The sequence below is a fragment of the Bufo gargarizans genome, chromosome 6 (assembly GCF_014858855.1).
Source record: "Bufo gargarizans isolate SCDJY-AF-19 chromosome 6, ASM1485885v1, whole genome shotgun sequence".
Classification (NCBI taxonomy): Eukaryota; Metazoa; Chordata; class Amphibia; order Anura; family Bufonidae; genus Bufo; species Bufo gargarizans.
Genome location: NC_058085.1, coordinates 155,256,139 through 155,328,129, shown reverse-complemented (window position 1 = coordinate 155,328,129; position 71,991 = coordinate 155,256,139). Strand labels below are relative to the sequence as shown.

At 44.5% G+C, this 71,991-nt stretch overlaps 1 protein-coding gene across 2 annotated transcripts; it reads right to left on the bottom strand.

The window, feature by feature from the left end:
- Window positions 1-19,537: 19,537 nt before the first annotated feature.
- Window positions 19,538-69,407, bottom strand: CUEDC2 (CUE domain containing 2). 2 transcript variants are annotated; one of them, XM_044297471.1, is made up of 9 exons: window positions 69,289-69,407; window positions 41,772-41,863; window positions 38,328-38,471; window positions 36,015-36,076; window positions 34,689-34,798; window positions 28,752-28,919; window positions 26,700-26,752; window positions 21,571-21,631; window positions 19,538-20,085 (listed from the first exon to the last, which is right to left on the bottom strand). In XM_044297471.1, exons 2-9 carry the CDS (start codon window positions 41,843-41,845, stop codon window positions 19,939-19,941), a joined length of 819 nt encoding a protein of 272 aa, XP_044153406.1. In that variant the 5' UTR covers window positions 41,846-41,863; window positions 69,289-69,407; the 3' UTR covers window positions 19,538-19,938. The 2 variants fall into 2 exon arrangements, with proteins under 2 accessions (XP_044153406.1, XP_044153407.1); XM_044297472.1 differs by lacking the exon at window positions 69,289-69,407 and adding an exon at window positions 69,110-69,265.
- Window positions 69,408-71,991: the final 2,584 nt, after the last annotated feature.

Below are 71,991 nucleotides of genomic sequence, written 5' to 3'. Positions count from 1 at the left end.
GGCAAAACCAGAGTGGAGGACTGGAGGTGGTGGCATTGTGGTAAAGTGATATCAAGGTTGGGATGGAGGAACTCACAAGTACATAATGCTATATCCCATCTTTTAGGGTATATTCTGATGGTGCGGTCAAGTCATTGCTTTTACTGGGGGTCTGTGACTCCCTTTAATGTGTCAAAATTATGTTTTTTGTTTTTTTTATTGCTGCATTTTCATGGCAGCAACAATATAAACTAAAAATACCTGTCCTTAAGAGTTGTGTGCAGATATGGCATCTTTTGTAACAAACGAGGTGACTCATAAGTTAATAAAGCCCCTCGGTGGCACTGGCTAGGGTTAATAAACCAGTAGGTGGGGATCTGGGATGAATGCACAGCAGGCAGTTATAGCCAAGTGATAGAATACAGTTTTATACACAATATATTGGAATGTAACAAATTCAATAGTGTAACTGACTTCTCTGTACTTTATCACTTGGCTATAGCTGCCTGCTGTGCATTCAGTCCAGAACCCCCCCTCCCCCTCCCGGGAACTTATTAACCCTAGGTAGTGCCAGGGGCTATAAAAAAACAAACAAACAAAAAAAAAAAAACAGGCAGGCACCCTGCCCAACATTCACTAGTGCACGCTGCCTACCTCTTGCAAGAGGATGCTTACCCTGCCAGGCTGCCACTTCACTGGCAGTATTGGCAAAGTCTGCAGTGCTGCCGTTTATGCGTCTCCCTCAACAGCAGTCTTAAAGTGGTGCACGGAATGGCCCAGCATGAGTAAAATAACTAAGTATACACAACCTGCCCCAAACACCCCCTCAAGTAGTAGGCGGTCACCCTGACCTACCCCTCCTGCTTCCCAAGCTTTCTGCGCTTGATTCTGCCGCTATAGAGGCTCCATTCACGGACACTGAACTTCATGCGGTACTTAAATCGCTCCCGGGTGGCAAGAGCCCAGGCCCTGACGGGTTCACGGCTAGGTTTTACAAAGCTTTTTCCTCCAATCTTTCCCCTATTATGCTCCAAGTCTTCAATGAAGTGTCTCCTGGGCTCCCCTTCCCGGCGCAGGCCACGGCGGCGCATATTACGGTCATTCCGAAGCCAGGAAAAGACCCCCACCTGTGTGCCAGCTATCGTCCTATCTCCCTTTTAAACGTAGATCTTAAGATCTTCGCCAAATTAATGGCGAACAGATTGAACGCCTATCTGCCTTCCCTGGTTTCCGCTGATCAGGTTGGGTTTGTGCCGGGGAGGGAAGCCCGGGACAACACTCTTAAAACCCTCGACATCATCTACTATGCCAAATCTAAAAAGGTCCCCCTCATGGTGCTTTCCCTAGACGCAGAAAAGGCCTTTGACCAGATCTCTTGGCGCGCCATCCAGGAGACCCTTTCACATATAGGTTTGGGCCCGATATTCCTGTCAAAGATCCTGACACTGTACCAACACCCCACCGCTAGAGTCAAAGTGAATGGTGCCCTCTTCCCAATCCATAATGGGACACGGCAGGGATGCCCATTGTCCCCTTTATTATACGTTCTGGTCATGGAGCACCTGTTGGCCTCTATTCGTGCCAACCCGGACATAACGGGAATAAAGATCGGATCACGAGAGTATAAATGCGCGGCGTTTGCTGACGATCTCCTTCTATACATAACCAACCCACGTATCTCCTTGCCGTCCTTACTTCGAGAAATATCTCAATTTGGTACCTGGTCCAATTTTAAGATTAATGTGTCCAAGTCGGAGGCCTTGGACGTCACTCTGACAAGTGAAATGACCCAAGCTCTCAAGGCTTCTTTTCCCTTTGCCTGGCCACCTAAGGGCATAACGTATCTGGGGATTAAATTGACAGCAGACCTCTCACGACTTCATAAGTTGAACTTTGCGCCCCTCCTCTTGCAGTTCCAAAAAGATTTAGACGGATGGCGTAAACTAGACTTTTCTTGGTTTGGAAGGATTAGTATAGTAAAGATGACCCTTTTGCCGAAACTATTGTACCTTATACAGACTATTCCCCTTCATATACAGTCTACTTTCTGGTCCCAACTACGTAGGTGCTTCACACAATTTGTATGGGCCCCTGGCCGACCGCGGATAAAATGGGAGATAATGACCCGCACCAAGGAAGCGGGAGGGGTGGGTCTTCCAGATTGCAGGCTATACTATCATTCCGCAGCATATGCCCACCCAAGGCGTGGGTACAAATTACTAGGGATACTTCAGTGTGCGCGGTTTCAACCCTCCCATGGCTAGTAGGCTCTCCACGTCAACCGTCATTACATTTGTCATTCTCTGCTCACCATACCCTTGCAACTTTAGCATCCATTAGCCGCTCAACCTCATTGATTGACCCTAAAGGCCCTCTGGTGCCAATCACGGACCATCCTAGATTCCCTCCAGGACACTCCTCTAAACATTTCCTTCAAAGCTCGAGAACCCGACCGATCAGGTTCTGCCATGTTCTCTCTTGCCCCACACTTAAACCCCTGGCCCAGATTTTAGAGGCTCCACTAACCCGCAATTCCTTTGAATACTTACAACTCCAACACTTTTACACTTCTCTGAGGGGAACTCACACTCTGGCCAGAAAACTCACTGAGTTTGAGCGGATGTGTATCTCCTCCTCAGCGACCTTACACCCCATATCAGCAGTATACAAACTAATGATACACCAGCGATCCTCGTGCCTTCCTCCGTATTGTCAAGCCTGGGAGCGGGACTTGGGGACTCCGTACACCCCAGCCCAGTGGAACAGATGCTTCCTTCTAGCACACAAATCAACGGTTTCGGCCAAAGCTCAGGAAACGAGCTACAAAATTGTATCTAGATGGTACAGAGTGCCAGCACTACTCCACAAATGGAGATGTCTTAAAGAGGAAGGCACGATGATCCATGTGTGGTGGAACTGTAGCGGCTTGCGGCCCTTCTGGAACTTCGTTCATAGAATAATTAAAGAGGTCACAGGTGTCCCTATCCAAAACTCCCCAGAAGCTCTTTTGTTATTCGATAGTGTCCTGAATGTCCCGGCATATAAGAAATCCCTCCTAAAATATATGGTTCAGGCGGCAAAGGCGGTGATCCCCAGGCATTGGAAATCCCCTTCTCCCCCTTCGCCTGAGGAGTGGTTTGACGAAATTTCTCTGTATCAGAGGTTGGAAGATCTCATTAGCATTTCGCCCGCAGACACTGCACGATATGTGAGGATTTGGGGCCCGTGGGAAACCTTTCGCTCTTCAGCCGCATTTCGTGATGCGCAGGTTTAGCAGCTTCAGCAGAAATTGTACCCTCCCCCCCCCTTTTCCCTTCCCCCTACCCCCTTGTCCAGCGTCTTGTATGTTTATATGTTACTGAAATTTTACGTGTTCATTGGATATGTCTACCTCATATTCTTTCATGAGCTGTACTATGTGATGATGGGTGTATGCCCAACACAGTTCTGTGGACATCGTGTTTGAACTGTTAACATTGTTTGAATGTGCACACGTCTCTATTTTTGTTGTACCAAAATTTTTCAATAAAATCTAAATTGGAAGGACGTGGGTTGTTGGATGGCCGCTGGCGCGTGCGCAGTGCCCAGTCCCCATGGCTCTGGGTGCTTTTATTGTGTAGAGGGAACGATTTGATACATATGCAAATAAAAGTGTCATATCTTACTTGTGTGACCAGAGAAGAGTCATATTTTCAAGCTCTGACTCATCTCAGGTTAATTTGCATATGTATCGAATCGTTTTTTGTGCACGGGGGAGGCACACAGAGCTATGGCTGGGTGTTGCGGGTGTGCTGGCGGCCATCTGGCCACCCATGTCCTCAGCTCTATGCACAAAATCCCCCCAAAAAAAACAAAAAACTAAGTATACACTTGCTACTGTGCCAGGTGCAGGGCTGAACTCTAAGGCCCCTTTCACACGGGCGAGTATTCCGCACGGATGCGATGGACCCATTAATTTCTATGGAGCTGTGCACACGAGCGGTGATTTTCACGCATCACTTGTGTGTTGCGTGAAAATCGCAGCATGCTCCTCTGTGTGGTTTTTTCACGTAAGGCAGGCCCCATAGAAATGAATGGGGTTGCGTGAAAATAGCAAGCATCCGCAAGAAAGTGCGGATGTGGTGCGATTTTCATGCACGGTTGCTAGGAGATGCTCGGGATGGAGACCCGATCATTATTATTTTCCCTTATAACAGTTATAAGGGAAAATAATAGCATTCTGAATACAGAATACATAGTACAATAGCGCTGGAGGGGTTAAAAAAAAAATATATAAAAAAATGTAACTCGCCTTAATCCACTTGATCGCGCAGCCGGCATCTCCTTCTGTCTTCATCTTAGCTGTGTGGAGGAACAGGACCTGTGGTGATGTCATTCCGGTCATCACATGATCCATCACCATGGTAAAAGATCATGTGATAAATCATGTGATGACTGTGACGTCACCACAGGTCCTGTTACTGCACACAGCTAAGATGAAGACAGAAGGAGATGCCGGCTGCGCGATTAAGTGGATTAAAGCGAGTTAAATTATTATTTTTTAACCCTTCCAGCTCTATTTTACTATGCATTCTGTATTAAGAATGCTATTATTTTCCCTTATAACCATGTTATAAGGGAAAATAATACAATGTACAGAACACCGATCCCCGTAACGCACCCGCACATTTTCCTTCAACGCCCGTGTGAAAGAGGCCTAACTCCTGCTACCATTCATTACTGAATGATCAATAGCATCTCCATCATCATCTCCACTGTTCCTGGTATATTAGGAGGTCACTGTAGCTGTCACTATTGGTATGAAGGCCAACACTATTATGGAGGAATTGTAGACTGCTTTTTTCTCTGCACTTTGGCTGGAAATATTATGGGGGCACAGTAGCTGTTGCTATTTTTTGGGGGTGGGGGGGGGGGATCCGATGCGGATCAGACTTTTCACAGGAGACAGATCTACCAACTTCAAGGCTCTGACTCAGACTGATTGCTCTATTTGTTCTCCAGTAAATATCCCAGAGACTACACCTGGGAATACCGCAGTCTAGGAGGAATAGCTATACAGGAGTGGGGTGGGATGGTAGAGCCCTCTACCAGTCCTATCTACCATTCAAAAAATAACTAAATAAATAAATCAGCTCCAGCAAACTATACTTTGCTAAAACCATACAGCTGTCTAGATTCCTTTTATCTCACCCATCTGAGCAGTCCGGACGAGATGTAAACCCCGTCCAGTACATACCAAAGACATTGTAATAGTATATATTCATTTATGACACAATACACTACTACCACCTCCCAGAATGACGTAGATCATGAATTATCCACCTTGTGAAACTACAACACCCAGCATGCTCCCTCTAGATGAGACACAAACGTTGTAAGGTTAAATTGAGATCACAGTGACTGAACTCTTACACTTTGTATCTCCTTATTGGTCAGGTTGCGATAACAACAGAAGCAGACTTCTATTAAATGGAGGTCTTCACAAATCGCTGCTCAATTGCTGACGCAGAAAGACATTCCGTTCCTGTCCCCTTAGGGTACTTTCACACTTGCGGCAGAGAGAGGGTTCTGTCGCCGGAACTGCCTGCTGGATCAGGTAAAATGTATGCTAACTGATGGCATTAGTAAGACTGATCAGGCATTTTTAAGACTGATCGGTATCCTGATCAGTCGAAAAAATGCATTGAAATGCCGGATCCGTCTTTTTCGGTGTCATCCGGCAAAACGGATCCAGGCATTTATTTTTTTCACCTTTTTTGTCAGTCTGCGCATGCGCAGAACGGAAGGACAGATTCGGCACTAATACATTCCTATGGGAAACAATGCCGGATCCGGCATTCAGTCAGTTTTTTTCACTGGCGATAAAACCGTAGCATGCTGCGGTTTTCTCTTTTGTCTGATCAGTCAATACGACTGAACTGAAGACATCCTGATGCAAACTGAACGGATTACTCTCCATTCAGAATGCATGGGGATATGCCTGATCAGTTCTTTTCCGGTATAGAGCCCCTGTGATGGAACTCTATGCCGGAAAAGAAAAACGCAAGTGTGAAAGTACCCTTACTCAGTATGACAGCGCATAGGTAGGTATTGACAAATTTGTTGGCATCCTTCTGTTACAAAAAGAAAAACCCACAATGGTCACTGAAATGACTTGAAATTGACAAAAGTAATAAATAGAATTTTTATTCAATTTTAAAAAACAAACCAAATAATATGGCCTGGGCAAAAATAGTACCCCTGGAAAATGTTGAAAATAATTTGATCATAACGAAAGGTTAAACGAACGCGTCCTGTAATTAATTACTGGCATCTTCGAACTTGTAATCAGTCGTTCTGCCTATTTAAAGGGTGAAAAGTAGTTACTGGGGCACATTTTTCTAACAGATTTGCGACTATTTGGGGTAGTCAAAAGTTCCCTTTTTTTTAACCAGCCATGTAACAATTTTAGTCGCATTGTCGGTTATACACCATGTCCACCAGTTGGGCATGATGGGGCGGGGGGCGTGTTGGGGGACGGGACTCCAGGCCCAGCAACATTTCCGCCAGGCGAAAGGACTGCCACAGATAACGGCAGCGCAAGGGGGAAACTAAGACTGGCGTAAAAAGCCAGTCTTAGCAAATGTGCCTCACTGTGATTTTTGGCATGATGGTGGGTACCACACTGAACATGGACCAAAGAAGGTTAAGGAGAGAGTTGTCTCAGTAGATTAGAAAGAACATTATAGACAAACATGTTGAAGGTAAAAGCTTTTTACAAACAGCTTCATGTTCCTGTTACTACAGTTGCACATGTTCATAAATGTAAGGTTTACGGGACTATAGTCAACCTCCCGGAACGTGACCGCAAGAGGGAACTTGATGACAATTGAAGAGACACATAATACTAATGGGAACCAAAAAGCAACAACTTCCAACAAGATTACCGGTGATTTCTAAGGTCAAGGTACATCAGGGTCAGATCACAACACAAGTGGACTTAATGGAAGATGAAACCACTGTTGAAAGCAAACCATAAAAAAGCGAGACTGGAATTTGCCAAAATGTATATTGACGAGCCACAAAGCTCCTGGATAATGTCCTCTGGACAGATGAGACAAAAAACTGGAGCTTTTTTGCAAGTAACATCAGCTCTATATTCATAGACACAAACATGAAGCATACAAAGAAAAGAACATTCTACCTACTGTGAAACATCGAAGAGGCTCGGTTATGTTTTGGGGCTGCTTTGCTGCATCTGGTACAGGGTGTCTTGAATCTGTGCAGGGTACAATAAAATTTCAAGACTATAAAGGCATTCTGGAATAAAATGTGGTAGCCAGAATCAGAAAGCTTGGTCTCAGTCGCAGGTCTTGGGTCCTTCAACAGGGTAATAACTCAAAACACACAACTAGAAACATCTAAGAATAGCCTCATGCACACGGCTGTTGTTTTGGTCCACATCCGAGCCGCCGTTTTGGCGGGTCAGATGCGGACCTATTCACTTCAATGGGTCTGCAAAAGATGCGAACAGCACTCTGTGCTGTCCGCATCCGTTGCTCCGTTCCGTGGTCCGCAAAAAAAATAATATAACCTGTCCTATTCTTGGCCGCGCTTTGCGGACAATAGGCAGTTCTATTAAAGGCTGTCTGTGCCGTTCCGCAAATTGCGGAACGCACACGGACGCAATCCGTGTTTTGTGGATCCGTGATTTGCGGACCGCAAAACACACAACGGTCGTGTGCATGTAGCCAATGGCTAAGAGCAAAGCATTGGACTATTCTGAAGTGGCCTTCAATGAGCCCTGATCTAAATTCTATTGAACATCTGTGGAAGAAGCTGAAAGATGCAGTCTGGATAAGGCACCCTTCAAACCTGAAACAGCTGGAGCAGTTTGCTCACGAGGAGTGGGCCAAAATACCTGTGGACAGGTGCAGAAATTCCATTGAGCGTTATGGAAATCGCTTGATTGCAGTGATTGCCACAATATATTAAGTGAAGAATACCATAATTTTTTGTCCAGGCAAGGTTCATTAGTTTGTTTTATAAATTAATCTGTTGGACCACAATTCAAAAAGCAGCGTCTGATTTCCATTAGTTTATTTTCAGTACATTTTTATTTATTTCTTTAATGGAAGGATACCAACAATTTTGTCCACGTCTCTACATCGTTTGTGCAAAGACTCAATTATCATATTAGGTAGCGAAAAGTGCAGCCTTAAATTGCACCCACACCACTGTCTCTACCTACTTGGATGATCCGCCATAAATGGTGGCCCCCAACTGGGCAATGGTCCTTCAACTGACTATGTGCACAGGGCCTAAACATGGAGAAGGGGTAGTCAGACAGACGAGATCAAAACCAGATGGACAATACATGGAAAGAATCCAACAGCAGAACCAGACAGTAATGTCAGAACCGAAACAAGAGTTTAATACCAGTCAGGTTCAGCACCAGAAGATAACTGTCAATAGCAGAATCAGTAGTCAGAGGGAAAGTCCGGGACAATCCAAAGGTCAGAGATCCCGAAATTAACCAGCTCCCGACCGCCTAACGCAGGAATGCATCCTGCGGGTGGTCAGTTTCTTCCTCCTTGACGCGTCATCTCGCGAGACGCGAGACTTCCTGTGAACGCGTGCTCACAGGATCGCAAGGTAAACGAGTTGATCTACAGCCTGCCAGCGGCGATCATTCGCTGGCAGGCTGTAGATGCGATTTTTTTTCAACCCCAAAAAGGTATATTAGACGCTGTTTATCTCACCAAGCATGGGTATATGTAAAAATACACCCCAAAACACATTGCCCTACTTCTACTGAGTACGGCGATACCACATGTGTGACACTTTTTTGCAGCCTAGGTGCCTAAAGTCCAACGAGTACCTTTAGGCTTTACAGGGTTGCTCACAATTTAGCCCTGCCCAAAATGCCAGAACAGTAAACACACCCCACAAATGACCCCATTTTGGAAAGTAGACACCCCAAGGTATTCACTGAGGGGCATATTGAGTCCGTGGGAGATTGAAATTTTTGTCACAAGTTAGCGGAAAGGGAGACTTTGTGAGAAAAAAAAAAAAATCAATTTCCGCTAACTTGTGCCAAAAATAAAATAAACTTCTATGAACTCGCCATGCGCCTCACGGAATACCTTGCGGTGTCTTCTTTCCAAAATGGGGTCACATGTGGGGTATTTATACTGCCCTGAAATTTTAGGGGCCCTAAAGCGTGAGAAGAAGTCTGGAATCCAAATGCCCTCCTAAAAGGTACTTATTGGAATTTGGGCCCCTTTGCGCACCTAGGTTGCAAAAAAGTGTCACACATGTGGTATCGCCGTACTCAAGAGAAGTAGGGCAATGTGTTTTGGGGTGTATTTTTACATATACCCCATGCTGGGTGAGAGAAATATCTCTGTAAAATGACAACTTTGTATAAACAAATGGGAAAAGTTGTCTTTTACAGAGATATTTCTCTCACCCAGCATGGGTATATGTAATAATATACCCCAAAACACATTCCCCAACTTCTCCTGAGTACGGCGATACCACATGTGTGACACTTTTTTGCAGCCTAGGTGCGCAAAGGGGCCCAAATTCCAAAGAGTACTTTTAGGATTTCACAGGGCATTTTTACGCACTTGGATTCCAAACTACTGCTCACGCTTTAGGGCCCCTAAAATGCCAGGGCAGTATAAATACCCCACATATGACCCATTTTGGAAAGAAGACACCCCAAGGTATTCCGTGAGGGGTATAGTGAGTTCATGTAAAATTTTAGTGTTTGTCACAAGTTAGTGGAATATGAGACTTTGTGAGAAAAAAATAAATAAAATAAAAATATCATTTTCCGCTAACTTGTGACAAAAAATAAAAACTTCCATGAACTCAATATGCCCATCAGCGAATACCTTAGGGTGTCTACTTTTCGAAATGGGGTCATTTGTGGGGTGTTTCTACTGTCTGGGCATTGTAGAACCTCAGGAAATATGACAGGTGCTCAGAAAGTCAAAGTGCGTAAATTAATTTTTAATAAAATACATCAATAACACCACAATGGGGTAGATGAATAAGATCAATGTCCAAAAATTATAAATCCTCTGGCGTAGATTGTATCTGAAGTTCTTTGTGGGGCCTTCTAGTATGGCCTATGTCTCCAGTGGAAGTCCAATATGCCCCCAATGATAGGTAATAGATGTTGACAATACCTATGCAACGCTAGGAGGATTCTAACAATCGACTGGTACTTTATATGTCGGACATCAGTCCTATAATATTTGATGATATTTCGGACAGAAGAAAAAGAAGTTTTCGGCTATTCTGCCGCTTACCTCCCCTTTGTAGGGATAGTCCACTTGAGTCCTGCGGTTTGTTCGAGCGGAGCGGGTAAGAAACACCGGGTGATGTACGAGACCGGCGTCTCCAGTTGCTCTGTTCAATGGACGCGTTCAGTGCTCGCGGGATTACACTTACGTAACTTCCTGTGTGGTCCGGTAGTGACGTCTTTCTTATATTCGATGGTTTGAAACTTCGATTTTTCGAATGTTCAATTTTTTGAGTATTAAAGTCCTGTCTGCATGGCCATGCAACTAGAGAAATATCGACAGGTGTATGGCGTTTAACCAGACGAGTTCCGGGAATTGTGACTCTCCCTTACTCGGACAGGATCGCACAAGCCCTAATGCTGTGCGATCCTGTCAGAGGAGCAGAGTCTAGAATGGGACCTTTCACTGACATACACTGTGAGTTTATCGCATTCAACTCGATCGTGAGTGTCTGGCTTAATTCAGTCAGCATGAGTAATGTCAGCTGCCTTGTCCTCGGTAATACTTTCTCCTGAGCTAATGAGAAGATCACTGAAATGCTGTAAGCAGGTCACTTTGTGTCAGGGCTAATATGCAGTTGAAATGGGCGTTTTGTAATTTAGGCCTGTTTCACACTTGCATTGTGGCTTTCCGGATTTCAGATCCGGCACAGGATCTCAAAACCGGGCCCAAATGGATCAGTTTTATCCCCATTCATTGTCAAAGAGGACAAAACTGACACTGTTCAGTCTGCGAAATGTAATAAACCAGATCGGGCATGAAAATGAATGTAAGTTAATGGTGCCGGATCCATATTTTTGTTCGGTTTGTCCTATTTAGATTTATGCATCTGGATGTATGAAAAGGCATGGATCCGTTTAATTCCGGTATTGAGATCCTCTGCCCGATCTCAAAATCAGAAAGTCACAAGTGTGAAACAGGCCTAAGTTAATTTTCATTGCAAGGAAATTAACTACAATTCATCTGATCACTCTTCATAATCTAGAGTTAATGCACATTGCAATCATGAAGCCACACACTTTGTGAAGACCTAAATTTGTGTCCGTCTCAAAACATTTGGCCATGACCTGTACAGGCCTCAGCATGTTTACAGAAAACCTGTCACGCCGAACATGGTGTTTGAGCTGCAGGCAGCATGTTATAGAGCAGGAGGAGCTGAGCAGATTGAGATATTGTTTTATGGGAAAAGAATCAGTAAAACCTGTAATTTATATGTTTAGATTCCTGCTCATTCTGGGCTTTGAAGTTAAGGAGGCGGAGCTATCAGCGATTGACAGCTCTCTCTGTATATACTGTCAGAGGGGTGGCTCTCAATCAATGATAGGACCGCCTCCTTGACTTCTAAGCCCAGAACTAGCAGGAATATAAATTAATACATTACACGTTTTATTTAATCTTTTCCCCCAAAAAATATAAATTAATCTTCACAGCTCCTTCTGCTCTGTAATATGCTGCCTTCAGCTCAAACACCATGTTCAACTGATAGGTTCCAGTTAATGTTCAAGTTCATGAAAGTGCAATTAGAAAAAGAGAGTGAACAAGTATGGCCTGTTTGGAAGGGTTTCCAGGAGAAAGCCTCTACTTTCAATAAAGAACATGGCAGCGTGTCTTACGTTGGCAACGTTGCATCTGACCAAAACCACAAGAATTCTCAAACAATGTTCTGTGGAGATGTTTGGCGCCACGTTTGGCAAACACAGCATATTAGCACAAATACCTCATACCAAGTATGGAAAGAACTGCAAGCTTCATAACAATATCTGAGGAGGACAAATTAAACCATAACAACAAGAACCAAAGATTCTCTAATGTACAATTTATTGAACACCACAAGTGTATAAATAAAACAATATACAAAAACATTAGCAAACAGCACACAAAAATAATATCTGCACCAGAAATGTCATTGTTAAAGGAATATAACAGATTAGGATCTGCTATAGAATGAATTACAAGCATTTTATTACTACGATAGCACCTACGTATAAGTATAACCACCATAATCTTCTTCTCAGACAGGCTGATTACTAGTGCAAGGTATATGTGCAAGTTTCTTCATTTTCACTTGATTTGCAGCGTGTTAGTGCTAGAGCTGTAATTACATTAATTTGTCAAGTCTAACAGAAACTAAGTCATTTTTAGCAAGTAGCAAACAAGCTGGATTGCTGTGCATAAAGCTTGGAATGCTACAGTGAGATATGAAGAGTATATAAAGGAAAGAAAAGACATGCTTGCCATTATAGAGGACAGAAGCTTGAGTAGTAAGTGATACTTAAAGGGAGTCTGTCCCAACCATTCACATCACACTGTAGCGCTCCTAATGCCATTTTCAAATAGTGTTGAGCAAAGCGAGCTTCGGATGCTCCATCCGAAGTTGCTTCGTTCAAAACTTCGGAATAATACTGTACGGAGATTTTTTTTTTTTTTTTTTTTTATATCTGAGCCATTTGTTCCCAGCAGCTTCATCCACTGAACTGTACTTCTTTCTGGCGCATGTGCAGTTCAGTGGATGAAGCCGGTGGCCACTGACTGTGCAGGTGTAGACATAAAGGAGATATGCGCCTGTGTGAGGCATAAGGACGTTGAGGAGGGAAGGAGTTGGAGAGAAGAAGAGATGGGGGGAGCTGGGCTCCAATGGCGATAAGTACAGCTGCTTGGGTTTTTTATTTGCAAATTTAGAACAACCTGTCCGGGCCAAAGGAAGAGTGATCAGAACATGAAGGTATACTTGGAGATGACATTAAGAGAGCTACAGTTCAATGCAAACGGTTAAAAAACGGGATGTAGTGGTGACAGACACCATTTAATCTGAAGTTTTACAATCTGCTGGTCTCAAATGCAGATGTAAGTGTTAATAGCCCCAGGAATAAGCACACAATTTAGAGGGCATAAAAGCCATGTTCTTATCAAACTGATCACAAGTGAGCCATAATGAATGTTTATGAGCTGTAAGGAGTTCAGAGAGGGTTACACAAGAGCCTTCAGAGCTGCTGTCTGGATTCAATGTAAAGCAGAAAGCAAGGCAGCCTGCAGCTATACTGAAACCGAGGGCTGTAGAACAAACTGTTGAAAAACTTTAATAAAGATCAATTGAAAAAAAATTATGTTAACCCCAAATAAGTACAATGCAATGATGAAAATGTTCCCCAGAAAGTGTCCATAGCCTTTTACCGAAATGCATCACCTAGATGTGTTTCCATTATTACCAATAGTGACACATTCTGTTTTTCCATAATCTCTTTCTATTTTCTGTACATGATTATGGGGTCGGCCATCTTACCTGAGCTGCTCCTCTACTCTGTTAACACCAAAGATTTCTCTTGCAGTCACATGAACCACAGGAAACTAGAAATGACTAACTGACAGCTTTAAGAAGGTTTTGTTTGCATAATCTGTGACAGAAGTCATTGCGTAGGGGGAAGGACAAGGAGGTGAGCCATGATCATCATCTATTGGCAACACTGGATCCTATGTTTTCTGCCCCAGTATTATAACACAGTTGTTACCTGCCATTGTAATCCTGCCCATGGCACTAATGAGATGACTACAGAGAAGTGATCTCTACAGAACACAAAGTGTCAGCCTATTGTGAGGCTCAATGGTCATTGTTAAAAGAACATGATTTTAAATTTAGGGAAATTAGAAAAAACATAACATACATTTTTTGAAACCTTGATTTAAAGGGGTCGTCTGGGATCAGAACTGAACTCGGGCATATTCCCATCTTCACCCCACCGGCCCCTATGATATGAGCATTGGAGCATTTATTTGTTTACCTCGGCACACTGCTAGGTGGAGGCTTCCGCCCAGCAGTGCTCCCGGTGACGTCCCAAGCTCTGATGGGTGGGCTTTATCTGTAAAACGGCTACGGCAGTACTAAAGCCCGCCCATCATTGCCGGTGATGTCACTGCTGGGCGGAGGCCTCTGGCTAAGCTACACTATGGAGAGCCCGGTACGTCACCGGAACTCCATAAAATGCCTTTTCCCTCCGCGATTCAAAATGCTTCAATGCTCATTTCAGGGGAGATAGAGGCGGTGTGGAGAGGAGCCCTTCACACCGGTGGAAAAAAAGGTTGAAACACGTACTAGGCGCCAAATCAATGGGTCATTGATCGTGATGAAGATACAGATTGGTTCTTATTTGTATATAAGATATAAAAAAGACCTTCACCTAGGTCTGGTAAAAGAGCTAAGAGTTTAGAAAGGGCACCACAGCTCTATAGTGGTGATGTTAGAGATCATAAAATGATAATAAAATCAAATGCACTCACTTCACAGGGGGGCAGTCACCAGGATAAGCTCAAGACACCTGGGACTATTTCCCCCCCGGCCAGGATCGCATGTAGAAATATAAATAATTGAACGCCGCCTACACACGTGGCTTCGGGTCAATCATTTTAATAATATAAGGCTCAACGCGTTTCAAGGGTCTGAGGCCCTCTTCTTCAGGAGTGCCTAAATAGATTTTGAGACCAGTCTGGAGGAATAACATTTGTGTTTAGTGTGCATCTGCTGTTAATGCACCTGCTGCATCCCATTTTTGGGGGCAAGATAGGGTGGTTCATTAGCACAGCCTTTTGTGCTTACTCCGTGCTGTAAAAACAGGCACATGATTACAGAACAGTCTATGAGCTTCCAAATGGAAGCAATCCCTCCCTGGTCTATAGTTGTACTTGGACGCCTTGTATGATGGAGAAGAGGCAGTAACAACTAGCGATCTAAACTGGATTTAAATGGACAAGCAATAGTTACCTCTACTCCCAGCACATTCACACAAATAAAATGCCAATAAAGGCCCAGTGCAGAGAAATATAGAGAATAGATAACTACTATGATGTTATTCAAACAATTATGTAAACTAAACACAAAAATACTCAAATACATGAAAGGAAAACACTCCCTGATGCATAGAAAATGGTTTAAAGGGGTTTTACGGATAGTCCATCAATATCTGCTCATCCGGGTCTGTCACCCTGCCGATTAGCTATTTTGCAGCAGAACTACAGCTCAACTTGCTGAGTGTAGTGGACAAAGCTAGTCACTGCAGCACAACACCCACTGTAATGAATGGAGCACCACAGCAGTCACCATCCAAAATACACAGAACATCTGACATGCAGGGTGTCAAACCTCCGCTAATCAGATACTAATGGCCTATCTAGAGGATAGCAGGGGTATTATAAAGGTGAAGAAAAGGGTATTTTTCTTTAAATATTCAAGGAATTACGCACTCAATCACTTGATGTCCACAAGTACTGTAAAAAAAGGCAATTAGGAATTAGAGGATCTGAATACAAATGACAAAAATGCAAAAACTAGCTACAGTATACAACGGAGGGGAACGCTCAAATGCAATTACAGATCCATGCATTTCCTGCAAACATTTTCTTTTTAATGGAAAATCCCCTCTGCTCTATAAAATACTGATGGAACTGAGATCAAGCACTCAGGGCAAGGGAGAATATAAGGTAAGTGCCTTGGTAATCATGCAGTGACTAACTATGCATGCACATTCCCACCAGGATGTACAAAGACATTATCAAACTACCAAATACATCTTAGCATTCCTTCATAGAAACAGTAAATTCCAAGATAAAATATACATGTTAAAGTATGGCACTCAAGCATTAGCATATCAGGTAGCGTGCCATTAAAGCATACACGTCACAAGTCCAGTATCTAAAACAATGCAAGAAGCACAATAAAAATAGTCTTAAAAATAAGTAATAAAAAAAACAATATAACACAAGGGAAATAGGCAGCAATCTATGAACCCATGAAAATCAAATAATAATGGATTTCTATGTAACTTACTATTTTGCAAAGCTTTACAGTATAAGGCTTCATGCACATGACTGTAGCTTTCATCTGTGTGCCATCCGCGTTTTTTGTGGCTGGCACATGGACCCATTCTTTTCTATGGGGCCATGTACACATCTGTATTTTTTATGGCTCCCTGTGGCCATTCCACACATTACAAAACATGTCTCATTCTTGTCTGTATTGCAGAAGAGAATAATCATTTCTATTGATGGGAGTGAGAAAAATATGGAATGCACACGTAAACTATCTGTATTTTGTGGATTGAAATACGGATACAGTATTGTGCATGAAGTCTAAGAATAAGTGTTATTATAGGCCAAAATATCCAACTTTCGTTTTCTAATTGGATGAATGAAATGTGGTCTGATTAGTAAATATGGAAGTCAACAACAGACTTATTTGAAATCCATTATATTTAATTATAAATGTACCTCATTTAAAAGGGTTTTTCTAATTTACGTAAAAAACAAAAAAACAATTACTATATAAAGAAAAATCATCTTTCATTCCGCCATCAATTTCAAGATCTGTATGTAGTTCTGTTTGCAGTCACTGAATGGAAATAAATAAATAAATACAAAGTCAGTAGGGGCGTAATGATCGCAGTCGCAGAAGGTGCGACCGCAACCGGGCTCGGCGGGGGGGAGGGGGCTCGCTGCACTCATGTGTGATGGGAGCGCTCTGACGGCGCCAGGCATGAAGTACAGTGAGAATGCTGGGCCCCGTCAGAGTGCTCTTTAAACACGAGGGGGGGCAGAGGCAAGGAGGGGGCACACTCACCCGGCCCGGCAGTTCTTGTCACTGCTGGGCTGTTTGTTTTCAGAGTGATGCAGGGAGACCTCTCTGCTCCCTTCTTCACTGTTCTTCAGAGCTCAGGCGCTACCCCCGCAGGCCGCACATGGCGCTGCTGGCTGTGTGAGGAGCGCTGAAGGGAATCGTCCTCCAGCACAGTCAGCAGCGCGATGCGAGTGTGGGAGCGCATCATCAGGGAAGAGGGTAAGTATGTGCGTTTTTTTTTTCTTCTCTAAAGCTGCAAAAAGGGGGCAACAGCTAGAGTGAGGGGGCACAAAAGCGTATAACCACTGTGAGGGGCACATATCTGGCATAACCACTGTGAGGGGCACATATCTGGCATAACTACTGTGAGGAGTTACATATCTGGCTATAACCAGTGTGAGGGGCACATATCTGGCTATAACTACTGTGAGGGGGCACATATCTGAGCATAACTACAGTGAAAGGAAAAAAAAAAAGACGTAGTTAGGTCTCAAGGACCAATTTTCAGTGCAACTACAAAAGTAAGCATAACTACTGTGACAGGAACAAAGGTGGGCATAACTGCTGTGAGGGGCCACAAGGAGGACATAACTATTTTGAAGGGACCACAAGGTGGGCTTAATTACTGTGAGGGGCCACAAGATGGGCATTAGTACTGTGAGGAGCCACAATGTGGCCATTAGTACTGTGTAGTAGCATTTAGGGGAAATGTCCTAGATTACACTGCTATACATTGGCATGGCTCAGTCTTACAGGCCAGCACAGCGTTCCCTGCTGGTGATTTCACAGGGGCAGTCACTATCCCTTTCTTATGTGATTATAATTTTTTTTCTCTATCACTACAGGGACCTTGTTCTGGATCCAGTGGACATCACGCCGACGCCAGCGACACCCTGGATGAGGTAGGACCAGATTTCATTAGGACCGGGTGAGTGTAGCCATGCATTGGACTTTAACTGGCTCTTTAACATGAGTGGATCCTGTGTGGGTAATCCACTGCGTGAAAGCGAGCCAAGCCCCAATCCGGACAGCAGAGACACGGAGCATTAAAATGATTGATAATGCTCTGTGCCTCTCTGAACTTTACACTACAAAATCACGGTGACAACTTTATCTCACTGTGATTTTGTAGTAAAAAGATCACAGAGGAGCACGGAGCATTATCAGTCATGTTAGTGCACCATGTCTCTGCTGTCCGGAACAGGGCTTGGCTCTCTTTCATGCAGCAGATTACCCACACTCGTGTGAAAGAGCCCTTGGTGTAAAGAAAATCTGCCACCTCTTAGTAAAAATGGGAAGGGAAGGGGGGCGGGGGGCTAGACCCCGATCCAAAGTTTGCACTGGGGCTTATAACACTCCACTGGAAGTCAGATATAATTGGATCCAGTCTAGGTAATGCTACACACATCTCTCTGTGAGCAGTTTGGCTCACAGAGGATTGCCTAGACTGATGGATCAAATATATGGGGAACCTGAATTTTCAGAAATTTCATCCACGTACTGTAGAAAACTCTGAAGTGTAAATTAATCTGCTCTGTGGTTTTTAAACCTGCGGCATATCAATCTTATGCTCCCTTTTCCACTGCAGATTTTACGCTCTGCAATGCATGGAGGGCCCATTCACACAGCGGAATTTGCTGTCAGGATTTTGGCTCGGACACAATTTGGGTGGTGCCTAGCGTGGTATCTGCCTTCCATTGTTTTTAACGGGTGGGCTGGCAGTTTAAAGGCGCGACCTTGCCAAAAAGGGACATGTCCCTTCTCTGCGCAGTGTGCAGACAGCAGCTGCTTGGAACAATGTTATACATGGTGGATTTTGAAAGTGTCAAAATCTGCCATGTGAATGTACCCTTACTCATGCATATTTTGCTGTGGTTTTGTTGCGTGGACATACCCCTTAAGTGTCAGTGCAGTCTGTAGCAGCCAGCCAATCAGATCCAGTCTTTTAAGGGGTTGTTCCAAGAATTTAATTTATCCCCTATTCACTGGATAAAGTAGTGACTGATCAGTGAGGGCTTGGCTGCTGGGACCCACTTTGATCACAAGAAGACAGCAGTCCGCACTCCCCCCCCCCCCCCCCCCCTTCCTCTGGAATGGAGCAGTGGTCAAGCATGTACGCTGCTTCATTCATCCTCTAAGGAGCTACCAGATATACAGTGCAGCGCTTGGCTATCACTGGCAGTCCAATATAGATGAATGGAGTGGCAGTACATATGCTTGACCACCTCTTCATTCATATAGCAAGACAAAGGAGTTGAACTCCCACAAATCATACACTAAGGGATATGGTTAACTCTTGGGACAAATCCTTTAAAGGGGTTTTCTGAGACTTTAATACTGATGACCTATCCTCTGGATAGGTCGTCAGTATCTGATCGGTGGAAGTCCGACACACGGGACCCCCACCAATCAGCTGTTTTAGAAGGCAGCTTTTCCTAGGCCAGTGATGACACGTTTATTGGTCACGTGGCCTAGAAGTGATTGGGGCTGAGCGTGATACCAAGCACAGCCGCTATACATTGTCCAGTGCTGTACTTGGCAAGCACAGAGAATGCCGCTGTGCTCACAAGAAGGCCGGTGCTTTCTCAAAAAGCTGATCAGTGGGGGTCCCAAGGGTCAGACCCCCACCGATTAGATACTAATGACCTATCCTGAGGACAGGTTATCGGTATTAAAATCTTGGAAAACCCTTTTAATTTCAAAAGCTAGTCTGGAATCTGATTACTTGGCGACGTTGAGGGCGGAGAGCTTTACAAAGACAATATTTGTTCCTAAGAACCAACATAGCACCATATGTGATGCACCATTAACAGTTATAGATCTTGTGGCTATGGATGAACTAAATGACCCGAGATGCCATTATCAGAGATTTCCATGTAAAGGTTAGGACTCTCCCACATGACATCATATATTGCTTATTAATGGTGAAATTCCCCCCCCATAAGTGAATAAACCAGTGATAAGTTCTCTTCTCTGTTACAGAGTGTATTGGTATATACCCATCGTGGTGGACACATGCTCCAGACTAAACAGAAGCTGGGAAGGTCCTACTGCTTTTATGCTTCAGTGAAACTTGTACTTTCTGGCAGGCTTGAGATTTATGTAGGTTTTCTTCATTTCCTCACTCTCAGGTTTCTTCATATCTTTGTATCTCTCCCCCTTTGTGCTGACCACTTGATTGTCAATATATCGAATCAGTTTCTTAGGGGCCTGAAAATACACAGATAAAATGAAAGCTGTGGGGACTAATTATCCATTTTATATGCTAAAAACCTCCTTGGAAAACTATTTTTACAGGACTTCTGCTTACATTAACAGACATTGTATAACCTATATTTATTGAAGAGCATATCCATAATTATGACAATTGAAATAACTATCTATCAAAAGCCAAGGACACCACAAAGTGCATATGAAAATAGATGGAACTGGGGTGAACTAATAGTAAGAGCCTGTATGAACTATACTGAAAGCATTGCTTACAACAGTCACTGCTATAAGTAATGGATAGAGACACCTTCCAAAATAATACAAACCTAAAGTCGTTGAGACCGCTCCGGCCATACAGAAGTACTAAATCTACATGTAACTGGCATGTTGCTGCTTTCTCCAATAGACCTGGTGCTATATCTGTACAATATTCTACAATTTTTTTCTACTTTAACCCAGCATATTTGACAGTAAAGCCTATTTCAAGCCTTATCTTCGACATTTGCCCATCCACATATCAATATGGATGCTGTTTAAGTCACGCGCAACTTTGCGAATAACTAACTTCGGCGCATCGAAGTCCATACATTTTAATACTTTACGAAAATGGATCTCCGTACAGTATTAATCTGAAGTTTTGAACTAAGCGACTTTGGATGTAGCATCCGAAGCTCGCTTCGCTCAACACTAGTGATAAATATACAATCACTGGGGGTTAGACTACTGCGACCGCCACAGTTTACAAGGGTTTCCAATCCCTTATGTGCATGTGTTATGTACAATGCTCCAATCACTGGCTGTGGAAGTGAAGAGTACAGTGCTCAGCTGTCAGTCCACTGACCCTGAATGCATCAGTGGTCATGCATGTGCCCTACAGCTCCACTCCCACAGGAGCTAGGTGACCCTGCTCTTGTGATTGGTGGGGGTCCCAATGGTGAGACCCCAAGCAATCATACATTTGACACCTATCCATAGGATAGGTGAAAAATTAATGTTCATGCGTAGACCTCTAAACAAAAATGTTTACAGCACTAGGTGGAGGCTGAGGACAGCAGGAAAAACATACCTTTTTGGTGGAGCACTTACCAGGAGTAGTGTGAATATGAACTTTTATTCTACCAAGCATTGATCCCGCAAGTACACTGGAGCTCTCTGCAATGACCTGCTTCACAGCCCCTGCCCTCTGCTCTGAGTGACAACTATCATGGTCTCCTGGTTGGATGATAGAGCTGTCACTCATAGAGGAGGTTCTATGAAACAGCTTGCAGAAGCAGTTTCTGGCAGAAGTAGTTAAAATTCACACTATAAAAGCTCCACAAAAGGAATGTTTGTCCTGCTCTCCCCAGCCTACCTACTGCCGTCAACAGTTTTGCAGGGCCCAAACTACTGGGATTCCCTGTAATGTTGCATTAAAGAAAACAAAATGATAGTGCTACATTCTGTATTCACATTTTATTTTGAGCTGTAATGTGCTGTTGTTCTTACCTCTTTAGGCATCAAAGGCCTGTGTGTTTTTTTGTCATCTTCGTTGTCAACCAACATGTATCTGAAGACCATAGAAGAATCAGAAATAACAAATGCACAACATTATGAGTAGGTCCACCAAACATCTATCACTACCAGTGTTCTCCAAAGAGTTTGACCATCATAATAGTCAATCAAATAACTAATACTGCTAGTGTGAGCTTAATGGGACAGGTGAAACATTCTTCAAACAGCACCAAAAGAAAGTATTACGTTCTGTATTAACAGGTTAAAGGACATCTGTCAGGGGGGGCGTGGCCAGCAGCGGGCATGTAAGCACGCATCTGAGTGTAGCTCCGCTTACCCTCGCTAATCCTGACAAACTGCCGACTCCAGGCACAGAGTGGACGGTGTGCAGACATAAGAGAAGACCCCGCACACCGAATATGGGGCCCAACAAGGCGTAAACCGCTGCTGAGCGGCTAAAAGTGTTTGCCCGCTCTGAGGCCCAAAATGGCGCCGCTGCCACGACTCCGACCCGAGCGGTCGTTACACGCGGTCAAGCTGCCCAACAGGCGGAGGCTGAGGACAGCGCCGAGCCTGAATTCACCCTGAAAGCAGCTTATGAACAGCTGCTGGTGGCGATATCGTCGTGCCAGTCCTCGCTTACCGAGAAGCTAGAGGATGTGAGGGTGGACGTGAGCCTGCTCCGTCATGATATGCAACAGCTGCGGGACCGGGTCAAGACCACTGAGGATCGGGTGTCTGCCCTGGAAGATTTGACTAGGCCAATGGCAGGAAAGGTGCAGGAGCTGGAGCCATTGGCAGCAGAAGTGCGATGATCTGGAGAACAGATCTCGCCGCAATGGGCCTACCGGAGAAAGCTGAGGGCAGGGATCTTGCGGCCTTTTTGGAGTCCTGGTTCAAAGAGCAGTTTCCAGAGTATTCCCCTGCATATGCTGTGGAGAGAGCGCACCGTGTCCCAGCCAGACATCCCCCACCTGGGGCTCCTCCAAGACCCTTATTGGCACGCCTGCTGAACTGGAGGGACAGGGACCTTCTCCTCAGTCAAGCCAGGAGCAAGCAAGACATCAGGCACGACAACGTGCGTGTCTGCCTGTTCCTGGATTTCTCCGCCGATCTCCAGGATAAAAGGGCCACATTTGTTGCGGTTAAACGCCGTCTCCATGAGCTGAACCTCCAGTACTCAATGACTTATCCGGCACGCCTCAGAGTTGTTGATGGGGACAGATCAGTTTTCTTCAATGATCCTAGGGAAGCCGAAGAGTGGGCTAAAAAGGAAGACAGCTCGTCCTGAACCACGTTGAACTATCATCTGATCGATACCAGCAAGTATTATGTTTTCCCCTTTCTCCTGTTTTCAATGGGACTCGGCTGAGGTCTCTTGGGCCTCATGCCGCCTCCATTTTCTTTCTTTTTTGCAATAGATATTGCCCCCTCAAGCTTCAAGGTGCTGTGGAGAGACCTTTCACCATCCCTGTTTTTTTTTTGATTGGAAACTTATAACTTGCCTGGACTATCAGGAGGGGCCCTTTCAACGTCCTGGGTTATACTCTTGATAGCTACTGATTGTTATATTTTTATGCTGGCAATTTGTCCTATGCCTATTAGAAGAGGGGGGGGAGCTAAACCTGTGTAGTCATTACATCTTCTTACACTATACAGGTCCCCGAGTTATGGGCCACCAAGTTGATCGGTTTTATGTCCGACATTCTCAGGTTAATACTGTTAATGTTCTGCATTATGTTTTACCTATTTACTCATGTACTTCTGTCACAAGCACGATTGCTCCTCTACACTGTAGCCAGGCATCTGTGGGCTCTGTAACTGCGCCCTGGGAGTGGATTTATGTCATTGATATATCATTAGAGTCCCTGTGGCCTCCCTGAGGGTGCTGTCGTGGAACGTGTGGGGTTTGGGGATCCCAAAAAGAGGATCACGGTGTTCTCCCACATCTGTTCCTTTAATCCGCATATAGTAGGTCTCCAAGAAACTCACTTCACCCCTGAAACGGGTAATAGGCTGAGGAAGCCATGGGCCCAACATTTGTTTAACGCTTATGGCACCTCCCATTCTATAGGGGTTTCCCTGCTGCCTCACAAGAGTCTTAGATGCGAGGTTAATAATACGGTTATGGACCCGAGCGGTCAGTATATTTTCCAACATGTCCACATCAACAATGTCCCCTATGTAGTGGTCAACATATATAACCCTCCCCCTGCCTCCATTTCTCTATTACAGGCCATAACGGGCTTTGTAGCCCATTATCCCACGGCCCGCTTAATCTGCATGGGAGACTTCAACTTGGTTATGAGTGAGAGCTTAGATAGGTTTAGAAGTGGTACCAACAGGGCTGGGTCTGATGGCGACGGTACGGTTCTCGCTAGAATATCCCAGGAGATGGGATGGATAGACATGTGGAGGGCCAGGCATTTGGGTGTTAGGGAGTACTCCTGCTTCACACCTGCCAGAGGAGCACTATCTAGGATAGATTACATATTTGGCAATGCAATGGTATATACGGAGTTGGTTGAGATACGTTATGGACCCCAGGGACCCTCGGATCATGCTCCGGTGCTGGCGGAACTAGCCCTATCTGACTCTGTTAATAGGGGTTGTAAGATGCGTATACATCCTTTCTGGCTGTCCTTGTTTGGCTTGAATGACAGAATTCCGGAGCAGTTAAAGGCGTTTCTCGAGATACAGGGGGATAACACCGATGCCCTGCTTCTCTGGGAGACCATGAAGGTGTACCTCAGGGGGTGTCTCAAATCCTCTCTCTCTTATGTCAAAAGAGACTCGCAACGTAAGGAGCTTGACCTGCATACTAGGTGTAGAGAGGCCAAAAGAGCGTTCACTGAGACCCCCACTGAGGAACGCAGGGTAGAATGGCTGTCTAGAGGTAGAATGTATATGCTGCATCTGGAGGAAAAGAGCAAAAGGAAGCTTTTTTTCTCAAGCAGCAGTCGTTTGAAACTGGCAATCAGACTGAGAAGCTGCTTGCGCATGTTTCGCGTAATAATAATATGGCCCCCCCAATGCTCCGTATACAAGATGCGAATGGGCACATAGCGGAGACAGTGCAGGACATATTGGCATGTTTTCATGATTTCTATAGGGACTTATATCAGTCGGCTGTTGATTACTCGGAGCATGATCTAGAGGCCTACCTTGGTGAAGTGTCTCATCCTCGGCTAGAAGATCTGGATAGAGGTCTTATGGAGGAGGATATCACGCTTGAGGTGGTGGAGAGAGCTATCAAGGATCTACCAGTGGGGAAAGCTCCCGGTCCGGATGGCATTCCGGTTGAGGTTTATTCTCGGTATCTGGAAAACCTGGGTCCTCGAATCCTCAGTCTGTATCGGGACGCGCACTCTCGCGGATCCTTGCCAGACTATGTATGATGCCTCCATTGTCGTGATCCTTAAACCTGGCAAGGATCCTCAGGACTGCGGATCTTATCGTCCAATTTCCCTCCTGAATTTGGACTATAAAATCCTGACCAGAATACTAGCCAATAGACTGAATAGGGTGGTTACATCTGTGGTCCACTCTGATCAGTCGGGATTCATGCCTGGTAGGTCCACTTCAGACAATATAAGGAGGGCTCAGGTTGTTGCGCAGGTTAGGGTGGCAGAGAAAGCGAGATGGGCCCTGGCCTCCCTGGACACTGCCAAAGCTTTCGATTCCCTGGAATGGCCCTTTCTGTTGGCGGCGCTCAGGAGCTTTGGCCCTAATTTTATTAGATGGGTTGAAACACTATATAGGAGCCCTACTGCTAGCATCCAACTTAATGGCGCCCATTCTAACAAACTTCCCTTATGCAGGGGTACGAGGCAGGGTTGTCCCCTGTCGCCTCTGCTGTACGAGATTGCGATAGAACACCGGGCCATTAGATTTAGGCAAGACCAGATATATGTCGGTGTGGGGGCGGACGGTAGGGAGGAAAGAATTGGGTTATATGCGGATGACCTAATTTTGTTTGTCAGACCCGGAGGTGTCAGTATTATACATACTCACAATAGGTGTCATCAATGTAATATAGAGGGAGCAAACTTCTGGCATATGATTTGGGATTGCATAATCATTCGCCAATTCTGGGTCGCAGTACTGGAAGTCCTTGCTACCATGGTTCCAGCGGCACTACCCCTATGCCCCAAGTTGTGTATACTGAATCCACATCTGGCGTTAATTACCAGATGTGGATTCAGTTACATATTTATTCCCAGAATTTTTGTACAATCACTCAGAATTGAGAAAGCTTGTTGGAAGAAAGTGAAACGTTTTCAAGAAATCTACAGTACGTCCAGTTGCCTTGATTTATTCTTTACAGATATCTTTTAATAAAACGAGTAAAAAAAAAAAAAAAAAAGGACATCTGTCACCAGATTTGTACCTATGACACTGGCCGACCTGTTACATGTGCACTTAGCAGCTGAAGATATCTGTGGTTGGTCCCATGTTCATATGCTCCCTCATTGCTGAGAAAAATAATTTTTTAGTATATTCAAATGAGCCTCAAGGAGCAATGGGAGCGTTGCCTCTACTCCTAGAGGCTCAGCTCTCTCTGCTACTGCCACACCCTCTGCACTTTGATTGACAGGCAGGCATGATCACGTTTATACTGCCTGGCCCTGTCAATCAAAGTGCAGAGGGCATGCCAGTTGCAGAGAAAGGTAAGCACTAAGGTGTAATGGCAACGCCCCAGTTGCTCCTTGGGGCTCATTTGCATATATTAAAATGTCAATTTTCTCAGCAATGCGGGCACATATGAACATGGGATAAACACTGATGATTTAGCTGCCAAGTGCACATACAAGTCATCATAGGTACAAATCTGCTGACAGATGCCCTTTCATTTAGATAAGCTAGCTGAGAACTCCCACATGGCTGTCGCTTTCACCATCAATTTTTACAATGATTGATCAAGGAACATGGGAACAGTATTAACTATTGAATATATTGTGGTTTTGACAGGGGTTCTAAAGCCATCTCCTTGACAGGCTTCTTCTCCTCATTTCCCTTTGCTTCATAAACCATTATGAGGTGTTATTACTAGTTATACTATTACTACCTACAGATGATAATGTGGATCGATAAAATTGGATTATCTGCTGCAAAGTACTTACTTCTGTAAAATTAATTCTTTCATGTCTTCTTTTTTGGGATTCTTTTGAAATATCTAACAAACAGAAATAAAGTTATTAAGAATAACTCTACAGATAACATTTTGTGATGACAAAGTGGTTTTCAAGTTTGCAAGTGACTTTCGTTATGAGAATATTAAAAGTGCTGCTGTACACATACATATTAGATGATGGTCAGGCTCAGCCAACAATACTCTGGATACTCTGGATGCATTTTCTGCTTTTCATGACCCCTGAAATTATTAACACATTCAATGGTGCTTTTGTATGGGTACTGGGGTAACCAGTGCTTTGTTCTGAAAGCACCAAATGCTCCTTAGGACCAGTTCACATGTCTGGTGGTTTTTGTACTAAACGCACCAAAGGATTAGGGTTCCACATTATCCAAGAGATGCTCTATATCAGTGATGGCGAACCTATGGCACGGGTGCCAGAGGTGGCACTCAGAGCCCTCTCTGTGGGCACCCACACCCTGGAAAAAGTCTATGGTGTACAAATATGCCTTAGAATTCCCCTGTCAGTCATCGGCGCAGGGCGCACTATGAACAGCACAGGCAGCGCACTAAATGCTGGCAGGCTATTGTAGCTAAATGATAAAGCACATGGAAGATATTCTATATTGGACTGTAGTATTCAAGGTAAATTGCTGTGTTGGCACTTTGCGATAAATAAGTGGGTTTATGTTGCAGTTTGGGCACTCGGTCTGTAAAAGGTTCGCCATCACTGCTCTATATGATTAATACCTTGGGACTGTGGAGGTTAGGGAAGCAAGGGAAACCCAATGTCATGTTCCTGCAACCAATTTATTACTATACACAGGGGAAAACTGCCCATAGACCCCAAAGGGAAATTTCCTGGTGTGCAGATGCTGAGCGGGCTGACTGAGTCCTCAAACTACCGACCGGGTACATATTGATCTGATACTCTTAGCATTAATTAATGCTAGGAATTTCAGGTACTCATGCATCTGGTCAGCAACTGCAGATGCCCTCCTGTGTTCAACTGTATCGCCAGGAGGGGCAGGGGTGCGTTTTGTGCTCCACTATGGTGCTGCTGGCCGTGCCTACTTCTGTTTGCCCTGCCTTCTGTCAATTTTAACTCATCTATAACATGGCACAACTTTTTTTTTCCAGTTTTAGTTCCCAGTTGGCCCTGATTATGCAACCTTTGTGTAATGGTGCACTGTCCTGATGAAAGTGTCCATCTGCCATAGGGTAAACAGATGCCATGAAGAGGTCAACTTCGTCAGCCATATGCTTAGGTAAGCTCTACGGTCCCAACATCCATCCACGGGTATCAAAGAACTCAGTAAGTGCCAAGAAAATATTCCTCACAACACCACTTCTCCCAGCCTGACCTGCTGACATCTAACAGAAAGGATTAATCAAATTGTTCTGCTGGTGCAATATAAATCTGGATTCATCTGAACAAGCACTCTTGTCCACTGGAGTCTTCTCTTCGGTTTCCCTTAGACAACAATGCCACTCGAACTGGTCATCTGTGGTTTTATCCCATTCATGCTATGGAACAAGTGGTGCGTTCAGACACATTAGTTTGGACAACAGCAATGTATTCATCTGAAATTTGCTTGACTATGCGCAGCCTGCCTGTCAGACAAGTCTTTCACTGGGTGTTTTTCCTCAAGGACACCATTATCTGTATGCTCTTGTCACACAAGAAAACCCCACAAGATTGGGAGATTTTGAAATACTGGCTCCAGCTAGTCTAGCACTTTAAGACTATGTCTCGTTCGAAGTCGCTCTCATTGCTGAATTTTCCCTTTCTAATGTGGATTCACACTCAAATTGATCCACGGAAAACGTGTTCACTTGATTTAGGCTAAACTCCGAGGTCATGTCTAATTCCCATACAGAAAAGCTGTAATCATGAAAGGGCAGATGTCCCATATAGCATGGCCAGTCGGAGTAGATCATCTGTTATTTAGACAGATTTTTTTAACATCCTAACAAAGGGATGTAAATTGGGAGTAGATTATAATATTGCACCATGTCCTGAAAAGTACTCGTCACTCACCTGTGGTTCTGATGTGTCATCTAAAGTCACCTCTTTCTCCACTATTATCTGCACGGCCTCTTCTAGGTTTCCTTTAGCCATAGACAACACTTTCTCAGCTTGACGCACTGTACATGCTGGGAACATCTCTAGTAGCAGATCTACATTCATTTTTGCATTGCTGTTTTCCTGAAAAGTAAATGTAAAACTAAGGGTCCATTCACACATCCATCTAAGGATCCGCAATACACCCGGCCAGCACCCCCATAGAACTGCCTATTCTTGTCCGAAAATGTTTTATTTTTTTCGAGAGCCGCGGACTGGAAGATCGGGGCCGCGCTCCAGAAATGCGCTCTTCCGGCCCCATAGAGAATGAATGGGTCCGGATTTGTTCCGCAACGTTGTGGAACAGATCCGGACCCATTCTACGGATGTGTGAATGGACCCTAAGAATGAGTTCATGTTCTTGCTTAAAGAAAATTTGTGACTGAATAACTCACAGTAGTCCATTCCACCGTAAAGAGTAACACCAATGGGACTGTATTGCAAGACTGTTATACACAGATCAAACTGTGTGTATGTTATAGCACAGGAGGAGCTGAGCAGATTGATAGTTATACAGTAAATTTCTTGATAGAAATCTCCAGTCATTCTTGGCTAGGAGTCTTATCACCTCTGGCTAATAGATGGGTGTAGGAGAACGGGGTCTTAGTGCAGAGTTGGCCATGTTGTCCTAGTCATCTTTTATCTCTACCTCAAAAGAACTTAGTGAGAAGTAACTTCTCCATAAGAGTATACATTCTAATGTGTTGTGTTTCTAGTAGAGAAAAGAATTCTTTGGTAATCAATTTCAGGACATGTCTTCTACTAGAAGTAGCCAAATGTTTTTGAGTAGCTCAGCATGACCAAGAGAGCACTGGATACTTGTAAAGGCGTGCCAGTGACAGAGTACCGTACTCAATTGACCCTTCTCGTACAATGCGCAATTGTTAGTGAAAATAAATAAATAATCTGTAATAAGTTTAGATAGAAACAGAATGTGTCGGCAGATAAGAACCATTTGGCCCATCTAGTCTGCCCAATATACTAAGTACTATGGATAGCCCCTGGCCCTATTTTATATGAAGGATGGCCTTATGTCTATCCCATGCATGCTTAAACTCCTCCACTGTATTTGCAGCTACCACTTCTGCAGAAAGGCTATTCCATGCATCCACTACTCTCTCAGTAAAGTAATACTTCCTGATATTAGTTTTAAATTAGCGGGGCAAAGGTTTAAAAGTATGTCCTCTTGTAGCAGTTTTTCTTCTTTTAAATATTCTCTCCTCTTTTACCTTGTTGATTCCCTTTATGTATTTAAAAGTTTCTATCATATCCCCTCTGTCTCGTCTTTCTTCCAAGCTATACATGTTAAGGTCCTTTAATCTTTCCTGGTAAGTTTTATCCTGCAATCCATGTACTAGTTTAGTAGCTCTTCTCTGAACTCTCTCCAAAGTATCAATATCCTTCTGGAGATATGGCCTCTAGTACTGCGCACAATACTCCAAATGAGGTCTCACTAGTGCTCTGTAGAGCGGCATGAGCACCTCCCTCTTTCTACTGGTAATGCCTCTCCCTATACACCCAAGCATTCTGCTAGCATTTCCTGCTGCTCTATGACATTGTTTGCCTACCTTTAAGTCCTCTGAAATAATGACCCCTAAATCCCTTTCCTCAGATACTGAGGTTAGGACTGTATCACTGATTTTATATTCTGCTCTTGGGTTTTTACGCCCCAGGTGCATTATTTTGCACTTATCCACATTCTATTTTAGTTGCCAGATTTTTGACCATTCCTCTAGTTTTCCTAAGTCCTTTTCCATTTGGTGTATTCCTCCAGGAACATCAACCTTGTTACAAATCTTTGTGTCATCAGCAAAAAGACACCTCACCATCGAGGCCTTCTGCAATTTCGCTGATAAAGATATTAAACAATATGGGTCCCAGAACAGATCCCTGAGGTACCCCACTGGTAACAAGACCATGGTCTGAATATACTCCATTGACTACAACCCTCTGTTGCCTGTCCCTCAGCCACTGCCTAATCCATTCAACAAGATGTTTTACAACCAATATATTCTTTTAGAGGATTTGAACAAAGAAGGAAATAAGATCACTTATTGTTATATGGCTCCTAAGAGAACTCTTTAGGCTACTTCCACACTTGCGGCAGGATGGATCCGACAGGCTGTTCACCATGTCGGATCCGTCCTGCGGCTATTTTGCCGTGCCCGCGGACCGCCGCTCCGTCCCCATTGACTATACTGGGAGGGGGCGGAGCTCCGGCGCAGCACGGCAGTGCACAGAGAAAGCCGCCGGACTAAAAAGCCTGACATGCAGTAATTTTAGTCCGGCACCTTTTCTCCGTGCACCGCCGGAGCTCCGCCCCGGTCCCCATTATAGTCAATGGGGACGGAGCGGCGGTCCGCGGGCACAGTGAAATAGCCGCAGGACGGATCCGACATGGTGAACAGCCTGTCGGATCCGTCCTGCCGCAAGTGTAAAAGTACCCTCACGGGATACAAAACTTTAAATCGAATCAAGAGTTACCAAATATACCAAGAGGTGTAGTTTCCCTTATGCATATTAAAGAGGACCTTTCATGGGTCCAGACATTATAAAATAATGTAGTAAAATAATGTAGCACGTTATGTAGGGCATAAAGCAGGGATCTAATAGCACTTACTATTTTTCCTGGGCACCGTTCCGTTCTCCCGCCTGGTATGCTAATTAATAGCCTGCGCCGGGATTTCACTACTGCATACGCCTAAGCTCCCGTGCCCTGCCTCAGTATGTGGGTGTCAGCGCTCCAGCAATGAGCGCTTCAATCTGTAAAGTTTCTATCATATCCCCTCTGTCTCGTCTTTCTTCCAAGCTATACATGTTAAGGTCCTTTAATCTTTCCTGGTAAGTTTTATCCTGCAATCCGTATTGAAGCGCTTATTGCTTCTGCCTCCCCCCAACCCCAGGCACGCCACTGCCTGGCAGTGACGCTCTCCTTTGTGATAGGACCGCGCTACAGCTAGGGAGAAGGAGATGCCCATTGAGAAACCCTGGCGTCTCCTACTCCCTGTTCCGATGCTATTAATTAGCATACCAGGCGGGAGAATAACAGGGGCACAGCGGGCGAATGGAGCGGCGCCCAGGAAAAATAGTAAACGCTATTAGAGCCCTGCGTTATGCCCTACATAATGTGCTACTTATTTTTATAACGTCTGGAACCATGAAAAGGTAGTCTTTAATGTTTTAATGTAGTTCTGCATATGAATAATAATGTATTGATGCCATCATGTAGATAGAGAATAATGTATTGATGATGTCGTGTATGAAAGCCATTGGTTTGAAGGTACTGCCTCAGACTGTGGCATTTTAAGCTGTGTTACTGATACGCCTTTGTCATCCTGGATATAAAAATATATTTCAGAAAAACATTACCATTCTACCATTCCATTCTATACTTTGCATTCTGTAGTCTGCCTGTATTTTTTACCTATTCTGTAATCTGCTCTGCCATTTGTCTCGAATAAACATATACTCTATTTCCCGAACCATAAGGCACACTTTTTTGACCATAAAAATCGGGTCAAAAATTTTGTGCATCTTATAATTTGAAGACTGCCTTCAACGCTACAGTCTCTACCCGGGTATCGCATCTGCCCTCAGCCCCCGCTTGAATGATACCTCAGGCCCCTGGGTAGGCCTGATCCTGAGGGCATTGCTGGTTCCATGGCGCTGTATTAACAGGTTAAAGGGCATCTGTCAGCAGATTTGTACCTAAGAAACTGGCTGATCTGTTACATGTGTACTTGACTATCACAGATGCCTTCAGCTGCCAAGTTATTTTTTTAATATATTCAAATGAGCCTCAAGGAGCAATGGGGGCGTTGCCTCTACTCCTAGAGTCTCTGCTCTCTCTGCTACTGCCACACCCTCTGCACTTTGATTGACAGGCCCAGGCAGGTATGATCACGTTTATACTGCCTGGCCCCGTCAATCAAAGTGCAGAGGGCATGGCAGTTGCAGAGAGAGGTAAGCACTAAGGTATAATGGCAACGCCCCAGTTGCTCCTTGGGGCTCATTTGCATCTATTAAAAAAATGTTTTTTTCAATAATGCAGGCACATATGAACATGGGGCCAACACAGATGTCTTCAGCTGCCAAGTGCACATGCAACAGATCAGCCAGCTTGATAGGGATAAATCTGTTGACAGATGCCCTTTAATTTAGATCAGCTAGCTGAGAACTCCCACATGGCTGTAGCTTCACCATCAATTTTTACAATGATTGATCAAGGAACATTTTTAACTATTTAATATATTGTGGTTATGACAGCAGTTCTATAGCCATCTCCTTGAGGAGAAACTGACCGGCTTCTTCTCATTTCCCTTTGCTTCATAAACCATTACGAGGTGTTATTACTAGTTATACTATTACTACCTACGGATAATAATGTGGATTGATAAAAGTGGATTATCTAATCGGGTCCAAAATTTAGCGCATCTTATAATTTGAAGACCTACAGTCTCTACCCGGGAATCGCAGCCTGCTGCCATTGTCACTATGCATGCAAGAAGATGCATCTGCCCTCAGCCCCCGCTTGCATGATACCTCAGGCTGAGGGCATCGCTGGTTCCATGGCGCTGCTGCAGGGCTGATCCTGGGTGTGCTGCTGGATCCCGTGCAGGCAGGGCAGCTCTGAAAGGTCGACCATTAGGACTGGTAATGGAGGCTCACATTGTCAAGTGGGTTGTAATCAGCTGCGTCAATATTCAGCGGCAGCACAGGAATTTGTGCTAGTATTGAAAAACTTCCCCTGAAACGGCGTCACCCACAGGTCAACCACAACCGTGCGTCACCCGCAGGTCAACCACAACCGTGCGTCACCCGCAGGTCAACCACAACCGTGCGTCACCCGCAGGTCAACCACAACCGTGCGTCACCCGCAGGTCAACCACAACCGTGCGTCACCCGCAGGTCAACCACAACCGTGCGTCACCCGCAGGTCCACCACAACCGTGCGTCACCCGCAGGTCAACCACAACCGTGCGTCACCCGCAGGTCAACCACAACCGTGCGTCACCCCGCAGGTCAACCACAACCGTGCGTCACCCGCAGGTCAACCACAACCGTGCGTCACCCGCAGGTCAACCACAACCGTGCGTCACCCGCAGGTCAACCACAACCGTGCGTCACCCGCAGGTCAACCACAACCGTGCGTCACCCGCAGGTCAACCACAACCGTGCGTCACCCGCAGGTCAACCACAACCGTGCGTCACCCGCAGATCAACCACAACAGTGCGTCACCCGCAGATCAACCACAACAGTGCGTCACCCGCAGATCAACCACAACAGTGCGTCACCCGCAGATCAACCACAACAGTGCGTCACCCGCAGATCAACCACAACAGTGCGTCACCCGCAGATCAACCACAACAGTGCGTCACCCGCAGATCAACCACAACAGTGCGTCACCCGCAGATCAACCACAACAGTGCGTCACCCGCAGATCCCCCATAATAAGTGTGTTATTCTGTTACTTCATTAAATATTTTAGCACACCATTTGGTTCAAAATATTTTTCTTCTTCTTTTCCTCCTCTAAAACCTAGGTGCATCTTATAGTCCTGTGCGTCTTACGGTGTAGAAAATATGGTTCCTTCCCAAGAAGAATTGTCTCAACAGTCTACTTCAGTGGCGGAGTCCAGCAAAGAGGGGCCTGAATGTGCCTCTCCCCTCTTTTTGAATATCAAATATTAAAACCAATTTCTAAAATAGACAACCCTTTTCAATTTGACAGTACTGCAGTATTAAAGGGTCTGTAAAGTCTGAATGAGCTGTGTCCTGCGGCAGTTCCCCCAGCAGCTAGCTACGGTAGTCGCCGACACTGGATAACATTAGTATGAATGCAGCTTAGCTCACCTGGGCCTCTGCTCCTTCAGATGCTACATGTAATCTGCTTTCTTTGGGTTCAATGCCATCAGAATATCTTGCTAGCAGTGAAGTCTCAGATGTTTCAGGAGAATCGTTTTCTTCAAGAAAAAGCACATTTTGAAACTGAAGAAGTAATTTCAGATCTCAATATAAACCCTGAAGAGCTAAGTGAAGACTAAGGGGGTCATTTATTAAGAGGCTGGCCTTAATAACCCCTATATCTGGCAGTGGATCCGCCGAAGTTATGAAGAGGAGCTGGCCTCTACATAACTTTGGGCACATCCAGCACCAGTCTAAATGTAAGACACCTTCATTTCCTGCACATTGGGGCAGATTTATTAATGTATTTACACTAGGTTTGGTGGCATTGAGAATACATTAAAAATACACTGATAAATATGACACCCAATAGTAGACAGACCGGTGAACCATTCATACAGTCCGTGAATAATAAGAAATCTCTCCAATATCTCTCCCAGTTCTTCCTGTCAATAAAAGACAGCATAAAACTTATCGTTCAACCTCCTGTAAATGTTTTCCATCCTGATCATTTTGCAACCCATTTTGTCTTATTTTTGTGATATAGAGATCACAATTGGGCGGTCATGAAAATTAGTGCAAAGAAAGAGTGTTGGAGCTGCCTTTTACCAACTAATTCAATTTCAGATCTCTTTCCCAAAGGTCCTTTGGAAAATGAAAGGGAAACAGTTTCACTTTCTATTCAAATTAGATTTACATCCCTCACCCAAAACTTTTCAGAATAAAGCTGCATTTACACCTACCAAGGAGCGTTCCTTCCCGATAGTCGGCTGTTCGCTCATTGAAGGAGACCGCTGCATTTACATGCAAGGATCGAGTATGAGGACTAGGGATCGATATTGCGAGCATTCGTCCTCATACGGCTGCATTGTTTCTGGGCAGCAGATCCCTGTTTAAACAGCACGACCTGCTGCCCAGAAACGATAATTGATCGACAGGATCATATGATGAACGAGCGTTTCGCTCGTTTATCGGGTGATCGGCTGCACCTTTACACAAGCAGATTGTTTGGACCAAGCATTCACGAGACTGTTAGTCTCATATAATCTGCCCAATTATTGCACTGTGTAAATCCAATAATCCACCTTAAGGCTCAGCTTACATGTCAACATGACATTGTGTTTAAATCAGGATTGTGTCATGTCACATCATGTTAGTCTGCAGCTGTACACAATAGAAACAAGATATTACCTTCAACCAAAATATCTTATATAGGATATTAAAGAACAATTCAGCAAATTAAAGCTCTGAAAAATGGGCACATATGTAACTTACCCTTTTTATGAGCTTCACTTAGCCGTCCTGATAGTTCAAACATCATTTCGTACACTTTTTCACTACAAAGAAAGACAGGTGATTTTAAAAAGATCAAATATCTAAACAATGTGAAAGCAGTTACCATAGATCAAAATTTGGCGTCCAGGCCACAACTGTGTTATTTAAATAATGTGATCTTTATATAAATATGTTGATTACATGAGCAGATTTTTTCATTCCTTTTCTGAAAAAAGCCAGCCCCCCCCCCCCCCCCCTCAATATGTGACTATTATGCTATAAATTTGGGAGGAGATGACATGAAAGGTTAATGTCTTCCTTTCCCTTGGACAATCTAAAACCATACAGGGACATCCTCCTCTCTCCCCACAGTCTGCTTGTCCCCCTCCAGCTCTTCTCCTCCACACAATGTGAAGCGAGAGCCGCCGGAACGGTACATGCAGCTTTTACTTCAACCTACTCTAATTCAGGCTAGATCATGACTAGCCTGAAAAAGAGCCCTTAGAAGTGACCCACCTCTGCAGTGACACAGCCCGATCAGTATTGCTCGAATGACCCTTGGGCTAATCAGTGGGGGGGTTAAGGGAAGAACAAAGTCAATGTTGGACATCACACTCACCCAGATCTGGCAGCAAAAGTGTGGATAATACTGTATCTAGGAAAAACACACAACAGGAAAACCATTCATGGGTGGTTTTGGCTTCTTCTGGATCACCTGGGGCTTAAATTGATGGATTTAAAGGGGTATTCCGGTTGGTTGAAGTTATCCCCTATCCACAGGGAATTGTCCTCTATCAGTACTATGGAACACCCCTTTACGCCTTTTTTTTTTTAACCCACCATGTACAGTGCCATGCAAAACTATTCATCCTTCCCCTTAGTGTTTTTCCTGTTTTGTTGCATTAAACCCTTAAATTAAGTTTATTTTTGGAGGGTTTATGGTTCGTACCATTTGATTTACACAAAATGCCTACCACTTTGAAGGTGCAAAATATTTTTACTATGACATTTTTATGTGTGTAAGCGTTCATCCCCTGAAAGTCATTACATGTCAGTACTTTGTGGAGTCACCTTTTTCTAAAATTACAGATGCAAGTCTCATGGGGTACGAGCTTTGCATATCTAGACACTAGGATTTCTGCCCATTTTTCCAGGCAAAATTGAAGCAAACCCGCAGATCCGCAAAATACAGATACCAGATGTGTGCAGGCCCAATAATAATAGAAATGCTTATTCTTGTCTGCAAAATAGGCAATGACATCTCTGTGCTGTCCGAATTGTTTGCGGATCCATAGAGATGAATGGATCGAACGCATACCAAAAAGACAGTAGTGTGTACGAGTCTTTAGCTGAATCTCTGATTAATGCCTTCCTTGCCTGTGTGTGAGTTTTGGTAGGTGGCCTTCTCCTGTTTCTAGGTGTGCCATATTCTTTACATTTTGTTATAATGGATTTAATGGTGCTCTATGCGATGTTCAATGTTTTTGAATTTTTTTTATAACTTAATCCTGGTCTATATAAACTTCTCCACAATGTTGTCTCTGGCCTGTGTGGAGAACTCCTTGGTCTTCATGTTACTTATTCACATCATGTCACACTTTGATTGCGCACTAGGCATGATTCAAAAAATGACGTGACTTCTGATGTGAACGGTTTGTCCGGACCGTATATAGGGGTTTCATAGGCGATGAATACATATGCACTCAACTTTTCAGTTTTTATTTCACACTATATAAAGTCAGGGATCGCTTCTTAGAAGAAAAAGCAAACAAATTAGTGTGGCCTAGCAGAACTGCCCCTCCTGTTAACACTGCAAGAGTGTAAAAGCACATTTCATTAAAGGCCAATGGTAAGTGGAGTTCTTGTCTACAAAGATATGGCTACCACATTGAAAACAATTACTTTCTTTTTTAACATTCCCACTGTAATGAAGAACACCTTGGTGAGATTTTTTAAGATTGTCGTTATGTACATCTGTCTTAATTAGTGCCAACATTTTTAAGAGAGACACACCTGTGCCCCAGAAATACAATCTACTCCAGCCAAGAGTTGTGGCAGATTTCAAGCGTAATGGGTACCCGGCCCACCTCCTCCCTTCCACTTTTTTAAGGGTGTCAGAAAAAGCTAAAAAGTTTGGGCGCAGTTTGGCCTTTGTGACAAAATTGTGCGACTTTTCTGGCATACAGGCAAAATAAATGCCTACCCTTGTTCCTCCAAAGATCAAAGTAAACAGAAGTAGTCTGAATTACATGAAGCAACCAATACAAAATGGACGCCAGATAATAAGAGAAAAATATTTGTTAAATATTTTACCTGCCAATTTCTGCAAATCCTGGGATGTAACCCTTCAACATTTCCATAAAAGTTTCCATATCAAAGTCTTCCTCTGAGGAATCTTGAGATCCCAGTTCTTCTAAAACCCCAGTGAAGTATGAAAAGAACACTTCATCCATAGCACTGAGAAAGGGAGAAACCAAAGAAGTGTATGCACAGTTTAGTGGACGTTATTTCAAGTAACAATTACACTTATTACGGTATTTATGTCCCCAATTTCAATGTACTATGAAAATGGCCTAGTAAGTAATGCCATCAGCTGCAGTCCCCTATATTGGAGTGTTTTAACCTATATAGGGGTTTTGGAATAAACAAAGGGGTAGCACTAGTAAGTGCAATCAAATGAGATGTAAAAGGGACGAATACAAGAACCATAGGAGTCGCTGTAGTGGAAAACAAGCAAAATGTTAGGGTCAAATAGTACATTTCTAAGCGCTTTGGGGGAGATTTATAAAGACTAGCGATTAATAAGACGCTGGTCTTATTTTGCCCTGCACTTAGAAGATGCAACAAATGACTCTTAATACATTTGTTGCATCTTCTGCTGTCCATGTGCCAGTAATGAAATCTACTCCAGGAGGGAGCTGGAGTAGATTTCTGGTGTAGTGTGCATCATGTTGTTAAATGAGACAGGCAGCACGGCTCTCACCCACGCCCGCCACCTGCAGCCCACATTTTGGAAAAGTGGGGAGGTTGTCGGAAAAGGCAAAAAAGTCACACATTTTATCACAAAACGGCACTTGCAACAGATTTTGAGACTTTTCTACGCCAGTGTCAGAGTCTAAATAAACCTCCCCCTTTGACTACTTGGCTCCTGAGATTATTCCAGCTCTGTTCTGAATACGTACATCCAAGTAAGGAAAGACAGAAGTGGAACTGTCATTTTTTTCCAATCTGTGGAGATTTAAAAATAAATAAAGTGAAAGTAGTTAAAATAGCAAAGAATCGTTACTCACCTCCACAGATCCCCCACCACTGCTCCATTCTCTGCTGGAGAATAGAGCAGCAGTGGGAAATCGGTGTAGGTAATGATTTTTTGTTAAAATCTGACCGCGGTGGTGACTGGCTCCCCAAATCATGACAAATGGTCACATGACGCAAGAGGATCCCATTACTGCCGCAACAATGATTGGCCGCAGGTGACCCCAAACCGAATGTTTTCAGTGAGGGAGCCCAAAAGAGCATAGCAGGTCTGGAACAGAAGCGGTGGAGAGCCAGTGCTGGGAAGAAGGTAAATAAGCTTCCCTTTACAGGTCTGGCCAAGTGAGGGGGTTTGCCAATTCCCTATGCGCATTCTTGCACAACCCCTTTAAGGTATGTAACTTACCCTTATTAACACTTCAATGTATATCTAGAAAGTGTGCTTCAACAGGGGATTGGTATTAATGCAGCTGTGCTTAAAGAGATAATTAATTAAAGGGGTTGTGCATAAGTTCTAACATTATCCCCTACCCTCGAGATATGGCTTAACCATCTAATTGGTGGGAGTCCAACTAATGGGATGCCCAACAACCATGTCAATGATCGTCCTGTTCTCCAAATGGAGTACCAGGTCACGCACAGCCACAGCAGATCAATTCATCTTCATGGAAGTGCTTAAGATAAAGTGCTGTATGGAGCGGTAGCAGTCATGCACAAACTGCTACGCCATTAATTAGGAGAAACAGGACTCCTGTTCTGGTCCCAGCAGCCTGATCCCCGTGATCACACGGTTGTCCCCTATCTTGTGGTTAGATGATAACCTTAGAATTTGGCACAACCACTTTAAGATGGAAAGTACACAAAAAATCCTAGCTTTTCTTTTCATCTGTTCCTTTCCTGTCCATATTTTGTCTCCAATTGTAATAAGTCTTCTATATGTGTGCTAGGAAATCAGCCATGTTCCTCCTCATTCTATTCACCTTCCTCTGCGTGGCTGTAAGACAACTGGCTGCAGAAGGAACCTCCCTCCTCTTCAATAGGACACAAAGATAATAAGTCCCACCCCTCTCAGCAGATTCCACCTGAGAAGACCTCAGAAGGAAATTAACCCATACTCTCTGCAAGATTTCTATAGGACTTTGTTTCAGAAACATACTGAAAGAGAACCAGTTGGGGCAACTTAATTTCTTGTTTGCTTTTATCTTTTATTTCCAAGTATGGGGACCAGGTTAGATTTCTGCACTGTAGATATCAAAGCCATTAACATCATCTACAACTTATTGATTCACAGCCAAGTAGAACGTTAAAAATAAATATTTTATCAAGAACCAGTATTTAAAACTGGCTTATACACCCTTTTTGGTATCTATCAGGCAAACAGGTGTGTAGAGAGGGACTTAATCTATGTGCCATCTACACACATGGATACCTGAAACACCTGTGGTGTGTAGGTTTTATGCTTGGCTTACTATTATTTCACCCAGCAAGTCCATATCACACTCAGGCATTATGTTATAACCACCAAGGCAGAAGTGTTGTACTGGACCATACTCTCCCCAATACTCAAACCCCAGTATATAAATGCTAAGCACCTGTGAGGTGCACCTGGGAGGGAGGGAGCCTTGTATGGCACAAATCACCCAGTATATTGCAGCTAAATATTCAAGCTGCCTTCTGCCCTGCCTACTGTATGACTACTAATAATAGATAGCAATCGCTCGACTCGTTTCTGCGTGGGAGTCTATCACCACGCTTCCTCAGGAGAGATATGAGTGAGGAAGTGGCACAGGCTGCTGCAGTGAGAGCGCTATGATGGCCATCGGAACGCCGAGTTGATATCGTATAAACCTCTCCCCCAGGGGCATGTGCGCCTGTACACTCAGCTAATAAGGAAAGTAGGTGTGTCAGACTGACCCCCCCCCCCCCCCCCAACAAGGCCGGGTGACAGAGTGAGGCATTACAGGTCGGGTAGAGAGCGCAAGCGCGCTATAAAAGGTATAAGGGGAACTGATGCTGCGGCGATATCTTATCCAGTATATTATGCATTACTGCTGGTCATAAGGATAACAGAGAGGAATCTAGTATGCAGGCAGTATACAAGCCTCCCTCCCTCCCAGGTGCACCGCACAGGCGCTTAGTATTTATATACTGGGGTGTGAGTATTGTGGAGTGTATGGTCCTGTACAACACATCTGCCTTGGTGGTTATAACATAATGCCTGGGTGTGATATGGACTTACTGGGTGAAATAGTAAGCCAATCGTAAAACCTACACACCACAGGTGTTTCATTTCAGGTATTTATGTGTGTACAGGGCACATAGATTAAGTCCCTCTCTACACACCTGGTTCCCTGTTGAATACCAAAAAGGGTGTATAAGCCAGTTTTAAATACTGGTTCATAGTAAAAAAAAAAATTATATATATATATATATATATATATATATATATATTTTATGTTCTACTAGGCTGTGAATCAATAATTATATCATCTAACAACTTACCTTAAATCAGCATCAGGTATATAAGACTGGATAAAACCTGTCAGTGCATCTCGGATAATCTTTTCCATAGACATCCCTTTTATTGTTTAGACCTAGAAATCAATAAGACTGGGTTTTAGGACACACCTCGGTTTCAGAGCACAGCTGATAAAGAAATAAATATAGCTTTTTACGTTGGAGCCTTCTGCTTGGAGAGGAGACAAAAAAAAAGCAGCAATTTGCTGTGGGGAAAGCAACGGAAATAGATGAGTGGAAAATAGAAATAGCTGTTGAGGCGCTGACTACCGTTCCTGAATCAGATCACTGTCTGTATTACTAACAATCTACAGCCGAATGCAATAAACACTGTTCTGAGCAATCGTCTCTCCACAAAACTCCTTCTGGCAGCTCATAGAAAGTGTATTACCTAGCACCTCTGATGAAAAACACACAGCATAAGGCCTCATGCACACGACCGGATCAGTTTTGCAGTCTCCAAAATATAGATGTGGTTTGTGTGCTGTTCGCAGTTTTTGGGGGGACCCACTGACTTCAATGGGTCCTTGGTCCACATTTTGTGGACGTATTCTTTTTGTGGAATAGACATACGGATTCGGAAAGCACACAGATGTGTGCTTTCCGCATCCGTATGCCCATTCCGCAAAAAGATAGAACATGTCCTATATTTGGCTGCAAAATGTGGACAACGGACCCACTGAAGTCAACGTGGATGCAACATGGACAGTATCTAATTTGTGGCCCACAAATACTACGGTCGTGTGTTTGAGGCCTAAGGCTCTATTCACACCGGTCTGTTCTGCAACGTGTTTGCCGCCTTTTTGTATAACCAGAATACTTTTCTGTGATATATATATATATATATATATATATATATATATTATATATATCCATCCAGCATTAACCAATGTGATGTCACAGGATCCATTACGTGACAGATCGGTCATAACTGTCCTAGCTATATAAGAAAATAAGCCATGGCACCAGTTTTAACTGAGCCAAACGTACATGTATACTCAACACCGTTTCAGACCATGTTATAGGGGGTTTCGGGGATTAAAACATCAATGGAGGTCTTACTCCAGGCTACGTCACCACTGAGCTGTTTAAGAAGCCAAGCCATCGGTCACATGGCCTATGTACAATTCAGTCCTATTCAAGTGCATCTGCACAGTCAGGCAACCTTGGGCGCTGTAAGCAGTCAGCCCCCGAGGCAGCCTGACCGCACAGGCATAACTCGCGTACATTGTAGCTTGAAACCAGGCTAGGATCACGTTCCCAATGTATGGCATGTGATACCCACAATCTAATTACACCAGGCAGCGCAGAGCTTGCTCAGTAGGGTACTGTTAATCATTAGGGATGAGCGAATAGACTTTGGATGAAACATCCAAAGTCGATTTGCATAAAACTTCGTTCCAATACTGTACGGAGCAGGAGCTCAGTACAGTATTAGAATGTATTGGCTCAGATGAGCCGAAGTTATTGCTTCACTAAGTCTAGCGAGACTTCGCGTAATAACTTCATAAATTAATTTGAACTGTAAAAAAACATTTCTCTTAATGTAGCCTTAAAAGATGGATCCGTAAGTCCATTCCAGCAAAAAAATAGAACATTTCCTACTGCTGTCCGTTTTGCTGAAAACAGACAAAAGCGGAGTAAAAAAATGACTCCAGTCAGGGACTGGAATAATTTTTACTCCAAGCATGCCAGAAGTGCGCCTAATTTATGGTGCCTGAAAAAAAGACCTACAGCACGCTGCATTTTTTAACCCCACCAGGACAATTTTTACATTTTTTTACTCCCTGCCTTCCTGAAGCCAAAACTTTTTACAGTTTTCATTCACATAACCATATTAAAGGGGTTGTCCGGATTCAGAGCTGAACCCGGACATACCCTTATTTTCACCCAGAAAGCACGCCTGAGGTTAGCATCGGAGCATCTCGTGCTCTTTTGTTAGCGCAGGGGAAAGGAGAGCATCAGAGCATGAACTGCTCCGATGCTCAAGTTAGGGGGGGTGCCTGGGTGAAAATGGGGATATGTCCGGGGAAGAGAAGTGACAAAAATGGCTAATAGGTCACTATGATTCCCGTTCTGCTGTTCTCTGTACACGATAAATATTTTTATATTTTGGGGTGTTGCAATGCTAATGATCTTTCTTATTTTATAGTCAGAAGAAAAAGGAGAAAACGCCGGGCATCTCACAGGCAAATAGAGGACAGTGCCTACACAATATAACTGCAATGAGGTACCCGTAAAGGAAGTGACTCGGTACAAGCTCCGAGTATAATAACAAGGGAAAAGAAAAAGAGCTCAGAGTACCAAAGAAGTAATAATGAATAAATATTTTTATTGCATCAAAAACATGATTAAAAACACACATACAAATGATACCATGGACAGGGTAGAGGGAGCGGGGGAAAGGAAAGCGCCACCCTGGATGAACACACAGGTCACACTATACAGGTCCTTCTAAAAAAATTAGCATATTGTGATAAAGTTCATTATTTTCTGTAATGTACTGATAAACAGACTTTCATATATTTTAGATTCATTACACACAACTGAAGTAGTTCAAGCCTTTTATTGTTTTAATATTGATGATTTTGGCATACAGCTCATGAAAACCCAAAATTCCTATCTAAAAAAATTAGCATATTTCATCCGACCAATAAAAGAAAAGTGTTTTTAATACAAAAAAAGTCAACCTTCAAATAATTATGTTCAGTTATGCACTCAATACTTGAGTCGGGAAGGCACGCCGAAAGGCGCGTTGGGGTAGCGCCATCCTGGTTTCTTTGTCCACACTTGGTCCACCTTAGGTAAGTTTTAGGTCATAGTCTCCCTCCTGCGGCTATGTGCTGCCGATGCTGAGATTTCTCACTGGGCTCATCTTACTGCTTTGCTGATCCTATACAATTCCTGTACTACTTTTTTGGTCAGCATACTATGCACTACAGCTGTAGCCGGTTGTCTCACTGACCTTTCACTTGCCTTACATCTATTTTCATATATCTTTTGTTACATCTGGTCCATGAGTTGGTCATTGTACCTTGAATATCTTTCTCATGACCTTACTAATTTTGTACTATATATAGTGTGACCTGTGTGTTCATCCAGGGTGGCGCTTTTTCCTTTCCCCCGCTCCCTCTACCCTGTCCATGGTATCATTTGTATGTGTGTTTTTAATCATGTTTTTGATACAATAAAAATATTTATTCATTATTACTTCTTTGGTACTCTGAGCTCTTTTTCTTTTCCCTTGTTTTTATTTTTTTATAGTTTATTTTTAAAATGGGGGAAAGGGGGGTGATTTGAATATTTACATTTCTTTTAAAGGGCTTTTCCGCTTTTTTATATTGATGACTTATCCTCGAATAGGAAGAAGCCATCCCATTGAAGTGAAAGGAATGATGTAGTTGTAATTTGAACCTGCTCACCACTGCAGCTGCGATGGCAATCAGGTAAACAGTGACCAAAAAAAAAACGCACAAAAAAAATTCAAATGTGCAGAAAAAACAGCAGCATAAACCTCTGTGTGATAGCAGCCAATAAAAACATACAGAAGTTGCTAGGGTATCCCCTTTAAGATAAATTCTGAAAAAAATTCTACTAAATGGCTTGCGGAGGCGATCTGGCATCTTTACAAAGCCGATAGAGGTGAAACGCGCGTCGGGGTGTCCGCGTTCGTGGCAGGATTCTTTCACTTGTGGTGCATCATGTCACAGGGTATGTTCCTTATACAGGTCCTTCTCAAATAATTAGCATATTGTGATAAAGTTCATTATTTTCTGTAATGTACTGATAAACATTAGACTTTCATATATTTTAGATTCATAACACACCAACTGAAGTAGTTCAAGCCTTTTATTGTTTTAATATTGATGATTTTGGCATACAGCTCATGAAAACCCAAATTTCCTATCTCAAAAAATTTGCATATTTCAGCCAACCAATAAAATAAAAGTGTTTTTTAATACAAAAAAAGTCAACCTTCAAATAATGATGTTCAGTTATGCACTCAATACTTGGTCGGGAATCCTTTTGCAGAAATGACTGCTTTAATGCGGCGTGGCATGGAGGCAATCAGCCTGTGGCACTGCTGAGGTGTTATGGAGGCCCAGGATGCTTCGATAGCGGCCTTAAGCTCATCCAGAGTGTTGGGTCTTGCGTCTCTCAACTTTCTCTTCCCAATATCCCACAGATGCTCTATGGGGTTCAGGTCAGGAGAGTTGGCAGGCCAATTGAGCACAGTAATACCATGGTCAGTAAACCATTTACCAGTGGTTTTGGCACTGTGAGCAGGTGCCAGGTCGTGCTGAAAAATAAAATCTTCATCTCCATAAAGCTTTTCAGCAGATGGAAGCATGAAGTGCTCCAAAATCTCCTGATAGCTAGCTGCATTGACCCTGCCCTTGATAAAACACAGTGGACCAACACCAGCAGCTGACATGGCACCCCAGACCATCACTGACTGTGGGTACTTGACACTGGACTTCAGGCATTTTGGCATTTCCCTCTCCCCAGTCTTCCTCCAGACTCTGGCACCTTGATTTCCGAATGACATGCAAAATTTGCTTTCATCCGAAAAAAGTACTTTGGATCACTGAGCAACAGTCCAGTGCTGCTTCTCTGTAGCCCAGGTCAGGCGCTTCTGCCGCTGTTTCTGGTTCAAAAGTGGCTTGACCTGGGGAATGCGGCACCTGTAGCCCATTTCCTGCACACGCCTGTACACGGTGGCTCTGGATGTTTCTACTCCAGACTCAGTCCACTGCTTCCGTAGGTCCCCCAAGGTCTGGAATCGGTCCTTCTCCACAATCTTCCTCAGGGTCCGGTCACCTCTTCTCGTTGTGAAGCGTTTTCTGCCACACTTTTTCCTTCCCACAGACTTCCCACTGAGGTTCCTTGGATACAGCACTCTGGGAACAGCCTATTCGTTCAGAAATTTCTTTCTGTGTCTTACCCTCTTGCTTGAGGGTGTCAATGATGGCCTTCTGGACAGCAGTCAGGTCGGCAGTCTTACCCATGATTGCGGTTTTGAGTAATGAACCAGGCTGGGAGTTTTTAAAAGCCTCAGGAATCTTTTGCAGGTGTTTAGAGTTAATTAGTTGATTCAGATGATTAGGTTAATGGCTCGTTTAGAGAACCTTTTCATGATATGCTAATTTTTTTAGATAGGAATTTGGGGTTTTCATGAGCTGTATGCCAAAATCATCAATATTAAAACAATAAAAGGCTTGAACTACTTCAGTTGTGTGTAATGAATCTAAAATATATGAAAGTCTAATGTTTATCAGTACATTACAGAAAATAATGAACTTTATCACAATATGCTAATTATTTGAGAAGGACCTGTATGTATATGAATACATGTTTGACTCAGGCCTCCTGGCATGATTGTGGTGGCTAGTGTTGAAGCATTTTGTGTTTACATATGTGCCGTTATTTGCTCATTGGACATTTTACTTTATGATATTATACACATGCTCAGGGTATACATGTGGGGGCATATGTTTACATGAAGTGGTTTATTACTTTACATAACGCACGTGCATAAGAGGACAGACATCTGTAGGGAGTGTATACTTTAAATATTTGTAATCTACTGTTCAAGATATAGATCACCCCTGTGTTCCTGCCCTTTGCTATGTTCCCTGCATCCTTTTCCAGCTAGTCTCTTTCTGCCAACTGATCAGATATTTATATTTTGTATAATAAAGATTGTCATAATTTTTTATATCTGTGTCCCATTGGCTTTTTCTCTTTTTGGCGTTTGAGCTCAGATGTATGGCATCCATGGGCGTGCTGTATTTAATATAGGATAGGGAGGTGTTTTGTAGGTTTTGTTATCTTTACAAAGAGAAGCGAGAAAACAGGGTTTTCTGCAGATTGCCAAGGTAACATTTTGGAAGATCTCCAGCGGAACTGTCTTTTCATGTACAACAATATGGACACTTCTACGAGTTAGAAAACATTATCATCATGTTTAGAAGTAAAAACAAGTAACCTGATCAAATGCTGGATATCGTCTATGCATTTGACACTGAAGGACAGATTATAAAACGAAACAGAAGAAAGTCGGATGTAACATCAATCAGATCTCTGAAGCAGCCAAGGGATCAAAGTTACACTTGACAGAACCATTGAATTCCCAGTCTGATCAGTCATGGACTTGTGCAACTTCACAATTCTGTCTGGAGCAGCTATTAGACTGACTGGTATTCAATGCAGTAATTAATACCGATCCAGTCCTGTAAACTGAGGAGGAAAGCCGTTCAATTCACGGGCGTTTTAAACAGCGCTAGCCCCAAACAGCTGCTGCTTCAATACAACATGAGAAGCTAGAACCAAGGCAGAGGTCACATCACGCTTCTTCTGGTCTGTCAGAAGAAGAGAAAAATAATAATCCATTATTTTGTGCATCAGTTATGAACAGTTTGCATCAGAGAGCAGTTATTTTTTCATGCATGACTTTTCTCCCGTAAAAAATAACTGATGTCTGACGGAAGTGACACAAACTGAACATTAACTGATGCTCAAAAAAAAGCGGATCAGTTATTTTCAGTGATAACTAAGGGTACTTTCACACTTGCATTAGAGGATTCCGGCAGGAAATCCGTGTGCAAGCGGATAGCATTTGTTTCCGAATCCATCTGACAAATGCATTAAAAAAACGGATCCGTCTCTCCAGTGTTATTCGGAAAAACGGATCCGGTATTTATTTTTTTCCGCATTTTTGAAAGTCTACGCATGCGCATATCAGGAAACCGGATCCGTTTTTAAGGAACACTTGGTATCGGATCCGGCATTAATACATTTCAATGGAAATTAATGCCGGATCCGGAATTCCGTCAAGTGTTCCGGAATTTTGGCAGGGGAAAATACCGCAGCATGCTGCGGTATTTTCTCCGGCCAAATACCGTAAGAGGGATTGAAGTGATGCATCCTGTACGGAATGCTCTCCATTCAGAATGCATTAGGATAAAACTGAAGCGTTTTTCTTCCGATATTGAGCCCCTGTGACGGAACTCAATACCGAAAGACTTTAACGCTAGTGTGAAAGTACCCTAATGCTCAATATCACTGATCTGTTTTTTCTTTATTTTTCTGTTCTTCTGACAGATCAGAAGAACAAAGAGCTAAATGGTGATGTGAACTCAGCCTAAGGGCTCATGCACACGACCGTATGTCTGCAAAAAATACAAATAACGTCCGTGTGCATTCCGTATTTAACGGAACAGCTGGCCCCTAATAGAATAGTCCTATCCTTGTCCGTAATGCGGACAGTAATAGGACATGTTTTATTTCTTTTTGCAGAACAAACATATACGGAAACGGAATGCACACGGAGTAACTTCCATTTTTTTTTTGCGGACCCATTAAAATAATGGTTCCGCATACGGTCCGCAAAAAAACAACGGAAGGGACACAGCATGAGCCCTAAGGGGTATCACAATATGGAGGCAACTAGAATCCAAGAGAAATGTAAATTATTAGAAATCCTTTGTATGTAGTATAAATAAACATGCAGTGGTCACAGCAACTTTCGCCGCCCCTCCCATTTCCCATGCAGTGGTCACAGTAACTTTCGCCACTCCCTCCCATTTCCCATGCAGTGGTCACAGCATATAACAGGGATGGAAATCAGCCTTGCCTCTTACAAAGAAACCCCTATACTTTACAGTAACTGTTGTCATAGGCTAGTGGGTGACCCTGTTGTGGTGGCAATATCACCTAGATGAGCGGTAATGTGACCGGCATTGCTACTGTATTTTTGCATGCTATTCTAACTCCCAGCTGATCCCAAATGATATACCATAGTGTGATTACGGATGAGCGAAACGACTTAGGAACTGAACCAGAGTTCAGCACCAAGTTTTTTTTTACAGTAATAAATAATCCCGGAAGTCTCACATGACTTTGCAAAGTAATAACTTCGGCTCATCGGAGCCTATACATTCTAATACTGTACGGAGCGGGAACTCCATACAGTATTACAACAAAGTTTGTACCATCCAAAGTGGATTCACTCATCCCCAATTGTGATGATATGAGATTTACCATATACTGTGCTCCTAAGCTGTTGTGAGACACCATCGAGGGATTTGTAAATGCTTGTGCACTACTGCGGGAGAGGCACCATGTAAGTAGCGACAGCGTACCGACACTCTGGGAGAGTCACATGCCTTGAGCAGGACGTGATGACATTGCAGAGATGGCACTGGAAAGGAGTGGACAATTATGACAAAAATGTAACTTGTGATTAATCGAACATGTAACCTGATTATAGGTTGATTATTTGGGTGCGGCTTGGGCATGGCATAGCACGGGGTGTTATATGACACTAATGCTTTGATCATATTTTGAGTTCTTTATGGCGATTTTTTTTCTCTCTATTGGGGATACTCCTGTGTACTTGTACATACAGTATCTCACAAAAGTGAGTACACCCCTCACATTTTTGTAAATAATTTTGGTATATCTTTTCATGGGACAACACTGAAGATCTAAAACTTTGATACAATGTAGGGCTGCACGATATGAGATTAGGGCCCTAAAAATTGAGATAACGGTATGCGATGCGATATTTTAAGTGAATTGTGCTAGAGGTCTATTTGCTTGGATTTTCAAGGCAAAAGCACACAATTACTGATAATGCTGAAATGTAGTTATGCTTAACTCAAGAACTGAAATGTACAGTGTTTTTCAAAATAAAACATTTTACTAAATTAAGATATTTGCATTACTGCAAAAGTACAAAATACAAAACTTGCACAGAACAGATAAATAAAATAGAATAAATAAAAAGAATATTTGTTCATTAAAATAACGACTTGCCTCCAGCCCCTGCTCCCTCCCTGCACTGTAACTGATGTATCGCCGGCCGCGCTGTGCAGCATAGTGGCCGGCGATACATCCGTGTCAGCCACGTAAAAAGTCAACCATCGCTTTATAAGACGCACTGCCATTTTCCCCACACTTTTGGGGGGGAAAAAGTTTATTTTTATAAAGCGAAAAGTAAGAATTAGTCTTACCGGTAATGATGTTTCCAGGAGTCCGACATGACAGCACTGGTAGTTCCCTCCCTAATGGTTAGAGTAATCTTCCTTTTCTTCTTTTTTTGTACTATGATACCCATTATTGTGTGATAATCTATAAAACACTGGTGATGGTGTTTCCTGTCCCAATAGTGGGCGGGGGAGACAACCTCCATGTAGTGCTGTCATGTCGGACTCCTGGAAACATCATTACCGGTAAGACTAATTCTTACTTTCCAGCACGTCCTCCATGACAGCACTACATGGAGTAGGAATACCAAATGAATCCAATAACTAGGGAGGGACCGCAGCCTAAAGAACTTTACGTCCAAAAGACTGGTCAATATTCCCTGACACATTTAATCTGTAATGCTTACAAAAGGTTTAGGAGCTTGCCCAGGTGGCTGCCCTACATATCTGGTCGATAGAAGCATTCGCATGTTCGGCCCATGAAGCCGAGACTGCTCTCGTTGAATGAGCCCTAATCTCTTGGGGACAGGGAAGCTCCTGGCTCTGATAGGCCTCTTTAATGACTATTTTAATCCATCTTGCTAATGTTGCTTTAGAAGCTTTCTTGCCTTTATTGCGGCCTGAAAATTGAATAAACAGATTTGAGTCCAATCTAAAGGTACTGGTAACGTCTAGGTAGGAAAAGAGAGAACGTCTGACGTCTAGAAGATGGAACTACTTCTCCCTTTCGGTCTTTGGATCTGTGTAGAAAGTTGGTAGTACTATTTCCTGGTTACGATGAAAGGAAGAAACTACCTTAGGTATAAAGGACGGGTCTAGCCTTAATATGACTATCTTCACAGATTGTAAGGCACGGCTCACGGATGGCGAGGGCCTGGATCTCTCCTAGCCTACGGGCTGATGCGATAGCTACTAAAAACATCATTTTTAAGGTTAGGTTTCTTAAGCTACTCTCGTGTAGGGGTTCAAAAGGTGGTTTTGTTAAGGCATTAAGAACTAGCGACAGATCCCAGGGTGGGACCGGGGACCTTAGTGTTGGTCTAATCCACGTGGTTGCCTTTAAGAACCTGCTTACCCATCGATTTTCTGACAGGGAGTAATTTAGAAACCAACTTAAGGTTGCAGTTTGAACCTTAAGGGTACTGGGCCTAAGACCCATGTTGAACCCTTCCTGGAGGAAATCAAGAATATCTCCCAGACTCGGGAGTAGAGGATTCTTCCCTCTCAGCGCCATCCAGGAGCAGAATTTTTTCCAGATTTTATTATAAATCGCCAATGTCACCTGTTTATGGCCTCTCTGAATAGTGGCTATTACTTCGTCTGAGAACCCCTGTAATTTTAACAAGTCCCTTTCAGAAGCCACGCTGTTAATTTCAGCTTGTTTATTTCCGGATTCCAGATTGGACCCTGATGCAACAGGTCTGGCCTGAGAGGGAGGGGAATCGGTTCTTCTTGACTCAGAGGACAGGACCGGGAACCAGGCTTGTTTCGGCCAAAAGGGAGCTATGAAGATCACTTTGGACGATTCCCTGCTGATCTTCTTTAGGGCTACTGAAATCAGAGGGAAAGGAGGAAACGCATACGCTAGCTTCATGTTCCAGGACTGGGATAAAGGGTCTACTGCTGTGGGGTGATCGGCAGGATTCCGGGAGAAGAAGGAGGTTGTTTGAGCATTCTCCCTTGAAGCAAAGAGGTCGATGTCCGGGTATCCCCATGAAGCTGTCAACTCTAGAAACACCTGTCTGTTCAGAGTCCACTCGTTTGGATCTATAAAGTGTCTGCTGAGGAAATCTGCCGACTGGTTTCTTGAACCCTGTAGGTGTACTGCTGAGATTGACAGCACATTCTCCTCTGCCCAGGAAAAAATTTAGTTTGTTAGATTCTGGAGGAGAGGGTATCTTGTTCCTCCCTGATGTTTGAGGAAAGACCGCTGTCATGTTGTCTGATAGGATTTGTATGTTCTGTCCGCTCAGAAGATCCTGACTCTGTTTGAGAGTCTCCCAAACGGCCTGAAGTTCTCTGAAGTTTGAAGACCTGTTTTTTATGGTCTGGCTCCAGGTTCCTTGGAAGTAGTAGATTCCAACCTTTGCACCCCAACCTTGTTGGCTGGCATCTGTAGTTACTACGACGTACGGATTTAGATTCCAGGAGACGCCTTTTGATAGGTTGCTTGATGTCTGCCACCAATCCAGGGATCTCAGAACATTCTCCTTTATAAGGATTTTCCGGTCTATGGATCGGTGGTCTCCGTCCCAGACCGATAGAATCATCTTCTGTAGGACTCTCGTGTGATGTTGACTCCACGGTACCGTGAATATGCAAGATGTCATCAGGCCCAGAATGCTCATGGCGTTTCTGATGGTGCACACTAATTTTCCTTGAAACGCTTTCAATTTCTTGACAAGGTTCTGCTGTTTTTGAGGTGGAAGGAAAGACCTCTGTAGGTTCGAATCTAGCAGCGTTCCCAGGAAGATCTTTCTGGTCTCTGGTACTAGGTCCGATTTTTCCCAATTTATGATCCAGCCGAGATCCTGTAAGAGGGATATTGTTGTCTGTGTTTGTGCCGCTAGAACTGGTGCAGAGTCTGCGGTTAGGAGAAGATCGTCTAGATAAGGTACAATCTTTATTCCCTTCAGTCTGAGGAAGGCCACCATCTCTATTACCAACTTTGTAAACACCGGGGGGGCTGTTGATATCCCAAAGGGCAGGCACTGAAACTGATAATGGTTTACTTTTCCTGCTTCCCTTACCGCGAATCTTAGGAATTTTTGGTAGTCCGGATGTATTGGTACATGGTAATAAGCATCTTTTAAGTCCAAGGTGCACTTTACCGCTCCCTGAGAAATGAGGGGTGTTGTCGATCTTATCGATTCCATCTTGAAACGACGGTACTTTATGAAGACGTTTAGGGGTTTTAGGTTGATTATAGTTCTGAATGAACCATCTGGCTTTTTGACCAGGAATAACCTTGAATAGAAGCCCCTGCCTTCCTGACCCGCAGGGACGCGAGTCACTGCGCCTAGATTCTTTAATTTTGCTACGTCTTTTAAAAGATTTTCCTGTGGTGTACCTCCTCCGTACCCCGTCAGCACAAATTTGTGTTGCGGAACAGATATAAATTCTATCTTGTATCCTTCTTGAATAATTTGGAGCACCCAAGGGTTCTGAGTTATTTGGCTCCATGCTGGGAGAAAGGATCTTAATCTCCCCCCGACTGGTCTGGCGTCATTGTTTGTCTTGGGAAGTGTTGGGGTTAAGCAGAAATCCTCTGCCCTTACCCCCTTTAGGATAGGACCATCTCCCCGACTTTCCCTTATCCTTATACGTTTGGTTTTTTGGCTGGAATTTTTTCTGAAAAAAATGTGTCTTCCTAGTTTTTGTTTCAGGAAACCCTATCTTTTTATCTGAGGCTTTCTCAAGAATTTTGTCCAGACTAGGGCCAAACACGTATGATCCTGAAAAAGGGATTGCACATAACTTATTTTTAGAGGCGAGATCACCAGACCAGTTCTTCAGCCACAAAGCCCTTCTTGCGGTGTTCAGAAGGGCCCCGCTTTTAGCTGCGAACCTGACTGACTCGGCTGAGGCGTCCGCTGTAAAGGCTGTCGCCATCTTTAGGAGCGGGATAGTCTCCAAAATGTCCTCTCTGGGAGTTCCCATTGACAAATGATTCTCCAGCTGAGATGACCACAATAATAGGGACCTAGCCACTGAAGTAGCTGCAACGTTAGTAGAAATTAAGGCCGCAGAAGCCTCCCAAGATTTCCTCAGGAGACCATCGGCCTTGCGGTCCATGTGGTCCTTCAGCTGGGAGGAGTCCTCGAATGGGATCGCTGTTCTTTTAGCTACCCTGGCGATCGGGGCGTCGATCTTGGGGATTTCTTCCCAAAGTTTAGTGTCCTCTTTGTCAAAGGATAAACGACTTTTAAATTCCCTGGGAATAAACAGCCTTTTCCCTACATCCTCCCACTCATCCAGGATCATCTGTTTTAGGCTAGAATTTAAGGGGAACGCTTTCCTCTGTTTTGTAATTAGGCCAGCAAACATCTCCTCCTGAATGGACCTCTTAGTTGGTTCGTCTGAGATATCCATAGTCTGGCTAACTGCAGTTAGGAGGGAATACATATCCTCAGTTGAGAAACAGTACTTGCGTTTCTCCTCATGGGATGAGGAAGGTAAAGACTCCTCTTCTTCCTCCTCTCCTGAATATTCCACCTCTATGACTTCTGGGTCTGACTCCAAGTTTTCCCTAGGTCTTTAAATCCCGGTGGTCTGTTCAGCCACCTTAGGCGTTATTAAGGAGGAAACTGACGCTTTAACCTCTTCTTTAATGGATGGCTCTAAGGTCTGTTAAAAGGGACGACTGTTCCCCTTTCATCATCTTGTTAATACAATCGGCACAAAGCTTCTTTGTATATGACTCCTGAAGCCTTTTGCTGCAAATAGCGCATCTTTTGGGCTTCTTTTTAATGTCCACCTTTAGGGTAGGATCTTTCTCTCCCTAGGAGACATGATGATAGAAAAACAAGCTATAATCCTTCTGAGCCTATCACTATTCCCTACCATGTAGTGCTGGGTTACTCACATGTCCCTGGGCAGGAGGGTCTGGGGACTGCTCTCGCATACCGGACAAATCCATGACTGAGGGACTGACACCTAGCCCAAGCAGACTTTAAATGCCACTGGCACTTACCCCTCCTGACGTGGATGCACCTCCCATAGACTCCGGATGGACGCGAGGCCGAACGCTAGGCCTCCAGCGGCCCTCGCCGCTTGGGGACCGATTGCAGGGCGCCGCCATACTGGATCCGGCGTCGGAGGGCAGGCACATGCGTACTCCTTCGCTGGCGCTTAGACGTCACTTCTGGCTCAGCGCCGAAGCCGGAAGTGAGAAAAAAGATGCTCCGGCTCCCGCGCAATCCCTCCTGGAGGAGCGTCCTACAGCCCAGAGCCCCAGAGGGGTTGCGGCTACCGTTTCCCAGCGCCTGGTATACACGCTTCCAGCCGAGAGCCGTATGACCCACAGGTACTGGAGAGGGCTGGGAGGCTAAGGGACCCCAGCTTAGGGGTTTTAGCCCGGCGAAATAGGAAAAAGAAAAAGATTTTTTTTTACAGGTCTACAAGAGAGACCCCTCTCTGCCCTGTCCATTATTGGGACAGGAAAAAACACTGGTGATGGTGGGTGGGGGGGGGGGGGGGAGACAACCTCCATGTAGTGCTGTCATGGAGGACATCCTGGAAAATATGGTAATACAATTGCAGCATTTTTCGGTCGGCCAATTGGCGACTGCGATATGGCGATTTATTGCGATTGCTTTGGCGATATATTGTGCAGGCCTAATACAATGGAAAGTAGTCAGTGCACAACTTGTATAACCGTGTAGTTTGATTGCCCTTAAAATAACTCAACACACGGCCATTCATGTCTAAACCGCCGGCAACAAAAGTTAGTACACCCCTACAAGTGAAAATGGACAAATTGTGCCCAAATAGCCATTTTCATCCCCGGTATGTCATGTGACTGGTTAGTGTTACAAGGTGTTTGGCATTATTGCTCTCACACTCTCTCATACTGGTCACTGGAAGTTCAACATGGCACCTCATGGCAAAGAACTCTATAGTGAACGCAATAGCGCTCCCTCATCTTCAGACAGTGAAGGAGATCGATGCAGGTAAATACAGCGGTCTCTTTTACTGAGTGAGCAGCCGAACGCTTCCTTCCCGACAATCGGCTGCAGAATCGTCTCGTCTAAATCCACTTTGACAGAGGTATTTAGTACTACTGATAAGGGTAGAGATTAGGCATCTGAAGCGGAATACCGCAGTGGTGTTGAGGCCAGAGCTGAGGGGTAGAAGAAGCTGACTAGACCCTGCATCCTGGAAGGTGCCGAGGCCTGAATAAGGCTAATTTCAGATGAGCGTGTTCATTCCGGGAAACACGCTCTGTGTGTGACCCTATGTTCACATCTGCACTGTGAAATATGGTAGGCTGTTTCGGCAGAGGAACAACCTGTTGCAGTTCACCATATCCAGTATAGTCAGATAATGTCTCAAACCACTGGGTCCCCTTAACTACAATGGTATCCAACAGGGATCCCATCCGCTTTCCTCCATAGCTCCCATATAAATTAATGGAGGGGCCACTTTCAGCTGTTATGGACTATTGATACAAAATGGATACTTGCTTGTTGAGCTAAGATGGCGGCCAGACATTCAGCCAACACCTATAAACTAGAATCTTACTTTGTGTTTTTATCATGTGTTTCTTTGTGGTTTCCGTTCAGCTCAAGCAAGCAGCTACAAAGAAAGAAGTAACGGTTTCACCCAGGAACAAGGGGGGGAGGGAGAAGGAATTTCCTCTGGCCGTCAAGGTTACAGAAAAGTAGAGAGTTCATAGCCAATAGAAAATATATACTTTATCTTTCACCCCCCTCCCACTCCCTCCTCTCATGAAACCCATGTTGTTTTCAGAAATAAACCAGAGATACTGATTAACTCCATGTAGTGAGTTGTCTGTCTGATCTCTCCGTGCACGTATCTTAATTTGGAGCAGTACATCAAATCAAACTGGCAGTTTGGCCAGAACCAGAACAATTTTGGCGCCCAATCGTGGGGCTCGAGGATTGGACCCTCTGTTCCCGTACCCCCAGAGACCAGACGAGGAGAGGCGCACTAACGGACACCGGGGTCGCAACCCGTGATATGAGGTAGGAAAATTTAGTCATCTTGCCTATAAAGTGTCCCCTGGTGTAGCCTCTTGGTGTTCGTCTGAGGGAGGGGTGCGGAAGCAGTCTGGGACGTCCTCGAGGGCATGAAAGTAAGAACCCCATATGTTTTCTTAAAGTCTTGATGTACTGTGTTGTGCCTATAAGTTGTGAAGACCCTGTTGACAAGTATCATTGACTGGAGACACGGAGTTCTCCTGTGTTCCTGTATCGGAGTTCAGCCCGGTGTCTGACTCAAATCTCCATAAAGGGGACGATCACAGATGGGTGGAGAGCGGTTCGCGGTAGCCCAGAGTGTGCTGACCGGAACTCAAAGGTCTTCACGTCCAGTGATTACTCTATGCAGAGGTCTTTAGGCGGCTTCAGTAGGTACGAGAGATAATGGGAAATGAGGAAAGTGTCCCGAAGGGTTACTGTTCACCTGAACAGTACGTGGCGGACAGGAGAGGCAAACGTTTCATAAAAGGATTAAGTAAGTTGGAGAAGAGTTAAAGGTGTCTGTAAAGGAGGCATCCTCATAAAAGGATTAAGTAAGTTGGAGAAGAGTTAAAGGTGTCTGTAAAGGAGGCATCCTATGTAGTGCTACCTGGCAAGTGTTGTTAAACGAGAAGAGAGGGAAGTTAGAAGATGATAAATTGACAGACATGGTCCGTGTGTGGTTGGACTGTAGTAAAGAATTTGAACAGACCGGGGGGAACTAAATTTTGATGAGAAAAGACAGAGATATTTCTGTAAGCCTGGTGTTGCATTGATACATGACTAGCCACCACCCTATAATGGCGCCGGGAAGAGAGCAGGTGGGTGGACCTGCAAATCATGTGGTCAACAGAATCCCTCCTCCCGTGATACGTGCCTTCCCTGTGGGGTTCCCCACCCACAAAACCACACCTTGGTAACTACTCCCCGGCACGTCCCATTACTTCCCGTGTTAGCTACAGCGCCATCTTGTCCCCAGGCAACGCCCATGAACGGACCTTTAATATCATTCGGTCCGGACCCCCCCCCGTCACTCCTATGTCACCCCTAGTGTCCCGGTGATCTCTATGCTGTACCCGATGATAAACCCGGACGGTACATTCATGCTACCCCACTCACCTGCCACCCTTACTCCTATAATGGTAGGGGGGCAACCTGATGAAGCAGAACAGGGGGATGCAGACGGTGCTGCAGAATCCACAATGGGCATACAAAATGCACCGGGTAATATGCAAACTCCTTCGCGGGGTACCCCGACAGACTACGGTGATCCGCCAACTTTACCCCTGGCACCACAGTGGACTGTACCCATGACCGTGCGCCCATCACGACGTTCACAAGATCAAATACTGCAGGGTCAGATTACAGAGTTACAAAAGAACTTACAGAAAATTGAGCAGGGAAACCTTGAGACACTGAAAGAAGCCCTAGCACTTAACCGGCCACAGGGACCACCACAATATGTGTCTTTCACCCCACAACAGTTATTCACCATAGTGAATTTACTGCCTGACCCTGAGACCCATCCCATGCCCTTTTTCAGGAAACTGTCCCAAGTGCATCAAACCTATGGGTGCACATGGTCGGACCTGCAAAGTATAGTGGAAAACAAGACAGGTGAATACTCCTCACTGATAATGGATCAAATCCACATCCCTGAACTTAAAAGGTGCTAACTTTGACCCCCAAGATCATGAGTCTGGAGAATTCTTTATAGAACAACTACAGAAATGGACAAAAGCTAAATTTGCAGATCATTCCAAGCAGATCATTTCACCACACTGCAGGACAGCTGCGGGGGATCAGTTGACCCCCACCTTTTTTTCTTTTCACAGAAATGTTGGTTTCTGCTGTGTTAGTTTAAGCTCCTCTTTCTGATAAGAAACTGTCTTGCTTCTTGGTCTTTGTGGTTTTTACTCAAATTATGTGACACCCACGGCTGCCGGATGTCTGACAATAAAATTCTGCACTGATTTATATGAGCAAGGGGATTCGCTGCAAACCATTTTGCACCTCATCCCCAATACTCTCTGGGCCAGAGGACCCCAGGATATTGGATACCTCAATGTCCCACCAGTCACTGTGACCCTGAAGGACCCCAGAGTCCTACCATACCAAGAGACTGGACCCAGTAGCCAGAGAAGCCCCTTCCTGTGTCAGAGCTATCCATGCTGCCAGCTCTCTTCTAAATGTCACATCTGACGTTGTGCTGGGTCATCCCCTCACTATTCTGGCTCCCCTTGACATTTCTGCCATCCTCCAGCAGACTCAACCTAAACACCTCACTGCACAGCGCCACCTCCGGCTTCCGTGTAGTTTGCTTCTGCCAGATAATGTCACCATTCAGAGGTGCCACATCCTCAATCCTGCTGCACTCCTTCCTCTTCCAAGGGGGGAGTATACTGGAGAATCTGAAGATTTTATTGATCTACAGGCACACTCGAGCTGACACCTCTGAAGCCAGAGGAAAGGCCCTAGCTGATCAAGCGGCCAAGGAAGCAGCAGTGAAAGAGGAAAGAGTCCAGTCAGACCAGATTATGATAACACAGGAAGACCTGGAACAAGAAGAAATCACATAGCACCTCCTGAAACAAATACAGAAACAGGCCACGCCACAAGAAAAATTGGATTGGCTAAAAGAGTCAGCCCAAGAAGAGAAAGAATCTGGACTGTGGACCCAAGGAAAGAGAGCATCTCTGCCCAAAGCTCTCTATCCTCTGATAGCTTCAATAGCTCATGGGCCCACCCACCAATCTAAGACCATCATGAAAGAACTAATAGACAATGGCCCCAGGGATAACCCCTGTCCTGGTGAGGCATACTCAGTCTTGCCTCATCTGTGCGCAGTGCAACCCGGGAAGACCTGAGCCTACACCAACCAAATGTCTCCCCAAAGCCCAGTACCCGTTCCAACGGATTCAAATTGACCACATCCAGATGCCAATGTGCCAAGGGTTTCAATATGTGCTAGTAGTGATAGACTTGTTCTCTGGGTGGCCAGAAGCCTACCCCGTCCGAAACCAGACAGCAACCACTACTGCAAAAAAACTGATGCAGGAGCTTGTCTGTAGGTTCGGAGTACCTGAGGTCATTGAGAGTGATCAGGGCCCAGCATTCACTGCTAGATTAACCCAAGAAGTCTGGAAGATGGTAGGGTCACACTTAGCCTATCACACACCATACAGACCACAAAGCGGCGACAAAGTCAAACGACTGAACGGGGTACTGAAGTCCAAGATGCTGAAAATGACTGGGGAGACAGGGCTCAGTTGGGTACAATGCCTGCCAATAGCACTATTTTCAGTTAGACACACCCCTAGGCCTCCACACCAAATTTTGTTTAGGACACGGCCTAGGATGGGACAGTACTTCCCACAGCAATTGCAAATGCATTATGAATCTGTTGCTAAATATGTGATTGCCCATAGTAAACAATTGTCTAACATATGTGCACAAGTTTTCTCTTCCATTCCAGATCCTGACTCCCTAGAGGGAATACACACTCTCAAACCTGGAGAGTGGGTGGTGGTCAAGAAACACGTCAGAAACACCCTCGAACCACGATACAAGGGGCCTTACCAGGTGTTGCTGACTACCCCGACCTCTGTGAAACTCGAAGGGAGGCTTACCTGGATCCACGCCTCACATTGTAAAAGAGTAAAGGCTGTCCCGACGACCCTGGAACAATAAGCCATGAGGATTCACATACTGATCATGACTTTGACAGTGGGCATATCTGCAGTGTTCACGCCACTGGGTAATGAATGGGACACTGGGCTAATGTCACATGTTTTCCTAGCTGGACACACTGTTATTGTCTCCAAGTACAAACCAAAGGTATGACATTTAGTCCACACATACACTCAGGTTGCAATGATTCAAAAACAGACAGCCACGTGCAGTGTATTGGTGTAGATGCTGAGAACGGAAAGGATCTGCCCTGTAACCACCGTACTGTACAGGATCTCCGGACAGGTATATTAGCTAACGACACCGAAAGTCAGTCAAAAGGATATGAGTTGGCGAAAGGGACACAATTAGCCAAACTAATTACCCGATTATTCAATGGCACAGCAGTAGCAGTTCCAGACGACATATACTTAGTTTGTGGACACAAAGTGTACAAATGGTTATCCGAGAATGTCACAGGACTGTGCACCATCGCCAGGCTTACTCCTGCCACCTTTATAGTACCACACTCTGAAATTGGCATAAATGCAGTACCTAAACACACCTTGTATCATAGGGCCAAAGATAACACACCCAGACCAAATGGCAAGCCACATGTAGTAGAGACGAGCATTACCAACAAAATTGTTAGTTCCATCTTCATATATCCCATGATAGCGCAGATGTGGGATCATCTGGTAGTAGCAACAGACTACCTGGATGACCAAATATGGGAAGTGATGAGACTTATGAATACCTCAAACATTGTGCAAAACCAGTTAATCATTGTCACCAACCAACACACATTAGTTCTAGATTATGTTACAGCTAAAGATGGAGGTATGTGCCAGGTTGTGGGACCCTCTTGTTGCCATTACATAGACCCGCAGGGTAATTTGCAAGTTAAGGTGGGTATAGAGGAAATGGCGGATTTAAGAGATAAATGGCTGGACGCACATAAAGCTGATAAAGATACATGGTGGTCTGATACCTTCTCTTCCCTTAACCCCAATAACTGGTTCAAAGGTATTGGGGGTTGGCTCATGGGAATTGTCCAGGTAATATTGCAGGTAGCCCTAATAATATTGGTGATATATGTAGTGATTAAGCTCGTTCTTATTTGTGTGACCCGCTTTTCAAAAAGAATGAAGAAAACTGATGAACGACCTATTATGCTCCTCTATGATGAAGAAGGACAGAAGGAAACATCGTTCAACACAGCTCCCCCTCCTCACAATGATGCCTGGCTGAGATAGGGTGAGATGAATCCCAGGGTATTACCACAAGTCCGAGCAACCGGGAGCCTACCTATAAGGGGTAGGTTGTCGCCACTGCGGGTGAAGAGGATACGAATGGTATGCCCAGGGGATTCGCTAGGCGAAGGGAAAGTCTACAATCAAGTCTCCAAGGGGGGACTGTTATGGACTATTGATACAAAATGGATACTTGCTTGTTGAGCTAAGATGGCGGCCAGACATTCAGCCAACACCTATAAACTAGAATCTTACTTTGTGTTTTTATCATGTGTTTCTTTGTGGTTTCCGTTCAGCTCAAGCAAGCAGCTACAAAGAAAGAAGTAACGGTTTCACCCAGGAACAAGGGGGGGAGGGAGAAGGAATTTCCTCTGGCCGTCAAGGTTACAGAAAAGTAGAGAGTTCATAGCCAATAGAAAATATATACTTTATCTTTCACCCCCCTCCCACTCCCTCCTCTCATGAAACCCGTGTTGTTTTCAGAAATAAACCAGAGATACTGATTAACTCCATGTAGTGAGTTGTCTGTCTGATCTCTCCGTGCACGTATCTTAATTTGGAGCAGTACATCAAATCAAACTGGCAGTTTGGCCAGAACCAGAACACAGCTACAACTGTGCCCGCCTGATTCCTTCCGTCATCCTACAGTGGGGAGAAATGCATACCACTCAGGGCCAAAAGGATCCGTTCTGTAAGGTCTGACCCCTTTACAATAAGCCTCTCCCCAGTCCCACTCCTCCATCTCAGTAAGCAAATCCAGCCTCCCACAGCCCCCTTACCAGTGCAAGTGTCCATCAGTAATTTTTCCTCTCCTAGCCACACACCAGCAAGCTTCCTTCATCTCTTCTCCCTCCCTATGGAGGAGTCACAGCAAGCCACCCCTAGTCCCCTCAATGCAGTGACATCAGCCTTACCTTCAGCCCCACTTCCCACTGGCAGGAAGCTACATACAGCAGGCTAATCCTATATGAAGTATTTGCAGGGGCATAGAGCACTGTTCTGCAGGAGGGGGATCTGATAACATCTGAAGGTACAGATGGAGCTGGATGCTGTCTTTACAGAAACAGCCCCACGCCTGCTCATGGGTTGTATCTGGTATTGCAGCTGAGATGCAATACCAAATACAACCTGTGGACAAGTGTGGCACTATTTATACATTAAAACTGCCATATTTTTCTAAGGCTGTTGCTTGGCCATTCTGTGCATTGGGGACCACAATTTGCATTGCACTATCCGTGTCGGCTGCCACAAGGGATCCAGACTCATTCAACTGGATGGGTCCGTGATCCGTCTGCACAGCAAAAAAAAAAAAAAAAAAAAAAAAGAACAGGTTCAATGTGAATGGGTCCGCATCCGTGATGCTGCGGTGCTGTTTGTGGCCCGCAATACAGACCACAGCCATGTGTGTGAGGCATACTTCTGAACAAACCCTTGAACCCCTGCCATGTATCATATGGTTAACCATTAATTTTCTCTGGCTGCTATGTGAGTTTATAGTGCCCACTGCAGGAGATGTGCAACTTTCCCCCTGTTGTACCAACTGATATCCACCGAAATGTAATTTTTACAAAAGGGGCTGTCTTTGCAAGTTCCCTTATAAAGATTTTGGCATTCATTTTTAAGACGACCAGTCATCTGTCCAATAAATTTGTATTAAAAAAAAGTTCAGATGGGGTTAAAAACAAAAAGATACTGACTACTCACTGCTTCTCTGGACCTCGCTGCTCTCCTCTTCTTACTCCCGGGCTCAACACCCAGATGATGGCTCAGACTGCCTGCTCAGCCAATCACTGGCCTCAGTGGTGACATGTCCCCAAGCGCCGCATGACACGGTAGGCAATATTGGAGTTTGGACATTTTCTACCAGACTCCAATTTACAGTCAAACCATGACCCGGAATCGATTTGAGTCCATTTGGAAATTCCTACACTACAATGACAATTCACAGTGCCCACCCCAAAACGACCCAACATTTGACAGTCTGTTTAAAGTTAGGCCTGTCATTGACTACTTCAGCAACAAGTTTGCTGAGGTGTAAAACCCAGAGAAAAATGTCAGTGTAGAGGAGTCCCTATTACTGTTCAGAGGATTAGATTCTGCCAGTACCTGCCTAGCAAACGGGCAAGGCATGGAATAAAAATATACAAACTTTGTGAAAGTAGCTCCGGGTACACCCACAAATTGCACATTTATGAAGGGAGAGATTCCTGGATAGAATCCCCAGAATGCACCCCCATCTTAGGAGTTAGTGGGAAGATTGTGTGGGAGTTACTGCACCCACTGCTGGATAAGGGTTACCACCTCTATGTGGATAACTATTATACCAGCATCCCCCTATTCAGGTCCCTAACTGCCAGAGGTACTGTGGCTTGCGGCACAGTGCGTAAAAATCAGAGAGGCCTCGCTAGATCCCTGAGAATGGGGGAAAGTAGGGCTCTCCTCCATGATAACATGCTGGTCTTTAAGTATAAGGACAAGAGGGATGTCCTTGTACTGACCACCATTCACAGTAATGCCAGCTCCCCTGCCCCTGTACGTGGTAGCACTACCCCCAAACCAGTTTCAGTTTGCATCCTGGACTACAACAGGCACATATGGGAGGGGTGGATCTTGCAGATCAATATATGAAACCCTACAGTGCCATACGAAAAACAAAAGTGTAGTACAAAAAGCTGGCCATACACATTGTAAAGATAGCAATTTCATTCTGCAGGCCACAGAGGAACTTTCCTTCAGTTCCAAGAGGCGGTAATCAACACCAGTACTTCAGGAAGTTACGGTGCCCGTGTTGTACCAAGGCAACATTTTCCAGGTCAAGTTCCCCAGACAGCAAGGAAGGGACGGACCCATAAAAGATGCAGGGTGTGTTACAAAAGGGGGATAAGGTAAGACACCATTTACCAATGGGAAACCTGCCCCGAAAAACCTGGCCTGTGCATGCACGAGTGTTTCAGAATCTACCACACATCTATGGAGTATTAATTTAATTCCATCCTTTATGCCCCCTGTAATATTTCCACTTTAGATCTCTGATTTAGTCCACCTCGCTTGCATATCCACTTTCCAACAACCACTACATATTTTTTTCTGGGAGACAACCGTGCCCTTTCCACCCCTTAACATGTTCGTACAGGGGTGCACTTTACAGAAAGGGGACACTGTTTTTTTTCCAATTTCTGGGGACCTTTAAATGCGAACAAAAAGGGATAAAGTTGTCCTTTGTGGGTGAGAACGGTGCAAACCGCACCTCTCCCCAAAGTACTGCTATAGAGCGTAATAGGAAAATCAAAGGGGCAGTAACATTTAAAACATGATGTTTATTGGTATGACTAAAACATAGTCCCCTTACATATAGTCCCCTTACAAAACAAACAGACAGACACAGTCGGGTCCTGGGTACAGGTGTGTCACTGGAAAGTGGGTCGCAGTACACAAAATCACTAGGGCGAGCCCTTTATTAAGGCTGTGTGGACCCCAAGGGTCAAGAGGAGCCACAATTGGTGCTGAGAGACACCCCAGCATGGATGTCCTGAATCCCACTTGGAGAACAGGTGAATGCCCAGTCAGGGTGGAAAATAAGGGTAGATCTTACCGGTAACAAGCCAAACCGTGCTTGTATCCATCGGACACAGGAGACAACCGGAAATTAGTTATTTTCCCAGCACGTGGATTAGGTGTTCCTATGCGAGGGAGGGGTTCTTCATAGGTAAGGTCATGCCTAATAAAGGGCCGCAGGGAGAGAAGCTGTCCCTGTTGCACCCTGCTTGACCTACTATGACCCTAATACCCTAACACGGGATCCGTGCCCCGCAAGGGGTGGTCCCGTCCGGAACCTTACCCTGGTCTAAGGTCCCTATGAGACCCTGCCAGGGTGATGAGAAGGAGACCTAATCTAGTGAGACTAGAATAAATAATGGCCAAACCGTGGATAAAAGGAAGGTATGTTCATGTGTCTCTACGCGTTTCTTCAAATAGAACATACACAGGAAGAATACTAATACTATCAACCTCTTGAATCGTCAGGGGACGGGGGTTAGTACTAGTGGCCGCTGCCTAAACCGCTAAGTGTCAGTGATATGCTACTGAACACGGGTGAAACAGGGCAGACTAAAATAGATCACTCAGAAAACTTAGTCTATTTGCACTTAAGAGAAACCTCATAGCCACATAAGGAACTATGCTTATGTTAGGCAATTGGGAGGGAGGTACTGGCTACCTCTAACCACTTAATGATGGATAGCGTGGTTAATTTGTATCTAGATTGCGTGTACAAGACGTCCTATAAACTACTGTAACGTAGTGGATATATTTAGTAGAGAAAACACAGGCAATGACCCCCTAATGCCGATGTGTGGATAAACGGTATTCAGGCATATAAATAGGGACTCAGACATCAACCAGTATTTCTACTTACAGTCAGGCCTTGGTGCGTGTGGCATCCATCTGGCCGGACCGGCATCAATCGGTTTATATGAGGCCGGGTGTATGGCGTCTGGCAGCGCTGCAATGCGCGCCGCTTCTGTTTTTAAATGGTAAGGGGGCGGGGGTAAGGCTGCGCATGCATGCGCCGATCTATGATGAAGGGCGCAGTCTGATGACAGAGGTAGTCGCAGTCAGATGACCAAATGGTCACAGTCTGATGACGCGGCCGGCGGTGTGTCACGTGGGCTTGCATCATCAGTCCGGAGTACTACGGCCGTCCCCCCACTATCTGCCTTTTGTGAGACACCTGTTTGCTGAAAAGTACCCTTTCCAACACTTAGAATGTTTGTACGGGGGTGCTCTTTCCAAAATGGGGTCACTTTTTGGGGTTCTTCATTTCTGGGGACCTCAGGAATTTATTTAATGCGACATGGCACCTAAAATCCATGTCTGCCAATTCAGGTCAGCAAAATCCATATTTAGCTGTTTGAGTCTAGAGCCCTTCCATGCACCCATACATCATTTTTTGAGCACATATGGGATGTTGGCGTATACGGGGGGAAATGGGAAACAAAATGTGGGGTGCATTTTGTCCTGTTACTCTATGTGAAAGTGAAAAATGTGGGTGTAAAGCAACTTTTTCTGGAATTTTTTTATTTATTTTCACAGCCAGGCGTTTCCTAATTCAGTGAAACGCCCGATGGGTCTAAGTGCTCACTACACACCTTGAAATATTCCTTGAGGGGTGTAGTTTCCAGAATGGGGTCACTTTTTGGGGGTTTCCACTGTAGGGCCACCTCATGGTGTCTTCACATGCGACATAGCTCCCAATTACCATTCCAGCTAAATCCTCTCTCCTAGCGCCATATGGGGGCATTATTAAAGCTGGGGACATAAAAAAAAAATATATTCCTTACAGTTTGGGGGACATTATTTAATATGAGAGACTACATTGGGAGCATTATTAAAGCTGGGGCGGTAAAAAATAAATAAATCATACACTATGGGGGACATTATTTTAGCTGGGGGCCTACCGTCCTTGAGTGTCCTCAAAAGGGTGGGTCTAAAAATAACGGCCAATCAAATTCATTCATTTTTCATGTCCGTTTATTAACGGACATGAAAAACTGATGCAAAACGGACATTAAAAACTGACAGGGACAGAAAATGGATGCACACACTGATGCAAGATGGCCATGAAAAACTGACAGTGTGCATGAAGCCTAATAGGACATGTTCTATCTTTGAACGGAAATACGGAAACAGAAGGCATACGGAGTACCTTCTGTTTTTTTTGCGGATCCATTAAAATGAATGGTTCAGTATACGGTTTGTATATGGAACGCAAAAACGGAACGTAAACGGGGGAAAAAAAAACAAAACAAAAACATTTGTGTGCTAGAGGCCAAAGTGAGAGATGTGGAGAAAACATATTTATTATTATGCCTGTGAAAAACCCGGTAATTACCTATTATAGAAAAGTCGCTACATGGCAGGTCTACAGCCTAGAGGTAAGTCTTCTGTCTGCCTTTGGTTCAAATCCCAATAAGAACTGGTAAATTTGTGTTTACACTTAAATTTGTTATCCTCATAATAAAAAGTTGATAGAAATTAACCTCTGATGCTTATTGCAAAATGGCCTGACGCAAAATAATAATAAATATATAGATATATGGTTCTGAATGTGAAAAGGGCTGGGGGCACATTGTTTACCTGTATGGGACCCTGAAGGTCCTGACGGCAGCCCTGATAGAGGTGTTAGAGTACTGGGGGTTTGGAATGGTATCACTCCTTTCTATTAGGGCTCCTTCAGATGACTGAATTCCTTACAGAACAGATGCGGCCCCATTCATTTCAATGGGGGTGCAAAAGAGGCAGAGAGCGCCCCTGTGTGCTGTCCGTATCCGTATGTCCATTCTGCAGCCACGGAAAAAAAAAAAAGACAGAACGTGTCCTATTCTTGGCATTTCTACTGTAGGCTTGGCCGTGTGCGTTCTGTAAAACGCGGAACACACACGTGCCGGTAGCCATGTTTTGCAGACCACAAAACACATGCGGCCATCTGAATGAGCCTTTAGTCTAATACCTTTCTTGCCGGTTTCAAATACAATTATTGACTCAGACAACCCCTTTAAGCAGACCATACACATCCCATCGGACACGCTTAGTATTTTTGGCTTTCAGCCTGCGTATTCTGGGGGTGCACCTGCTGGGGTAGGACATCACAGACGTATGTTGTTTGGGGTGCCAGCAGGACCACCACCACAGCTGCAGACAGCTTTACTTACATAATAGAACCAGTACACGACCCGACTACAAGCTCGTGTGTTTCACACCTACACAGCACCTCCATAGAGATGACCACACACAGACATGGCGGCCAGCACAGCTCCTCAGAAGCTGGGAATATACCGCAGTCACGGCCTCTCAGGTCCGCACATAACAACCTGACAGTGTTCAAACATACCGCTCGAAACCAGGTCACAGGCAAAGGTGCAGCGCCGCGCCTCTCACTGACGTCACTTCCGCAAACAACAAACTCTTCCGCCGCGGGCTCGTTCCGCCATATTGATTTTGGGCAAAGGTGAAGCTGTGGTTTATCCCATCTGTTCTACTAAGAGAAGGGCAGCGACGCTGTGAGTGCAGGGTGGTGTGAACGGAACACGAGCTTTACGCTTCATAGGAACCAGGGAATGCATTATTCCTGGAGTACAAGCTGCCATCACGGTCTTCAAGCTCCAGCCAATCGGCGCAGAGGGCGGGGTTTGTAATGTTTACAAATAGTGGCCTTTCTCACGTGATAGGCAGAAGGCCTTCTAGGACAAGGAAATAATGTCACCTAGAAAATGCATATGAAACCGCCAGCAGGACCTTATTGCAGCCTGTAGCATGACTATAAAGGTGTCTTTTCTGTGCAATGCGGCAAAAGTCTGTAAAAAGACTTTTATTCAACGGGCCACACTATGTAAGGCTACTTTCACACTTGCGGCAGTGTGATCTGGCCGCAGGATCCGCCGATCTGCATGTCACTGAAAGCATTTGTGAGACGCATCCGGATTGCGAATCCGTCTCACAAATGCATTGCAAGAACGGATCCGTCTCTCCGCTTCTCATGCGGACAGACGGATCCGTCTTATATCTTTTTTTTTCACATTTTTACCGGAAGGACGGATCTGGCACTAATACATTCCTATGGGAAAAAATGCATTCAGGCAAGTCTTCAGTTTTTTTCGCCGGAGATAAAACTGTAGCATGCTACTGTTTTATCTTTTGCCTGATAAGGCTACATTCACACGAACATATTTTATTTCAGTGTCCGTTCCGTTTTTTTTTTTCCGGATAGGGTGCAGACCCATTGAAATGAATGGGTCCGCACCCTATCTGCAAAAAAAACGGAACGGACATGGAAAAAAAATGCGGACAGCACACTGTGTGCTATCCGCATCCGTATGTCCGTTCCGTAGCCCCACAAAAAAGATAGAACATGTCCTATTCTTGTCCGTTTTGCGGACAAGGATAGGCATTGTTACAATGGATCCTCAAAAAAAAAAACGGATGCCATACGGACAGCATCCGTTTTTTTTTGCGCATCTGCAATTTTCAGACTGCAAAACACATACGTTCATGTGAATGTAACCTAAACGATAGTCTTGAAGTCAAGGGGGCAGCGGCTTTCTCGCCTGAAGTCAAGCGTGCCCCGCCCCCTTTTCCTCCACATAGCGTTTGATTGATAGGATGCCTGATACCTTCACTGCCAGTCGCTTGAATGTAGTCTCGCACATACTCGGGCTTTCGTGTGCGAGTGCCTGAGCATTGAGCTTTTGAACAATACCTCATAGCGGAATGGAGCAGTGCGTAGGCGCCGGTATTGCAGGGACATAGCACACGCGCAGGACTACATTTAAGCGTCCAGTAGTGAAGGAAATCCTATCGATCAAATGCTATGGGGAGGTAAAGGGGGCGGGGCACGCTTGACTTCAGGCGAGAAAGACGCTGCTACCCCCGACTTCAAGACTATCGTTTACATAGCGTGGCCAGTTGAATAAAAGTCTTTTTTTAGACTTTTGCCACATTTCACAGAAAAGACCCCTTTATAATCATGCTACAGGCTGCAATAAGGTCCTGTTGGCGGTTTAATATGCATTTTCTAGGTGACAGGTTACCTTTAAGGCCTCGTTCACACATCAGTGAATCACAGACAGCACACGTACCCATTGACTTTCAATATGTTTGGTCACACATGAGTCAGTAGAAAAGCAAGGGAGACCTGCACTACTTTGCTGACCAAATGCCCATTGAAGTTCATGTGAAAAACCACTGACACACATATGCATACTTCCGAATTTTTGAAAATCTCAAAGAGGGACAATATGTGTAGCAGCCTGCTAGCATCTTTCCCTCACCGCGACTGCGCCGAATGCTGAACGGCGCGGGATTTCACCACAGCACAGGGGTGGCAGACAGATGTGAGCACTGCCCTGGCCCTATCAATCAGGACTTGGAGGGAGGCGACAAAGGTGGGAGATCGGCGCCTCTAGGAGCAGGAACAACGCCCCCCCTGCACCTAGAGGCTAATTTGCATGTTCTGAAAGTAAGATTTCTGGCGTAACGGGGGCATAGATAAAAGTAGAAACCAAGTGGATGAGATTTTAAAAAAATCTCTTCCAGACGCTGCGCAGTTCCCACAGCAGAAACCGCAAATAACTTGCAAGTTGGTGAGGATTTTAAATCCGCTTCATGTCATTTTATATTTCTGATATCTGCCGCCGATTTCATCCTTCGTAATGCAGACAAATCCGCAGCATTTTTGTTTAGATTGGCTGCAGCATAAAGTCTCACCACAAGGGAATATACCCTGATAGTGCCCTCTTCTGTGTAACATTAATGGTGCCCCCACATCATAATAATGCCCCTTTGTACCCCACATACTTTCATAGTGTCCTCTGGTGGTACACACTAATGAGACATCACTATGCCCCTTCAGTGTAATGATACGCTCTTAGTGCCCCCTCACAGTAATGGTGCCCCCCTCCCCATAGTAAGGATACCCCTCACAGTAATAATGTCCCCTTAGTGCCCCCTCACTGTAAGGCCTCTTTCCCACGGGCGTGTGTGCGCCCCGTGGTCATGCTGCAGCCCGCAAAATGCGGGCCGCAATGCGCGAGCACAG

Excerpts from the sequence above, each read along its gene's own strand:
- CUEDC2 (XM_044297471.1), bottom strand. The coding sequence starts at position 41,845 with ATGTCTATGGAAAAGATTATCCGAGATGCACTGACAGGTTTTATCCAG. Across the intron at positions 34,799-36,014 it reads AAGTGAAGCTCATAAAAAGG|AAAACGATTCTCCTGAAACA; the intron begins GTAAGTTACATA and ends TTTTTCTTGAAG. Across the intron at positions 26,753-28,751 it reads ATGACACATCAGAACCACAG|ATATTTCAAAAGAATCCCAA; the intron begins GTGAGTGACGAG and ends TCTGTTTGTTAG.